The sequence below is a fragment of the Cervus canadensis genome, chromosome 27, assembly GCF_019320065.1.
Source record: "Cervus canadensis isolate Bull #8, Minnesota chromosome 27, ASM1932006v1, whole genome shotgun sequence".
Classification (NCBI taxonomy): Eukaryota; Metazoa; Chordata; class Mammalia; order Artiodactyla; family Cervidae; genus Cervus; species Cervus canadensis.
Window position 1 is genome coordinate 6,415,816 of NC_057412.1, and position 72,089 is coordinate 6,487,904.

At 40.4% G+C, this 72,089-nt stretch overlaps 1 long non-coding RNA gene across 1 annotated transcript; it reads left to right on the forward strand.

Moving 5' to 3' along the window:
* The first annotated feature begins 19,474 nt into the window (after positions 1 to 19,474).
* On the forward strand, positions 19,475 to 53,335 carry LOC122428882. Its single transcript, XR_006265841.1, has 3 exons — positions 19,475 to 19,603; positions 25,282 to 25,387; positions 53,222 to 53,335. It is a non-coding gene; the product is annotated as an uncharacterized LOC122428882 (long non-coding RNA).
* The last annotated feature ends 18,754 nt before the right edge of the window (positions 53,336 to 72,089 follow it).

Here is a 72,089-nt window from a genome sequence, read left to right on the forward strand (position 1 = left end):
ATGAACTGTATGAATGATTGTTGTTTGGGTCATTGTATTTTGGGATATGGTGTGTTACACAACGATGTCTAATTGAAACATTGGCTACTCTCATGAGCAGGGACTATACTTTTTTTCATTTTTTAAGATCCACTGCCTGGCATGTGAGATCTTATTTCCCCAACCAGGGATTGAACCTATACCTGCTGCAGTGAAATCATGGAATCTTAACCACTGGACCACCAGGGAAGTCTCAACAAGCACTAATGTCTGTACTTAACGCTAACGTGGATATTATTACACCTAGAAAGGATGAAGTGCTGCTGCGCTGAAGATATGAGGCTTTTTTCTACGTGGTGATGAGACGTCATTTCAGTGAGCTCTTCAGGCAACATCTTAGAGCAGATGAAAACAGTGGTGTGGTTTTGACCAAGATTATTTCACAGGCCGTGTCAAAATTCCTCATTGCCTGTCTAACTTAGGTAGATATATGATCAATTTATAAACATTCATTATGATCAGGGACTCAGGGTACATGATTCTAACAAATGAGCTTTCCACAGCTGTAAATATGATTGCAAATTGTAAATATAAAAATAAAAAAAAATCACCTTGCTATTAATACATTTCTGATTATGGTCAAAAGCAGACAGGCTGTGGCGACAATGTAAAAATGTAAAAAACGGTAAAAGGTGAAGATGAAAAGATTTCCATGGTGCACTCATGTTGTTGATGATTAGAGCTGTGCAGATATTTATAAATACATGCAGTGAGTCAGAATTATCCTCAGTAAACTCAAGCAGGTTGTTTTTACAAACTCAGGAGTCTTCTTCAGCAGGACACAGCCTGTTTTGTGCTCCCTAGGTGAATAGGGAAGTCTGTGAAACAAGGATGTGGGTTGTTCAGTTTCATTTTGAATTCCTGACATAGATATTAGGAATCTTGGATTTTAGAAATGATCATTCCTATTGTAGTTCAGCAACAGGAAGACTTCTACAGCATCTAGTGCTACCGTCTCCATCAAGGAAGTGTGATGATGGCTCACTTCTTCCCCCAAAAGAACCAAGAAATGAGAGGACAGCCATGTGTGGACAGAGGCTGCTGTCAGACGAGTGGGAAGGAGGACACGGATCAGTAATAGCCTGGCCCCTGCCGGGGAGTTGGGTGGAGAGTGTGTGGGGATGCGGAAGGGTAAATAGTGGCTTGGGAACAACAGTAAGCAGGTTACTAAAAGGTTGGACAGGGAAAAATGTCTCTGTGTGAGAAAACTGGGGGTGGGGGAGTGGGTAGGGAACTTCATGCAAAACGTCAGTGACTCATAGCAGAGAGCAAACTGTAAGATGAAGATAGAGCATATGTGTTCAAGTTCAAGTTCAAGTTCTGTGGCAGAGAGGCTGATTGCATCACTGGTTTCGCTGGTGCTGGGACCTGAAGGTATGCCCCAGGGAAAGCTATCTGCTGGGTGCTTCGTGTGTGACGGCATGTTCAAATGGAGACTGCTGTGGAGGCTTAGCTGAGAAAGAGTCACTGTTACCCAAGAGGGATTCTGCTACATCCAAGTAAATGAAGACACGGGCTGTGTACGAACACGAACACTGCTCGCTTGTACCGTTTGGGTTAGTCAAGGAGCAAATAATGAGCAGGGGGCAAACTGAACCCCAGGAAAGCCTCCATCTTGCATAGACCCTATTCTAGAAAAATCTGGGTATTGCCAGGAAGCAGCCTTTGATCTCAAGGGAGAGATAAGTTTCCATGGGATATTTGGCAGAGGGAGATACTGATTAGGATGCAGCTAGAGTCTAGGTTCTTGTGCAGATGGAATCTTTGGAGTACGGAGAATCTCAGAGGACTTGGGTGTACAGGCACGTTGTTGACAGTTATCCATTGCCCTGTCTCTCTGGGAACATTATTCACACGAACACCTTTATCCTGCCCCGTGGACCCCCGTCTGGTCCGCTCCCACATCCCAGCCCTTACGCTTACAGTCCTCTTTCCTTCTGGGCAAGGGAAGTGCAGCTCAATGAGCTGGGTCCCGGAGACAGATGCACAGGTATGCCCACGCCTCTGAGACTTCTGGCTCTGGGAACCCCCTTCATGGGTACAGTCCCTCCTAGGAGACCCCGTAGGACCTGAGACATCACTTTATGATAGCACTTGTTGCATTGTTTTTGGGAACCCATCAGTTTCCCCCCAACATTGGACCGTGTTTTATTTATGTCCTACTCTCAGCACACGTCACAGCACCGGGCATACAGTGACTACTCAAGTATCCATTGAATAAATGGGATGAAATATGGGATTACACACACGACCATACTTGGATTAAAAAATGCTTTTTTTGTGAATATCATGATCTTATTTGCAAAGCAGAAACAGAGACACAGACATGTGGATACCAAGAGGGAAAGGGTGGGGGGAGGGAATGAGTTGAGAGGCTGGGACTGGCATGTATACATTACTGATGCTATGTATAAAATGGATAACTATTGAGAGCCTACCCTCTAGCTCTGGGAACTCTACTCCATACTCCGTGGTGACCTAAACGGGAAGGAAATCCAAGAAAAGAGGGAACGTATGTATCCGTGTGGCTGATTCGCTTTGCTGTACAGCAGAAACTAACACAATATTATAAAACAAGTATATTCCAATAAAAATAAAAAAAAAAAGTTTTTGAGTCTCTTTCCTTAGGATGTAAAATCTTGCAGAGAAAAAGGTCTGCATGGATTACATTTCTGTGCTGCCTGTAAGGCTAGAAATAGGTATTGTCAGACCCACTACTTCAAAGGCAGCAGGAAGCCAAGTGTCGCCATCTTTGATGTATAGCCTGTATCAAAGAACAAAAGAGCAGGGGAGACAGGGGAGCTGATGAAAGCCATCTCTTGTTTCAAGTTCAAAGCAGAGCTCTTGCGACCTGCTATGTTATCAGGAGTGACACATCCCCCACATGCACTCTGGACAAACCTTTTGCATGTCACCACCTTTGTCTGGGCTGCAAGCTCTTGGCGAGTCTTGGGCTGGACGTGCCAGCGCACGGTCCGGAGGTGTTTTGCCTTCCTGGGCAGCCGGTGGCTGACGCCAGGGACTGCTGGCTCCTGAGCCAGTGCGTATTTTATTTTCTGGCAGAGTTACTGTTTCATCACTGTCATAAAACTTCAGATTCAGGAGACATTTCAGGACACGGAAAGAACAATTGCGTTTCATTCCTGAAGTGAGATATTTTCACTGGCAAGTATAAATAGTTTCATCAAATAGTTACTTCCAAGCAGATTCTGAATATGGGGATGTATAATTATAACACAGAGTTAGGCACTTTTTTTCAGGGATTGCGTATTTATAGATTCTGGCTCCATCATATCGGTATCTATGTGACCTTGGGTTACTCAGTCTCTTTAAGATTCAGTTTCTTTGTATGTAAAATGGACATCATAATATAAACAGGGTATTGTGAGTGTTGGGAGCTGCTGCTTTTACTCCTGAAGTTTCTTGCCATTTGGAAGGTTCCCCCCCGCCCCAGGCCATGTCCCCGTTCTCCTCTCTCTATGATTGCATGGGTGCTAAGTTCCTTCAGTCCCGTCTGACTCCTTGTGACTCCATGGACAGTTACCCTCCAGGGTCCTCTGTCCATGGGGTTTCCCAAGAAAGAACACTGGAGCGGGTAGCAGTGCCCTCCTCCAGGGGATCCTCCCGACCCAGAGATTGGACCCGAGCCTCATGCGTCTCCTGCATTGGCGGACTGGTTCTTTACCACTGGGAAGCCTGCCCTATGATTCAGTTCAGTCGCTCAGTCATGTTGGAATCTTTGCAACCCCATGAACCGCAGCACGCCAGGCCTCCCTGTCCATCACCAACTCCCAGAGTTCACCCAAACTCATGTCCATCGAGTTGGTGATGCCATCCAACCATCTCATCCGCTGTCGTCCCCTTCTCCTCCTGCCCTCACTCTTTCCCAGGATCAGGGTCTTTTCTAATGAATCAGCTGTTCACATCAGGTGGCCAAAGTATTGGAGTTTCAGCTTCAACATCAGTCCTTACAAAGAACACCCAGGACTGATCTCCTTTAAGATGCACTGGTTGGATCTCCTTGCAGTCCAAGGAACTCTTAAGAGTCTTCTCCAGCACCACAGTTCAAAAGCATCAATTCTTCTGCACTCAGCTTTCTTTATAGTCCAACTCTCACATCCATACATGACCACTGGAAAAACCATAGCCTTGACTAGATGGACCTTTGTTGACAAAGTAATGTCTCTACTTTTTAATATGCTGTCTAGGTTGGTCATAAGTTTCCTTCCAAGGAGTAAGCATATTTTAATTTCATGGTTGCAATCACCACCTGCAGTGATTTTGGAGCCCCCAAAAATAAAGTCAACCACTGTTTCCACTGTTCCCCATCTATTTGCCATGAAGTGATGGGGCCAGATGCCATGATCTTAGTTTTTTGAATGTTGAGCTTTAAGCCAACTTTTTCACTTTCCTCTTTCACTTTCATCAAGAGGCTCTTTAGTTCCTCTTCACTTTTTGCCATAAGGGTGGTGTCATCTTCACATCTGAGGTTATTGATATTTCTCCTGGCAGTCTTGATTCCAGCTTGTGCTTCCTCCAGCCCAGCGTTTCTCATGATGTACTCTGCATATAAGTTAAATAAGCAGGGTAACAATATACAGCCTTGACATACTTCTTTTCCGATTTGGAACCAGTCTGTTGTTCCATGTCCAGTTCTAACTGTTGCTTCTTGACCCGCATACAGGTTTCTCAAGAGGCAGGTCAGGTGGTTTGGTATTCCCATCTCCTTCAGAATTTTCCACAGTTTATTGTGATCCACACAGTCAAAGGCATTGGCATAGTCAATAAAGCGTAAATAGATGTTTTTCTGGAACTCTCTTGCTTTTTTGATGATCTAGCGGATGTTGGCAATTTGATCTCTGGTTCCTCTGCCTTTTCTAAAACTAGCTTGAACATCTGGAAGTTCACGGTTCACATATTGCTGAAGTCTGACTTGGAGAATTTTGAGCATTACTTTAGTGTGTGAGATGAGTGCAATTGTTTGATAGTTTGAGCCCTCTTATTAGCCCAAGTCTTTTTTTGTGTATGTGTGTGTTAAAGTGGGGGCATTAGGTGGCAGAAAGAATGTTGAAAAAGGATTGTGACCCCCCACCTTTGTTTAAGTATTTATTTATTGGCTGCATTGGGTCTCTGTGGTTCACAGACTCAGTGGTTGTCATGTGCAGGCTTAGTTGCTCTGCAGCATGTGGGATCTTAGTGCCCCAACCAGGGATCAAACCTGCATGCTCTACATTTTGCAAGGCGGATTCTTAACCACTGGGCCACTAGGGAAGTTCCTAACCCAAGTCTTAACACCTCTTTCCACTACTCCCTTATTCAGAATTTACATGATGGATGGCTGGGTATAAAAGAGAATGAATAGTACACTCTGGGGGCAAGCTGCTTATAGGGAGTGGGTATTTTTCCTTCTGGGGCAGTGGAGGGAGCCCTCCTGCCCACCCTCAGGGCTGTCTGACTTGTCTGTCGAGGTGGACTGCTTCTGAAAAGTCCCCTAGCATCTCTGTCTCATCATACTTATGCCCTACTGGAACCTCTCCCCCTTCAGGGTGGGTTAAACCTAGTGATGTGCTTCTAAGAAACAAAGTATGGAAAAGGGATAGCATTTCTGAGATGAGGTTAGACAAAGATCACGGCCTCTGTCTTGCTGGCTTTCTCTTTCTCTCTAGTGGAGCCTTTGCTCTGGAGAGAAGTAGGCTGCTGTAAGTTATCCCTTAGGTTATAAGGGACAAAGGGTTTCCTAAAACTGAACACAAGAGTTAGCCAGATCTGTCTAGATGTGTTAGCTACCAATTGCTGTGTAACAAACAACTCTGCAAACTTAGTAGCTTTAAATAGAAAACATTTATTATCTTGGGCTTACCTGGTGGCTCAGACGGTTAAGACTGCATCTGCAATGCAGCAGATGTGGGTTCAGTCCCTGGGTGGGGAAGATCCCCTGGAGAAGGAAATGGCAACCCACTCCAGGATTCTTGCCTGGAGAATCCCAAGGACAGAGGAGCCTGGCAGGCCACAGTCCATGGGGTTGCAAAGAGTCAGAGATGACTGAGCGGCTTTCACACTCACTCATGTTATACGTAGCCTTGTGGAGAGGACCGCAGAGCAAGGGACTAATGTCTCTGGTCAGAAGCCAGCAAGGAACTGAGGCTCTCAGTCCAATAGCCTGTGAGGAACTAACGCCTGCCAGCAGCCAGGGCATCTGGAAGCCAACCCTTTCCCAGTTGAGCCTTTACAGGACCATAGCCCTAGCTGACACTGTGATTATAGCCTTGTGAGAGATGCTGAGTCCAACAACCCAGCGGTGCTGGACCCGGGTTCCTGATCCACATAAACTGTGAGATTATAAATGTGTATATGTGTTCAGACACTTCAGCTGCGTCTGACTCTTTCCGACCCCATGGACTATAGCCCCCAGTCTCCTCCTCTGTCCATGGGATTCTCCAGGCAAGAATACTTGAATGAGTTGCCATTTCCTACTCCAGGGGATCTTCTTGACCGAGGGATTGAACTCATATCTCTTGTGTCTCCTGCATTACAGGTGGATTCTTTACCACTGAGCCTCTGGGGAAGCTCAAGATAATAAATGTATGCTGCTTACCACTACAAAGTTTGGGTATTGCTTGTTACACAGCCATAGGTAACCAACACAGCTGGATGGGTCTGGATAATTCTTGTGTTCAGTTTTAGGAAGCCCTTTGTCCCTCAGAGCTAAGCATATTCTCTAGCTTATCTGGCACTGGTCATAAAGATGATAGGTTGGTCCCCATCTACATTTTCATTTTTGTATTGTTTCTCAGTTGCTAATCAGAGACCTGGACCAGGGAGAGGTGCGTTATTTATCACTTGTCAAATCCACCTCTAAAAACCTGACCATGAAGGCTCTCTGTAGATGTCACTTACCTTCAAGGATTGCTGTAGAGCTTCTCTACAGCTTCTTCTACAATTGTGAATTGTAATTCAAGTGAAGTGTAAGATATTCAACTTTGCTTGAGAGAACACATTCCTAACGATATCGATAAAAATTTGCATGCATGACTCTTTGCAACCCCATGGACTGTAGCCCGTCAGTCTCGTCTCTCCGTGGGATTTCCCAGGCAAGAATACTGGAGTGGGTTGCTATTTCCTCCTCCAGGGGATCTTCCCAACTCAGGGATCAAATTCGCATCTCCTGCATCTTCTGCATTGGCAGGCAGACTCTTTACCACCGTGCCACCTGGTGCAGTGGTAAAGCACTTTATCAATAAAATGCATGTGTTCTTTCTAGGAACTGCTCCTGGACTTGACAGAGTGTTTGTACTTTGAAGTCCCTTCATTTCTAAACCCCATTCTTTTGCACAGCCTCTGTCTTGGCCTTGTCATTTGTGCTCATCAAGAACATTCCCACTGAAGCCTAAACCTTAAAGAGCAGAAGTCTCAAGTTCACGGGAAGCCGGTCTAGGAGGCATCTGGGGGCTTAAGCAGCTGCTCAGCTTTGAGGTCGCTTCAGGGGAAGGACAGGCTTCTTCCTCCTGATCTTTGTGGCTCATGTTACCTGGGGGAGAAGCAGAGGGAGAGACTGAAATTATCATCAAATAAAGACTTGCCAGAAAGTGTGAACAGTGACACAGACATTTAGCATTTGGCTCCCTTTGCTATTTCTCACTTGTTTTTTGTCAGTTCAGTAAATTTAAATGAGTATACACATAATCCCTGTGGCTCAGATGGTAGTCTGCCTGCAAGGCGGGAGACCCAGGTTCGATCCCTGGGTTGGGAAGATCCCCTGGAGAAGGAAATGGCAACCCACTCCAGTATTCTCGCCTGGAAAAACCCATGGATGGAGGAGCCTGGTGGGCTACAGTCCATGGGGTCGCAAAGAGTTGGACATGACTGAGCGACTTCACTTTCACTTTCACAGATAATGCCAAAGCTTTGGCCACTCCTGGATATTTTAAAAGCATGATTTAGGACTGGACATGGTGTGAATAACCTCTTGCTGAGTCCCAGATCCCTGGCAGACAGAGAGTGGGCACGCCTGGGCCTCTCTGGAGGGGAAGAGGGAGAGATACGTGACTTGGCAGCTTGAGAAGGTTCAAATGTGCTGTCTCGATTTCTTCCCTTGTGTTCTATTTCAGATTCTGTTATATATTTTTTTAAAGTATTTAAAAACAGGAAAGCAGCATTTGGATTTTATAAAATACAACGAATCAATTCCTACTTGCGGTTTTACCCTGGAGCCTGGCATGATGCAGCAGTCCTAACAGATATTTTTCAAAAATCATTAGGCTCCCCAGAACTCATGCCCATGACATTTGGATGCAATCCATTTTGTAAATCTAATACTCTTCCACCCCCAGTGGTCTCTGGCCTTTCATCCTGCTCTCTACATCGTGAATTAGGAAAACACACATGTTTGCCCACTGAAGATACATGAGTTGTTTCATGTTCATTGATTTCTGGGCAAACAGGACTGCTTGAGCAGAGAAGAGAAGCACAGCTGATAAGCTTCCTGCCCTTTAGGAAGGCCCTATGATATTTAATAGCCCTCAATTTCTGTTCCCCACCTCAATTTCCTTTGTGCCTACCCTGATGATAAACATACTTTTTTATATCTGCATTAGATTACCAAAAACAATCAAATGTTATAGATGATAATCATTTAAGAATTTTAGGGGCTTCCCAGGTAGTGCAAAAAGAATCTGCCAGCCAATGCAGGAGACACAGGAGACTTGGGTTTGATTCCTGGGTTGGGCAGATCCCCGGGAGGAGGAAATGGCAATCCACTCTAGTATTCTTGCCTGGAAAATCCCATGGACAGAGGAACCTGGCAGGGACTACAGTCCGTGGGGTCACAAAGAGTCAGAGACGATTGAGCATGCATGAGCACTGGTGATCCAGTGGTTAAGACTCTGCGCTTCCACTGCAGGGGGTGCGGGTTTGTTCCCTGGTTTGGGGATTAAGAACCCACACACTGTGTAGCCAAAAAAAAAAAAAAAAATTTTTGTTTTATTTATTTAAAAAATTAATGCAATTTAAAATGTTATTTTCCATTTGCAATTATTATAAAATATTGGCTATATTCCCAGGGTTGCACAATACGTCGCTAAGCCTGCCTTACACTCAGTAGTTTGTACCTCCCTCTCTTCCACCCCATATTACCTCTCCCCTCTCTCCACTGATAACCACTCACTTGTTCTTTATATGTGAGTCTGCTTCTTCTTGTTATATTCACTAAGTGGTTGTATTTTTCAGATTTCACATGTAAGTGATTCCATATCGTGTTTGTCTTTCTCTGTCTGACTTATTTCACTTAGCACAATGTCCTGTAAGTCAATCCATGTTGCTGCAAATATGAAAATGTTATTCTTTCTTTATGGTTGAGTAGTATTGCATTTTACACACACACACACACACATATGTGTGTGTATGTGTGTGTGTGTGTGTGTGTGCGTGCGCTGTAAGTCGCCTCAGTCATGTCTGACTCTTTGTAGCCTTACAGACCATAGCCAGCCAGGCTCCTCCGTTCATGGGATTCTCCAAGGCAACCATACAGGAGTGGGCTGCCCTGCTGTTCTCCAGGGGGATCTTCATATACATATATGTATATACCTCACTGCTTCTTTTTTTAACTTTAATTTCTTTAAATTATGAAAGTATTTACAGGAGACTTGGAAAAAACAGAACAAAGCTACTTATAGTTCCACTGTATATTATAATTCTTTTAAGTAGATAAATTAAGATTTTTAGTTGGAGTTTCAATATCCAACTCTCAAAAATTAGTAGAATGAATATACAGAGAAGTAAAAGGATATAGGAGACCTGAAAAGTATTGGGCGCCAATTCAACACAGTTAAGATTTATATAATTTTCACACAACTGTAGGATACAAATTCTATTCAAATTCCTATAGACTAAACCAGGAGACAATGGAACATATCCAGGGACATAAGACAAGGTGCAAAAACTTCATGGTATAAAGGTACTGAAATCAAACAGAGTCTGTTCTCTTATCACTGCAGAATTATGTTAGAAATCAATATCAAAAAATATTTGAAAATAAACCCACATATTTTCAAGGGCAATGTGGCACTTACCAAGAGAGATCTTTGACTTAACCATCAGAAGTCTCAATAAAGTTAGACTGAAAAAAACACAGAGGGTGATTGCAGAGAAGAAATGAGAAATTAGTGTAAATGAGAGATTAGTGTAAAATGAGAGATTAATTAATATTAAAGATACTTTAAGCAAAATACTATGTATTTGGAAATTAAATGTCCACATTTAAATGGTGGTGTATCTAAGAAGCCATAACAAGGAAAATTAGAAAATATTTGTAATAGAATAAAAATGAAAAGAGAATTTGCCAGAATTTGTTGCATGCAGCTGAAGCTGCTCAATGCACTTAGTTACAATGTCTCACAGATTCGTTATCCATTCATCTGTTGATGGATACTTAGGTTGCGTCCATATCTTGGCAGTTGTGAATAATGCTGCTATGAACATTGGGGTGCAAGTATCTTTTTGAGTTAGTGTTTTTTCAGATATATACTGAGGAGTAGAATTGCTAGGTAATATGATAGTTCTTTGGTCACCCGTGGTGGCTCAGATGGTAAAGAATCTGCCTGCAATGCAGGAGACATGGGTTCAACCCCTGGGTGGGGAAGATCCCCCAGAGAAGGAAATGGCAACCCACTCCAGTATTCTTGCCTGAGAAATCCCATGAACAGATGAGCCTGGCGGGCTACAGTCCATGGGGTCACCAAGATTCAGACACGCCTGAGCGACTAAGCATGCAGGCAATGGTAGTTCTATTTTTGTTTTTTTCGAGAAGCTCCATGCTCTTTTCCAGAGTTCAGTTCAGTCACTCAGTCATGTCTGACTCTTTGTGACCCCATGGCCTGCAGCATGCCAGGCTTCCCTGTCCATCACCAACTCCTGAACTTGCTGAAACTCATGTCCATCGAGTCAGTGATGCCATCCAACCATCTCATCCTCTGTCGTCCCCTTCTCCTCCTGCCTTCAATCTTTCCCAGCATCAGGGTCTTTTCAAATGAGTCAGTTCTTCGCATCAGGTGGCCAAAGTAGTGGAGCTTCAACTTCAGCATCAGTCCTGCCAATGAATATTCAGGGCTGATTTTCTTTAGGATGGACTGATTGGATCTCCTTGCAGTCCAAGGGACTCTCAAGAGTTTTCTCCAATACCACAGTTCAGAAGCATCAATTGTTTGGTGCTCAGCTTTCTTTATAGTCCAATTCTCACATCCATATATGACTACTGGAAAAATGATAGCTTTGACTAGATAGACCTTTGTTGGCAAAGTAATGTCTCTGCTTTTTAATACGCTGTCTAGGTTGGTCATAACTTTCCTTCCAAGGAGCAAGCGTCTTTAATTCCATAGCTGCAGTCACCATCTGCAGTGATTTTGGAGCCCAAGTAAAGAAAGTCTGACACTGTTTCCCCATCTATTTGCCATGAAGTGATGGAACCAGATGCCATGATCTTAGTTTTCTGAATGTTGAGTTTTAAGCCACCTTTTTCACTCCCCTCTTTCATTTTCATCAAGAGACTCTTTAGTTCTTCTCTTTCTGCTATAAGAATGGTGTCATCTGCATATCTGAGGTTATTGCTATTTCTCCTGGCAATCTTGATTCCAGCTTGTGCTTCATCCATCCCAGCATTTCACATGATGTACTCTGCATATAAGTTAAATAAGCAGGGTGAAAATATACAGCCCTGGTGTACTCCTTTCCCAATTTAGAACCAGTCTCTTGTTCCATATCTGGTGTCTGGTCCTAACTGTTGCTTCCTGACCTGCATACAGATTTCTCAAGAGGCAGGTAAGGTGGTCTGGTATTCCCATCTCTTGAAGAATTTTCCACAGTTTGTTGTGATCTACACAGTCAAAGGCTTTGACATAATAAAACAGAAGTAGATATTTTTCTGGAACTCTCTTGCTTTTTCGATGATCTAATGGATGTTGGCAATTTGATCTCTGGCTCCTCTGCCTTTTCTAAATCCAGTTTGAGCATCTGGAGGTTCATGGTTCATGTACTGTTGAAGACTAGTTTGGATAATTTTGAGCATTACTTTGCTAGCATGTGAGATGAGTGCAATTGTGCGGTAGTTAGAGCATTCTTTGGCATTGCTTTTGTTTGGAATTATCATAAGTTTATTTAGCAAAATTATTTCAAGTATAATGTTGTTATATTAGAATTAATTCTGTGGGGAAAATGTAATGGGAATAAGACTTTAAGGAACATCATAAAACAAGAAACACATAAATTTATATTTTTAAATGCACAATGGTGAGAATCAAATTCTTTTGGAATTTAGATTCCTTCCATTGGGAACATTGAAAAGAGTAGAATAGCAGTTTTACTTTGGACTTTCAATATCTATATTTCACTGAAAGTCACATCTAGCAACCATTTAAACATTTGATAAAAATCATGTAGTTAACTTAAAAATATGTTGTAGTGAGTATAAAGTCTTAAAATCATTTTATGGAAATGATGAGCCAAAAGGCACATTTAACATTCACACAAATCCAAACCAATCACTGGAAAGTTTATACAAAGGCATGACCTGCCACATTTAAAAAAATTTTTTTTCTACCTGTGGATTTTATTTAATTTGCTGACATATGGCAAGTGGAAAAAAATGCTGAAAGTTATAGATCACTAAAGATGGCCATTTCCTGTGGTCCCCTGACCCAGAAATCTCCATTGATTCCTCGCTGCCCCCTTTAACTTGTCCTGTATTGTCTCCCCCTGGTCATTCATATGAATATCACCGAAACCCTTCTTTCCACTTTTCCCTTAACATCCTTGGTGATTTCCAGCATCCCTATCTTTTATTATCTTACTGCCCTCTGCTAGGAGATGCTCCTCTTTTCTTATCCACTAATCTTAAATCTACCAACAAATCTACCCAGCATGCACCCCTACTAACTTGTAATCTTAAGCAAGCTCTTTTTATTTGTGGCAAGGCACAACTTTGAATTGCTAACTAATGTATTCTTTTTTTTTTCTGGTAATTGTTTGCCTCCTGTCCATTCCTTCCTTTCGAGGCAGCCGCCAGGGCATTAAAGTTTTATTAACTTGCCCAGAGAGTGAAACAGCCAAACCAAAGAGTTCGTTTTCAATTTGGGGGTTTCAAAAACTTGGTCTTTGAATTTCACAAGGCAAGGATCAGAAGGACTCGGGGGTCAGAAAGTTGGTTCCTAAGCCAGTGAACTGTAAACTGGTGTGTGTGTGTGTGTGTGTGTGTGCGTGTGTGTGTGTACACTTGGGGTTCACAGACTTCCCAAGGTGGTATGCAAGGACATGTGTGGCTTCAACCAGTCAGCTTCCAGATACTGAACTCCCTGCAGGCTCTTGTCAAGCCGATCTGTCTGCAGACATTCTTACCATCTGGAGGGTTTCATGCTTACTTCTCACACCTCCCTTTTCCCCATCTCCCTGCTTATTCACCCTTATTCTTGCTGTGATGGAAAAACTCCTGAGGGCCAAACCAAGGCACTGTGTGAAATACTGATACTGAGAAAGCAAATCGCTCTAATGACTGACAAAAACTTCCTTTCAACTCAGACAGTTTCTACTTCTTTATTTTAAACTAAATTGCTCTAAAATTATCCTGAGACTTACCCAAGATTATTCCTAATAATCTTTGATGATAGACTACTATGTTATGTTATATTTAGGATGTAACTCTGGAAAAGTTTAAGGAACTGAAGGACATTGCTATAACAAAATCTGTTCTATTCCCAGCTACCTTTTTTTTTTTTTTTGAGAGGTCCTCTCTGTGCTATTTATTAAAATAACACTAATGCTGGCCTCTGTCTTATTCTAGGAACAAAATAATATCCCTTCATGAAGAGGTGAACCAATTAGGAAAAACAAAACAGTCCTGTCTATTTTATTAAAAGATGCATTTCTGCTAGCATTTGAATTGCTATATATTTATCAACATTTAAAATACATTTGTATTATTTTGTTTAACTATGTACTAAATGAGAAGTGTATATGAACTCCTCAGAAGAAAAGTTTAAAAAAAGTTTGAACTGTAAGGTCACAGGAAATTTTAAAACATGTCAATTTATATACATTTTGAAAGGAATTATCATAAGTTTATTTAGCAAAATTATTTCAAGTATAATATTGTTGTATTAGAATTAATTCTGTGGGGAAAATGTAATGGGAATAAGACTTTAAGGAACATCATAAAACAAGAAACACATAAATTTATATTTTTAAATGCACAATGGTGAGAATCAAATTCTTTTGGAATTTAGATTCCTTCCATTGGGAACACTGAAAAGAGGAGAATAGCAGTTTTACTTTGGACTTTCAATATCTATATTTCATTGAAAGTCACATCTAGCAACCATTTAGACATTTGATAAAAATCATGTAGTTAACTTAAAAATATGTTGTAGTGAGTATAAAGTCTTAAAATCATTTTATGGAAATGATGAGCCAAAAGGATTGCAGACCAGATTCTAAGAATCACTCATGATGATTTAAAAGCAAGGTTTCCAATGAGATGAATAACCTGTAAGTGGAGGGTGACAGAGACCGCTGTTCTGAAGCGTGACGGTGCGTGGGCTCTGACAGTAGGTGGGGTGTGGGGTCCGAGGGTGATGGAATGCCTGGTGTCCGACCTGAGAACTGGCGGAACCTATGTCCTCACTCTAGACTGCATCCCTGGGAAGCCAGGGATGAGTGGGTAAGTGGAGGAGAGTGGAGATGGCTGCGTAGGGGGAGCACGCGGGGTTTGTGGAGTTCCGTTCTCATGGTTCCTCCTCGTGTCCCTTCTGGGTCTGGAGCCCAGTTGCCCCCCAGCATTTACCTGTCTCACTGATGCACCTGTTTAACTTACCTCCCTTCCCTGCCTCACTTCCCCACTGCCTCACTTGTGCTTCCTGAGATCACCTTCCAAATACACTATCTGCGTGGATCTGGGCCCAGTCCCTAAGTCATGTCTGACTCTTTGCAACTCCATGGACTGTGGCCCGCCAAGCTCCTCCATCCGTGGGATTCCCCAGGCAAGAATACTGGAGTAGAAGTAAGTCAGAAAGAAAAACACCAGTACAGTCCACGAACGCATATATATGGAATTTAGAACGATGGTAATGATGACCCTATATACGAGACAGCAAAAGAGACACAGATGTAAAGAACAGACTTTTGGACTCTGTGGGAGAAGGCGAGGGTGGGATGGTTTGAGAGAATAGCATTGAAACATGTATATTGCCATATGTGAAACAGATCGCCATTCCAGGTTCGATGCATGAGACAGAGCTCTCAGGGCTGGTGCTCTGGGATGACCCAGAGGGATGGGATGGGGAGGGAGGTGGGAGGGGGGTTCAGGATAGGGGACACACGTACACCCATGGCTGATTCATGTCAATGTACGGCAAAAACCACTACAATATTGTAAAGTAATTATCCTCCATTAAAATAAATTAATTAATTAAAAAAAAAAGAATACTGGAGTAGGTTGCCATTTCCTCCTGCAGGAGATCTTCCTGACCCAGGGATCAAACCCACATCTCCTGCACTGACAGGCGAATTCTTTACCACTGAGCCACTTGGGGGGCCCCTAAACTACTTGCACCCAAGCTCTGTTTCAGGATCTGCATTTGGGGGTGCCTAAACCAAGATAAGTGCCATAAGTTAGTTTCTTAAATGGAATAATTTAATTTCAACTCAATTCATCAAGCATTGATTGGGTACATTCTAGGTTGTCTCTAGGGACACCCAAGAATTATTAATTAATTAAGTAATTAGAAGAGGGTTGTTAGGAGTATCAGCCAATTCTCTGTACTGAGTGTACATAAAGAGATTTGGAAAAACTGACCCCGAAGAAATCAATCTTGAAAATAGACGATATGTGTAATGAGAAATTGCTCTGTTGAAATGCAGAGAAAGCAAATGCAGAAGCGTAATGAAAGTTGAATATTTAGTGCACTTCTTTTGGAATAACCACAGTTTTTTATTAAACATTTTTCTTCCTTATGAAATTTGCTGCTGCTCCCTCTTGGTGACCAGGAACCATAAAAAAACCCAAATATGGTGACTGCTTTTAAATCAACAATTAAGCTTTATTTGTAAGGGCAAATGAGAGTCATGTTGTATTATGGTGTGGATAGGAAATAAGCAAGGTGTCCCCCTTCACTTCCATTATGGCTCATATGAATGCTGGTAATGCAATTATGTAAATGTCTGGCTGAGGTTTGGAGTGCTGTCTTTATTATTTAGCAGTAAAGTTATAAAATATCTGATTTGCATATTATGTTTTTTTTGCAGCCATGGTCTAAAGCTTATAAACAAGGCTTTATTTTTCAGAGTTTTTAAAACAGAGCCTTCTGGCAGTGAGAATATATAGTCTTACCCTGCATTTGGCCTTGAGCTTTAAGCAGGGACACATGCTTATAACTTCAGTGGAGAAAACCAAAATTAGAGAAAAGAATAAGCATATTGATAAATTTATGTTATTAACAAGTAGAGTCAGAGGACTTGGAGGGGTCCAGAGTTTCAATACTCTGTTGGATAGTTCTTTTGTGATCTCAAGGTATATGTGTGATCTCAAGCAGAAAAGATGGAGGTCTCTAGTGACCCTTGGAATCATCTCTGAGGCCCTGGTGTCAGTTCGTCTACTTCTTCGATGCACAGGGTTACTGAATAAGTTCTTCCTTCACTGCAACACTGCAGTGTTTTAATAAGGAGCAGACATGGGTCAGGAAAAAAAAAACCAGCATGGAAGGCAGTGCTGGTTGCTTATATCCACAGACTTTCTGAGCTGGAAAGAAGCTTTAGTATCATCTGCTGTTTAAAAAAAATCACTTTTTGGCTCTTAGTAGGCACAGTGCTATACCTTATTATATTGTCTTTTCTGTTTCATGAGTGAGCGTGATTATCTCCATCTTCTTTTAAAAAAAATTTATTGTTTATTGAACTACAGCTGATTTTTATTTTCTTGGGCTCCAAAATCACTGTGGATGGTAACACAGTGAAATTAAAAGATGCCTGCTCCTTGGAAGGAAAGCTATGATAAACCTTTGTTGTTCAGTTGCTCAGTTGTGTCCAACTCTGCGACCCCATGGACTGCAGCACGCCAGGCTTCCCTGTCCTTCACCATTTCCCGGAGTTTGCCCAAACTCATGTCCATTGAGTCAGAGATGCCATCCAACCATGTCATCCTCTGTCACCCCCCTCTCCTCCCACCTTCAATCCTTCCCAGCATCAGGGTCTTTTCCAATGAATCAACTGTTCGCATCAGGTGGCCAAAGTATTGGAGTTTCAGCTTCAGCATCAGTCCTTCCAATGCATATTCAGGGATGATTTCCTTCAGGATTGACTGGCTTGATCTCCTTGCAGTCCAAGGGACGCCCAAGAGTCTTCCTTCTCCTGCACCGTGAAGGCATGAATTCTTCAGTGCTCAGCCTTCTTATGGTCCAACTCTCACATCCACACACGACTACTGGAATAACCATAGCTTTGACTATACGGACCTTTGTTGGCAAAGTGGTGTCTCTGCTTTTTAATATGGTGTCTTGGTTTGTCATAGCTTTCCTTCCAAGGAGCAAGCATCTTTTAATAACTCAGTGCATAGGAAAACCTAGAAATAATGGGGATTGGCTGTATTCCTTTTCTGACAGAATTTGCATTTTCAGAGATGCTTCTAGTGGATGGGGGTGGGCAGTTGGGAAGCTACAAGGTTCCTTCAAACCTCATCACGTGGATGATGGTTAGGTATGGTGAACTGTCCCTCCTGGGGAATGAAGCAGCTAAGTGGGGCTTGGGTGGGCAGGGTCAACTCCAAGCAAAGAGAGCCGGAGAGTGAGCAGGATTGCTGTACCTTGGGAAAAGGTAAATGGAGAGAAGCTCTGAACCTAGTGATCCTCAAGGGCAAAGCGGGGGCAGGGTTGGGAGGTAAAGTCAACTCAGGAGGAGCCCATAAGAGGAAGTGAGATGAAAAAGCCAGGAGTCTCGGGTGAATAGGGATGGAGTGCCCAGAACTGCCTTTTTTGGGGGAACCAGCTGTGTGTGGCAGAAGCAGATTCCTCTGGGAGGAAGTCACAGGGCTGTGGCTAGAGACAGTTCCCTTGCTCACTTCTAAGCTTACTGTACACAGGGACAGATTATGTAAGAATTGTTGGTATTTCCATGTGCTTTTTTGTCTCATCATTAATCAAGATGACCTGATTTTCATAGTTCACTGGGCCCTCACCCTTTGTTTCTTTAAACCATCTTTGGCTTGAAGCAAACAAGATATATGTCTACATTCTAAGAGATTCTAATTTTATCAAGAAAATAGCAGCATATTAAGATACGTGGTAACTCTGTTATTATACACATTTATCTGTCACATGAAGTCTCCTCTGGGTAAGTCTCTAATAATTTATTTTCTTTTTTAAGATAAAGATTGTGTTTAGCCTCCCGTGTATTACTCAATTCCATGTCACAGTAGGCATTCTTTAACTACGTTTGTTCTTTGAACTAGGAATATTATCTGGCTTCATTGTTTCCAAACTGGAACTGATTTTTCCTAGTCTGTATTCTACATACAATTCAGTCTCATCTCATCCTCTCTTCCTGCCGTTATTCCAAAACACTCTCCACCCCTACCTGTCCAGGAAAATTCATTTTGAACAAAATTGAGAAGCCCTAGTGGCTGTATTTTCCTACATTATTGTGGCTTTGCAAAAATTAGGGCATCACATAGGCAAAGAGCAGGAAAAATACATGTGGAATGATATAATATGGTACAATGGGAGGCCAGATAGGCTGGAAATGATGCTAAGGAATGAATCAATAAATCAGAGTCTGGATACGATGAAATTCAGAAAAATTCAAACACCATGTAGAAGAAATTTTTGTTGAAGAGGTTATCAGGAAACGATATAACAAAAAATTCTGAGAAATAGAAGAAGGGTCTTATAACTCTTAATACAGACACAGCTTAGTAAACGTTGCCTACTACTCTTTTTTTTTTTTTCAAATTGAATATAGCTGATTTACAATGTTGTATTAGTTTCAAGTGCTCAGCTAAATGATTCAGTTATACACATATGTGGCCCATATGTATATATGGGCTTCCTTGGTGGCTCAGATGGTAAAGAATCTGCCTGTAACACGAGAGACCCAAGTTTGATCCCAGGAGATCCCCTGGAGAAGGGAATGGCTACCCACTCCAGTATTTTTGCCTGGAGAATTCCGTGGACAGAGGAGTTTGGTTAATGACAGTCCATGGGGTTGCAAAGAGTCAGATATGACGGAACTGACACGTGCACTTTTTTCACTTTTTATGTGTGTGTGTGTGTTTACATGTGTGTGTACATATTCTTTGTTCTTTCCCCTTATAGGTTATTACAAAATGTTGAATATAGTTCTCTGTGCTATACAGTAGATCCTTGCTGGTTATCCATTTTATATACAATAGTGTGCATACATGGAGAAGCAAATGGCAAGCCACTCCAGCATTCTTGTCTGGAAAATCTCATGGAGAGAGGAAAGAGCCTGGTGGGCTACAGTCCATCGGGTTGAAAAGAGTTGGACACGACTTTGCGACTAAACAGCAAACAGTGTGAGTATGTTAATCTCAGACTCCCACCCCTTTTCCCCTTTGCTAACCCTAAGTTTGCCTTCTATGTCTGTGGCCTATTCTGTTTTGTTATAGGTTCATTTGTATATATATATTTTAATATTTAATGTGGAAACCCCATCATATAATAGTTATCTACTCTTGCAGGATAGGGTGGTGGCCAGGAGGGTCAGCTCAAGTCAGACAGACTTGAGAATAAATTTTAGGTCCATCATTACTGACTGAACAAGATTTTTAAGTCTCTTAGCACTTTAGTTTTCTTAACTCTAAATGGGCATAAATAGATAACATCTGAAATGATTAATGAGATACCTGAGTGAAGTTAACTTCTTAGAATAATTTCTTTAAACACATATTTCTTAAGCCTTTGCTATGTGCCATCTTCATAGACCTTATGGTCAAGAGAGGAAGGTAGATGATCAAGTGGGCACACGGGTAGGTGATGGCAGATGGAGAAGGAGGGAGACATAAGGTTAGGGGAGCCACAAACAGAGAAACCTGGCTTTGTCTGGAGGCCAGGGATGGTTTCCTGAGAGAGTGGTCTTTGGCTGAGAGGTGGAGGAGAAATGGGAATTAAATAGGTAAAATTGGAGGGGTGCGTGGGATGTTGTTGTTATTTAGTCACTAAGCCGTGTATGACTCTGCACCACCATGCACTGTAGCCCGCTACGCTCCTCTGTCCATGAATTCTCCAGGCTAGAATACTGGAGTGGGTTGCCATTCCCTTCTCCAGGGGATCTTCCCGACCGAGGGATCGAACCTGGGTGTCAAATGTATATATCAACAATAATTTAAAGTTTATTCCAGATCTAATGCAGGTTAATCTGACCTTAAGGTAGCATCTCATGGCAATTTTCTGAGTTCATTCTGGTGATTTCTGTTGCATCTCTCTCTGTGTTGTAGATCTGTGTGATCTCTGGCACTAGGGGGTAAACTGGGCTTGGATTACAGCACAGTGAGGAATGAATATAAGAGCTTCAGAAACAGTTAAAGCAGGAGATCACTCTGATCTTAGACGAGCAAGACAGATGCAGCCGTTCTTGTTAATATTTGGATGATACATTCTTACTGTAAATGCAGCCTTTGGTGGTTCAAAGGGGCTAGTCTGCAGAAGATAAACTGTAGAGAAGAATACACCACCTTGATATGGGCCGTCATTAGGTCCATAATTGTAGCTTGACAATGACACGTATCATCTTCAATGGGACCTGATGTATCAATACAGGCATAACCCTCAATGTGCTTAGGATCACGGGCTTTTCTGGGGCATTAAACGGTGGCCAGTGTGGCTTGATGGCATTGAGAGAGATGGGCCTGAATCGCTGGGCAGAGGCCACGTCAAGCTGGGTCTTTGCCAGCAGGGCCGCGGTGAGCCAAAGCAGGACTGTACGCTGGGGAGGGGCGTGACGGCTGGGAGCGGGTGAATGTCTGCTCTTGCTTCCGTCACAGCGAGAACTGATTGATGGCGGCCCAATTGAACGTGACACAGACAGCCGAGAAGAATGGGGAGATCCGGGAATTATCTGAGAGGTAAAACTGACGCAACTCTGATGGACTGGGTGTGGCCACGGCAGGAGGGGAACCTGTTAAGGATAAGTCCTGGTTTCCCGGTTGAAAACCGCGCAGGTGATGGTGCCCTTCATGGCAATACGTCACACCAGACAGTACCAGCTTTGTAGAGTAACTTGTGCTCACTGCATGCAGATATATCTCACAAATCTGAAACCACAGAGTACCTTTTGCCTAACGACTTACTTTTATTCATGAAAGAGCGCTAAGATTCATTTGCATATATCTCTGCAAACGCACATGCCCAAAAATAATAGGTGTGCTACAACTGGTCTGCACTAGTAAATCTGCCTGCCACTGCAGGAGACACGGGAAACAGTGGTTCAGTCCCTGCATTGGAAAGATCCCCTGGAGAGGGAAATGGCAACCCTCTCCAGTATTCTTGCCTGGGAAACCCCACGGACAGAGGAGCCTGGCGGGCAAAAGTCCCCGGGGTTGCAAAGAGGTGGACACAGCTGAGCACACACACACATACACATAAGCTTAAGAAATTCAAATTTTTCATACTGTTTATATTATTCATCTTCTTCTGACAATCTGCTGTATGCTCTGCTCATAGGTGTCTTTCTTCATTTTTATTTTTGGCTGCACTGGGTCTTCTGCTTTGCCTGGACTTTCTCTACCTGTGGCAGGAGGGGGCAACTCTTCCTTGCAGCGGCAGGCTGCTCATTGCTGTGGCTTCTCTGGCGGAGCCCAGGCTCCGGGCGTGTGGGCTTCAGGAGCTGTGGTTCACAGGCTCAGTAGTTTGGGCTCTTAGGCCTAGTTTTTCCGCAGTATGTGCAATCTTCCCTGACCGGGGACTGAACCTGTGTCCCCTGCATTGGTAGGCAGATTCTTATCCTTTGTGCCTCCAGGGATGTCCCTGCTCACATGTTTTTAAACAACTGTAATGTATCAATTCCCTGATCACCTATTTTGTCCTCAGAGAGGGAAATTGATGTTCTGAGGGCTTAGAATCGTGTTCATGGCTCTGAACTGCTTTCCTGCTTCATCTTCATCATTTCCCTTCTCACCCTGAGTGTATTATATTTCTTTTTTTTTTTTTGCTTGCTTTTATTCTGTTGGTCTTTCTGCCTCAAGTGTCCTTTAAGCACTTCTGCCCCAGCTGAACGCATATTCATCCTTCGAGGCCTCTTTGAGATGTTACCTTCCTTCGGAAGTTTTTCTGGATCCCTGATCCAGTGTTCCTAATCTACTTCATTCTGCTGTGAGTCTATCTCATAGAATGTATGTATCTTTCAAAGTATTAGTCGCTCAGTCATGTCTGACTCTTTGCAACCCTATGGACTGTGTAGCCCGCCAGGCTCCTCTGTCCAGGGGATGTTCCAGGCAAGAACACTGGGAGTGGGTAGCCATTCCCTTCTCCAGGGGATCTTCCTGACCCAGGAATCGAATCTGGGGCTCCTGCATTGCAGGCAGATTCTTTACTCTCTGAGCCAGCAGGGACGATCCATAAGCAGAGTTGCATTAAAGTGAAGTTGTTCCCATCAGTCTCTGCCTTTAAGTCAATAGTTTATAAAATATTTTGGTGATTCTCTCTGACTTAAGTTGGGCTCCCTCAGAAGCAGATCTTGAGATGAGGATCTGAGTACAAGTCACCTCTTTTGGGGGGAGATCCCAGGAAGTATCTTTCAGGGAGTGGGGCATGGAGGCAGGGAAGGGAAGGAAGCTGGTGGGAGGTGAGTTACTGAAGAGGTCACCCCGTAGGCGCCCGGGACTCCTTCCCCCGGGGCCTCCTAGAAGCTGTGTGGGACGTGACTCAGGGCTGGTGCCCCTGCAGGCAAGGATGCTGGAGAGATTGTTGTCTAACGCCAGTTAACCAGGGCTGGTTGAGAGCTGCTGAAAGTGGCCTGGACTCCCAGGGCTTCTGCCCCGGCCTGCTCTGCTTCTGGGACAAAAACACCCCAGCGGCCAGGGGGCAGCTCACGCAGAAGCTGCAGATATTTGCAGTTGGTGAACAGCGGCAAGTGAGGAGCGCTGGTGATGTCTGCAATGCTGTCTGTATATACTTGGAATATTTTCTTACTTTGGGGCATATACAACAGGGAAAGCTTCTCCCCTTTCTGAAAAATTAAGAGGAAGTTTATCTGAGGAGCAAAAGAGTGTATTACCAGAAGGGAGTTGTTAGGGACTTTTTCATTTAAAAAAAAATTAAATGTACCTAGAGTTTTTAGCTAATATATTTTAATGGTGAACATATTGAGAATTGGAGTCTAGAGTTTATAATGGCTGTAGAAGGAAAGTGGAAAGTAACAAGGCTCTGGAATCGGACATTTTTTTTAGTGTTTAAGTGTTACCAGGCCAGAGAAGGGGTTATAAAACCTTATCATGATGATAGCGGAAGCATTAAACATAGCCGAAAAAAGGAGAATTTTGCCATGGACAAGGTAACATGAAACCTGTTTAATGAAGAACTGGGAAGTTGAATATGGCTTTAGTCTTTAGTTTAGGGGTGTGTTACCTGAAGTCTTAAAAAAAATAGCAAATGTATTTTATGTGGAACACACACATGGAAGCAAACTGATTAGATTCTTCCCAGTAGGAAAAGAAAACTGGTTCTTCTCATTTCGCATTCCATGTATTTATGGCACTCACTGTCTTCTGATTCTTTTCCACTGTGTAATCTCTTCATTTCTGCTCTTATGCTTCTTCCCTGGTGTATGTGTGTGTATGTGTGTGTGTGTGTGTGTCCAGTCTGATTCTTTGTCACCCTGTGAACTGTAGCCCACCAGGATCCTCTGTCCAAGGGATTTCCCAGGCAAGAATACTAGAGTGGGTTGCCATTTCCTCCTCCAGCGGATCTTCCTGACCCAGGGAACAAACCCATGTCTCCTGCGTGTCTCCTACATTGGCAGGTAGATTCTTTACCTCTGAGCCTCCTGGGAAACCCCATCCTTCCCTGGTACTGACTGCTTTTTAAGGTGATTTCAGGATTTGTAGAATGTGTTAATTTTTTCAAGAAATGGATCGATAGAGAGTTGCAGCCACAGTGTCTGGGCTATAAAGTATTTAGGTGATTTGTTGTCCAGACCCATAGGGGAGGAAACGTGTGTAGATTGTCTAATTTGTTTGCATGATTCCTATCACAAATAACGTTTTAAAAGCAAAGGGAAGTTAAAGCCTTGTGTTACTTGAAATTACTTTCAAGAAACAGAATAGATCACTCATTGGCTGGTTTTTCTGTTTCCAAATCATATTACCAGCAGAATGCCAATTCAGTCCAGCAGTTTAGTTTATTATTATGCAAAGTCCAAGTGAGTGAAATTTTAACCTCTGTTTCTAACCACTTGATGTTGGTTTTATTATAATTAACTTAGTGAAAGGCGTCTGATGACAGATTCTTCCTTGTGCTCCAATTATCTAACTTATGAGGCCCTCCAAAGAGTTTAATTTAACTGCTTTATACTGAAGAGTGTCATGTGGTAGAGCAGGAATATAAACTAAGAATTCTAGGTGTTTCATAAGGAACTCCAAATGTCATATTGGATGAGCCCACAGGGAGAATGTTTGTAAAATATGGTTGGTTATATCTGGAGCATACTGTGGTCAAAATAACACAGTACTGAAACCAAAACTTGCTTCAAAGTAACTTAAATCCCTTTCATCTCTCGAAACCAATGCTTTTAAAAATTCCTCTTCCTATGCCACTCCCATCTATGATGCATCAGTTTTATTTTTCAGATATCCTTCACCTGACAAAACTTTTTCCCTATTCCCAGTCCTCCAATTTCCAATGCTTTTCCCTTGTCGTTCACTTGGTTCTGTCTAAAAAAGCCCTAAAGAATCAGTCTAGCAAAAGTGAGAGCTCCTTGGAGGGCTGAAAACAGGGAGACAGACTAGGTAAAGCTAGATCCCTTTTTATAGGGTAGTGAATTGCTCACAGTATCCCAGTGTATGAGCCAGTTTTGTATGAGGGATGACATACATACTTGCATTATTTACTTTTAGCATCCTTTTTTTTGTTTTTTTTTTTTGATAATCCCAGAAATACTTTGGTTGTCAAAACTTCTCAAAGGATTAATATCTTTATTCTTATGGGTTATATCAAATTTATTCCGTAACTTCTCTGTTTTGTAAATTTTCTTTTTCAGATTTATTGAGGTACAATCGATATACAATGAACTGCACATATTTATTGTATACAATTTGATGAATTGGATGTATGCATGTACCTGTGAGACCATCACCAAAATCAAGGTAATAATCATACTCATCACTGCCAAAAATTTCCTTGTGTTCCTTTGTTTTTTAGGTTGGAGGGTAAGACCACACCATGAAAATCAGATCATATTGCATCCCATCCCCCGTGGCTTCCCACTGCACTTAGAATAAAATTGAAAGCCCATAACCCAGACCTATGTGTCCACAGTTGTTCAAAGGACCAATATCTTCGAAAAACACTTAATTTTTCTTGGTCATAACCAATTTTGACACTATCATAACTATCTTCTTGGAAAGTGAAAGTGAAGTCGCTCAGTCATGTCCAGCTCTTTGCGACCCCATGGACTGTAGCCCACCAGGCTTCTCCATCCATGGGATTTTCCAGGCAAGAATACTGGAGTGGGTTTCCATTTCCTTCTCCAGGAAATGCAGTTTAAATTAATTGCTGCTCCCAACCAATCTTTACTCCCATAAACTATTACTTGCTACTTTTCTCCAGACCCTGGAGATAATAAATTTTGGGATTATAATGAAACACAATTATAGAAATCCCAAGATTAATTATAATCATAGATTATATAAGCATGAATAACATAATTGGTGGAAGAAGGCACTCTTTTGAGAGGGAGATGGAAGCATTTATAGTAGGTAAAAAAAAACAACACTGAAATTCTGTTGCCAAATTGTGTTCAACTCTTTGAGATCCTGTGGACTGTGGCCCAAGAGGCTTCTCTGTCCATGGGATTTCCCAGGCAAGAATACTGGAGTGGGTTGCCATTTCCTTCTTCAGGGAATCTTCCCGACCCAGGGATTGAACCTGGGTCTCCTGCATTACAGGCAGATTCTTTACTGTCTGAGCCACCAGGGAAACCCATTTATAGTAGGAGGAACCAATAAAAGTAGAATTTGATTTTCAAGAAATGATCTTTAACTGCACATGTAGTTTCATATTACTTGGTAGAGCCTTTTATTGAGAAGAGAAAATTGACTTAATATAAGAAGCAAACTTTACTTACAAGGAATGGTTCTTCTTCACTCTGTCCTGACTTATTTTGACTTAAGGAAGAGTCACATAATGAAAAGTTGAGCTTGCTTATCAGGCCAGTGCAGCTAATAGAATATAGAAGTGGGGTTTAAAGGGTGGTCTGGAAACTCCAGGGGTTCTAAAGAGAAATTCAGAGGGTCTGGGAGGTCAAAAATATTTTTATAATAATATTGAAACATCATTTAAGTTTTTTTGGTTTGCATTTTCTCAAGAGTGTACCAAGTTTGCAAAGTTCATTGCAACTAACTTTGAAAAATACACTTGTTGAATTTTGGTATAGTATCAAAGTGTAGTGTCCATAATTATCTGAAAAGGATATTAAAATAGTTCTCCCTTTTTCAATTACATCTCTGTGTGAGGCTGAATTTTCTTTGCATATTTTAACCAAAATGACAGATTGCAGCAAATTGAATACAGCAGCATTTAATGGGTCTATTATTATTATTTTTAAATGAATCAGTAAATATTAAAAATTCTCAACTTAAATTTCTAATATAAGAAATATCAGTTGTTATAACCCATGTAAAAAAAAGTCTTTGAGATTCTCACTAATTTTTGAGAGTGTAAAGGGATGCTGAAGCCAAAAATGTTTGAGAACTATTGGACTTTGTAGGATCCAGATGTCATGTCCACATTGTTGTGCACATGTCTGCTTACTTCTTCTAAGGCTCCTGTTATATTTCCTTCACTCACCAGGATATTTAGATTTATGTTAGAGCATAGGTTAATTTCCTCTGGTCTTACAGCTCCAAAGTAGAATAGGGAATATATAACAGCAAGAAAATACAATAGTAATAGTATAGACAAAGAGTAAGGTCAATTTTACTTTTTGTGATTCACAGTAAGTATCAAAAACCCAGTATTTAGCCTTCAAATAATACTTTTCTAAACTAGGCTACTTATCTTAACATTTTAAGGCTTTCTTTTTCTGTGGTGGTGAAGGCCATGAAAATAAAAAAATAGGGTCATGTCTGGGAAAATCATCTAATTTTTAAAAAGTTTTAGAAAATTCTGAAGTTTCAAAGATGGATGAGCGGCCTCAACATTTTAAAGAAAATTTAGTAATGTAAGAAATAAACTTTGATGAAACGAGCTAAGATTTTCTGCTTGCAGGGTGAGTAAAGCTGACACTAGTGGAGCTACCTAATATCCATATTTCACATGCACCTCTCTTCAAGTGACAAGTGCAATAAAACATGACTAGCACGTGATTGACGCCTAGTGAGGACCACAATTTCTCAGAAGATACAACTAGATGCTGTAGAGTCTCTAGATGTTTTTCAAGTGGCAACCAAACGTTGCAGAACAGATGAAATGTTACTGTGATTGCAACTGTCAGCTTTTGATTGCTCAAAGATATACAACAAGGAACACTTCTATGTGAAAATAGATAGGATTTAGAGACAGATTTGAGATTTCCTATGAAAAGTTACATAACTCCAATACTTTGGCCACCTGATGCAAAAATCCAACTCATTGGAAAAGATCCTAATGCTGGGAAAGATTGAAAGCAGGAGGAGGAGGGGACGACAGAAGATGAGATGGTTGGATGGTATCACTGACTCAATGGACGTGAGTTTGAGCAAACTCCAGGAGGTGGGAAAGGACAGGGAAGCCTGGCATGCTGCAGCCCATGGGGTCGCAGAGTCAGAAACAACTTAGCAACTGAACAACAATAGTGAAAAGTTAGATCCATCGCTAAGTGAAATAATTAACCTATGACTTTACCTGTAGGGAATGAAGTATTGTTAGCTAGTGTGGTAAGCAGAATACTAGCCTCCCAAGCACATTTCTGTTGTAATCTCCAGTACCTGTGAATATGTTACCTTATATGACAACAAACAAGCAAAACAAAAAACAAAAAAAACTTTGTAGATGTAATTATTAAGGATTTTGAGATGGGGAATTTATCTTGGGCTATCCAAGTGGGCCCAAGTTAATGTTTTTACAAAATTATTTAATTAATTTCTGTTTTTATCCATTTTTTGCTATTGAAGTATATTAGTACATTTGCAATATTAGTTTCAACGTAGTTATTCAAAATTTTTATGCATTACACTCCATTTAAAATTATTATAGAGAGTTCCCTTGTGGTCCAGTGGTTAAGCATCTTCCTGCCAGTGCAGGGGACATGGGCTTGGTCCCTGGTTCAGGAAGATTCCACATGCCATGGAACAACTAAGCCCGTGCACCCCAACTACTCAGCCTGAGCACCCAGAGCCCATGCTCTGCAACAGGAGAAGCCACCACAAGAAGAAGCCCATGCAATGCAACAAAAGTAGCCTCCATTTGCCACAACTTAGAGAAGGCCTCTGTGCAGCAATAAAGACCCAGTGTAGCCAAAAGCAAATAAAATAAAAAATAAAGTTATTATATAACATTGGCTATATCCCCTGTGCTATACAGTGTACTTTGTAGATTATTTTATATATAGCAGTTTGTAATTCTTAATACCATGCCTCTATCTGGCTTTTTCCCTTTTCCCAGTCCATAGTGGCAACCATTAGTTTGTTCTCTATATCTGCAAGTCTACTTTTGTTTTTTTGCATTCATTCATTGTTTTATTCTTTTTCAATTCCACATGTAAGTGATAATGTATAGTATTTGTCTTTCTCTATCTGACTTAATCTACTAAGCATAATACCCTGATCTGTCCATATTCTTGCAAATGGGAAAGTGTAATTCTTTTTTATGACTGACTAGTATTTAATTTTCCCACTCCAGTGTTCTTGCGTGGAGAATCCCAGGGACAGGGGAACCTGGTGGGCTGCCGTCTATGGGGTCGCACAGAGTCGGACACGACTGAAGCGACTTAGCAGCAGCAGCAGCAGTATTTAATTTTATATATATATTTATTTAATATATTATTTATATTTAATATTTAATAAATATTAAATATTTATTATTATAAACATCAGAATAAATATTAATATTTATCATATATATTTATTTAATTATACACACACACACACACACACACACACACATATATACCACATCTTCTTTATCCATTCATCTGTTGATAGATACTTGCTATGTTGCTTCCATATCTTGGAAATTGTAAATAATGTTGCTATGAATATTGGGGTGCATGTATCTTTTCAAAGTAGTGCTTTTGTTTTCTTCAGAGATACACCCAGGAGCTGGATAATATGGTAGCTTTACTTTTAGGTTTTTCTAAAGGAATTTTCATACTGTTTTCCATAGTGGTTGCGCTCACACAGGTTTCTAAAAGTAGAGACTCTTTCTTGACTCTGATCAGAGCAAGGAAGATGTGACTGCAGAAGAATGGTTAGAAAAGTGGTATTCCTGGCTTTCAAGATGGAGGGAAGGACCACGAGTGGTGGAACATGGGTGGCCTCCAGGAGCCAGAAAAGGCAAGGATGGATTTATCCCAACAGTCTCCAGAAAGAAATGCAGACTGGCAGACATCTTGATTTTGTCCTCATGAGAACTTGATTGGAACTCTAATCTGAGAAATGCTAGATTTGTGTTGCTTTAAACCTAACTTTATGGTAGTTTTTGCAGTAGAAAATAAACATAGCTAGGTTGAAATGGATAACCCAACCCTTAGCTCTTTGTTTTCTCTTCAAGTGCACTGTCGTCTGGGTATAATGTTTCCATCTAAATCCACGTTCAGATCAGAATAGGACGTCAATGTGGCACGTGTTGCTTTTCTATTTCTTTCATGAATACCTTCTCAGAACCCATTTCTAAGTATGATATCAGGGAGAGTGATGTGGAAAGTCAGTCTTATGCAGAAATCATTCTAAATTCTTGCCTTTTCTTTTGGTGGGAAAAGAGAAGAGTCTTAAAAATTACTTAAATCCACTAAACAATTTATTGTAGTGATTTAAGATTGTGAGATATATAAATTTTAGATTATAAAAAACAGTGTTACCATGTGATCCAGCAATTCCACCCTTAGGCATTTAACAAGAAAAGATGAGAACTCTAATTTGAAAAGATACATGCACCCCATGTTCTTTGCAGCGCTATTTACAATGGTTAAGACATGGAAGCAACTTAAATGTCCATCAGCAGATGAATGAATAAAGAACACACACACGCACAATGGAAAGTTACTTAGCCATGAAAAGAATGAAACAATGCCATTTTCAGTGACATGGATGGACCTGGAGATTGTCACACAAAGTGAAGTAAGTCAGACAAAGGAAAATATTACATGATGTCACTTGTATGTGAAATCTAAAAAGATGTAAATGAACTTATTTACAAAACAGAAATAGACTCACAGACTTAGAAACCAAACTTATGGTTACCAAAGGGAAAAGGGGAGGGATGAATTAGGAGTTTGGGGCTAACAGATACACACTAATATATAGATATAGATATAATAGAAAAACAACAAGATCCAGATCTACTGTATAGCACAGGGAACTATATTCAATATCTATTAATAACCTACAGTGGAAAAGAATCTGAAAAAGAATATAGTGCAAATATAACTGAATTACTTTGTTGTACACCTGAAATTAGCAGAACATTGTAAATCAACTATAGTTTAATAAAAAAACTGTTTAAAGAGGAGAATAGATCTAAAGAAATGCTAAAAAGTATTCATTAATTTTAAATCTTTGGCCCAACAGTAGGACGGTGGTGGAGAAAAAGTCAAGGTGGGACAAGAAAAAAGAAAAGAAACAGCAATTTCCTAAACTGCTTGGAGAGAGAAGAGCTGTTTCTTTTTCTTCACCTTCACACAATTCCGTTGACTTAGGGCCAAAGATGCCTAGGGGAAGACCGGAATGTACAGATGGCAGCAGCAGTGAAAAGGGAATAAGAAACTGACTCTGAATATAAAATTAGAAGTGCCAGTGCAGTTTGAAGCCAGCCAAGAAGCTTGCCAAGATGTGAACACATCACTGCTTACTGCCTTTACACGTTCCACCTGGTTTGGGGACTGAGGCAATGTTTACATTTAGCATTTTTATTATGAGACTTTGTACACATTGCCATTGATTTTTATTTAAAGTCAATCATTTAGCTGACTCATTGGAAAAGACCCTGATGCCGGGAAAGATTGAGGGCAGGAGGAGAAGGGGGCAACAGAGGATGAAGTGATTGGATGGCATCACTGACTCGATGGACATGAGTCTGAGTGAACTCGGGGAGCTAGCAATGGACAGGGAGGCCTGGTGTGCTGCAGTCCATGGGGTTGCAAAGAGTTGGACACAGCTGAATAAGTGAGCAACAACAAATCATTTATTTTAAATGAATGGAATTAAATTACTTAAGGGTAAGTAATTGATTTAGAGCCAAGAGTTTTCATAGGCAATTACAGCTAGAAGTCAAGGGGGAATTAGGCTTACCTAAAAGAATTCAATTTTTTACACCACTTTTCTCCATGGTGTCCATTCAAAGCCTACCTGCATTTCATAATCATAGTGGGAAGAAATAATTGTTTGCCCAAAGCTCCCAGAACATGCTGAACATCATAGTGAAAGGAATATATAACGTGTGGTAAAATTGCTGAGCAAGGAGTTTACAGCTACCTCCCTAATCAATTGTGTCTACTGCATAGCACAGGGAACTCTGCTCAATATTATGTAGCAGCTTAAATGGGAAGAGAATCAGGAAAAGAATGGATACGTGTGTGTGTGTGTATCACTGAATCACCTTGCAGTACACCTGAAACTATCACATTGCTAATCAACTATCAGTTCAGTTCAGTTCAGTTCAGTCGGTCAGTTGTGTCCGACTCTGCGACCCCATGAATCACAGCATGCCAGGCCTCCCTGTCCATCACCAACTCCCGGAGTTTACTCAAACTCTTGCCCATCGAGTCGGTGATGCCATCCAGCCATCTCATCCTCTGTCATCCCCTTCTCTTTCTGCCCTCAATCTTTCGCAGCATCAGGGTCTTTTCCAATGAGTCAACTCTTCGCATGAGGTGGCCAAAGTATTGGAGTTTCAGCTTCAACATCAGTCCTTCCAATGAATACCCAGGACTGATCTCCTTTGGGATGGACTGGTTGGATCTCCTTGCAGTCCAAGGGACTCTCAAGAGTCTTCTCTAACACCATAGTTAATCAACTATACTCCAATATAAAATAAAAAGTTAAAAAAAGTTACCACATGGTGTCCCAGATCCAATATAAATTTCTATTAAGAGACATGGAGAGCAAACCTTTAAGAAGGTACACACTGTATTTGAATTCTCAGGGCACTTAGAAACTGCCTCTTGAGTATAAGGAGGTTTAGTTGCAAGAGGGATGAATTTGGAGGGCTGACAAAAACCAGAATGGGAAGGAAAAGAATTTCTATGGGATCTGAATCATACTCCCCAAGTAGGTTTAGCTCACAGAAAATCATCATTTTAGCCCCATTCTGGCTTTCTTCTACTTGTCTAGGAAGATTCCATTTGCTTAATTTCCAAGGCAGGAGAAGCTTGCATGAACTCAATCCTCCAGCTGATGTTTGCACCCAGAGGGTTCTTTTTCTTCCTCTCCTTAAAGTCCCAAATAATACTTTGGCAGTATTTTAGCTGTAAGTTGGCGTTGACAGACACTCTTTCATAGGTTCATGATGTCAATCACCATTAGCCATTTGAAAAGACCCTGATGCTGGGAAAGACTGAAGGCAGGAGGAGAAGGGGACGACAGAGGATGAGATGGTTGGATGGCATCACTGACTCAATGGACATGAGTTTGAGCAAACTTGGGGAGCTAGTGATGGACAGGGAGGCCTGGCATGCTGCAGTCCATGGGGTTGCAAAGAGTTGGACATGACAGCAACTGAAGTGAACTGATGACCAAATAAGCTGCTGACCCATGAACACGGAGTAAAATGTTGGTGTTCTGATCTAGGAGAATAATGTCTGAAATACCAAGAGAGGGATGGAAAAAATGTAACACCTCATTAAATAGAATGTTATTACACTGTGACTTTTTATGCAACTAACTCTGAATCAGAGCATCCAATAAATTTTACACAGAGTGAATGTACCTCTCTAAAAACCATACTTCTTCCTGTGCAGGAGGATGCTAACTAAAATGCTGGGGATGGGTAACATAAGAAGTAGGATGTAGTGGAAACTGCCACAGGGAAGTGATGCCTTTAGCTCCCACCCTTGGCTAGAGCAAGAAAACGGAAGTCAGGAGCCCTCAATGTTGGCCTTTCTTCATTCCTAGCTGAAGGATGAGCAAGGTACTTAATTGCTCCCTGGACTTTTTCTTCTGTAACACGGTGTCAAACCTAACATTACTGTAAGGACCACATTAGAGAGACTCCCCAGGTGGCCCAGTGGTTAAGAATCCTCCTGCCAATGCAGGGGACATGGGTTCAATCCCCGGTCTGGGAGGATTCCATGTACCGCGGGGGAACTGAGCCTGAGTGCCACAACCACTAAGCCTGAACACGTGCCCTAGAACCCACACTCCACAGTAAGAAAAGCCATCACAGGGATCTGAGCTCACCTCATCTCAGGAAAACACAAAAATCACAACCGACTGCTGAAGAGCCATTGACAGAAAGGACTGGAATCTGCTAAAAGAAGATATTTTACTTCCAAAGACAAACAAGAAGCCATAACGAGAAGGGATTTGTTCAAGATGGTGGAGAAGAAGAACGTGCACTCATCCTCTCCTGCCAGAGCCCCCAAATCGCAACTAGTTGTTGAACAACTATTGACAGGCAGACACTGGAACCCACCAAAACAGATACCCTGCATCTAAAGACAAAGGAGAAGCTGCAACTTGGCAGTAGGAGGGGCACAATCATGATAAAATCAAATCCTATACTCGCCAGGCGGGCCACCCACAAACCGGAGGACAACAATACCGAAGAAGTCCTCCCACTGCTGCGAAGGTTCTAGGCCCCCTATCAGGCTCCCCAGCCTGGGGATCAGGCCAAGGGACTGGGACTCCCCAGGGAATAGGACTTTGAAGGCCAGTGGCATTTGACCGCAGGTCCTCCCCAGGACTGGGGGAAGAAGAGACTCCACTCTTGGCGGGCACAAACAAGCCATCACAGGGAGAAGGCTGCACACTGCAGCTGGAGAAAGCCTCATGCAGCCACGAAGACCCAGCGCAGCCACAAATAAACAAACAATTAAAAATATAAAGACTGTATTAGAAAAAGGAAGCAAGACATCCACCGTAGTACCCGACACACTGGTACTGAATAAGCTGGACTTTCCTCTCCCTTTAGCCTTAATCTAGAAAGCAAGTGTGATGATGCTTATTTTATACCTTCCCTTAAGCCCTTCCTCTGTTCAACCGAAGTCTTCAGGAAGTTCCTCCAACCCGCACATTTTTTTTTTTTTTTTTTTTTAGAAAGCTTAATATAATTAACATTTCAAACACTATCGATTGTAATGAGGATGGTTGTCTTAACAGAGGTAGAGTTGAGAGAACCAAGTCAGGGGCAAGGAGGGACTAGGTCAGGGAAAGCTAGGCTCTGGAGGTGACGCTGGTCCCCTGGTCGGAGGAGATGGCAAAGGGCTGCAGACAGGAACAGCCTTCTCCTCCTTGATGTGTTGGTAAGACTCGCACACTTTAGTGGCTGGCAGCTGGTGGTATCTCTTCTTTCAGGATCAGTGATTGGTTTCTTTAGCATTTAGCTCTCTTGGGGGAAAGAAAATTGGTATGAACCTATTACCATTGTTGTTTGGTCGCCAAGTCACGTCCGACTCTTCTGCGACCCCATGATTGTAGCCCGCCAGTTTCCTCTGTCCGTGAGATTTCCCAGGCAAGAATACTGGAGTGGGGTGCCATGTCCTCCTCCAGGGGAATCTTCCCGATCTAGGGATGGAACCTGTGTCTCTTGCATTGGCAGGCAGATTCTTTACCACTGAGCCACCAAATACATGTAAGCAACATGGAGTTCTTATTTAATATTTTAGGGATGTAACAGGAAGACTCTAGAAGATTGATTTGAATGAGGCTCCATGGCACATGAACCGAGGGTTTACAGTTCCTATTTCATCAGACATGACAAATCTTAGCTAATCTATATGTTCCTACCCAGTCAGGGCAATCTCAGACTTGAAAAGAGGACAGTCGGGTTTGTGCTTGCAAACTTTTTCCTTAAATACAATTAACGAGAAACTTCTATGTCTGGCTTCGGTTTCCCATCCTTTTATGGACGATATCTTCTTGGCAAACAAATTACCCTGAAATTTGATAAGACTTGAAACGGGACTAAAGTTCAGTGTATGCAATTTTATTTTTACCTTTCTCAAACCTCAAAACGTTAATGAAACTTAAACATGCATCCTTTTCTTGTTTTTGTTTGACACATATAAATCCTAAAAAAATTCAAACTCAGCAGGTTGACCCACTTAGCTGTAAATTCTGGCCAGATTACCTTCAGAATCTTCTCTGGGCAAATTTCATATATTTCATTTTTTTTCTAAAGACAGTTGTAGGGTGATCCCCAGCCATCATAATCTGTTTTTGTTTCACTGTGTTTCAGGTAAACACCCACTGACTTTGAGGTCCTAAGTTTCTTTCAGCTTTGATAAGCGATTTTTAAAAGAGTATTTCCAGCACTAGAGTAGGCGTACTTGTTGTGAATACTTTCTTGAACTAGATTTATCTTAGTTTTGTGGGTTCACTCTTCCATTTAGATCACAAACAGTTCATAGCACAATTGCATCACTAATCCTAATAGAGTTGGGTGCTTGCTTTTCCTCTCCACTCCCTATCACATCAGGTTATAACAATGATGATATATCATCTGCTTTTAGTTACTTGCTTATTCAAGGAGAAGACTAGTGTGTCTTCTGCCACACAGAGATAACATGTTCTGTATAAATCATAAGAAGACTGTTCCCTGGGGTCAGAGAGAGAGAAGTGGCATGAATTCTAAATATTAAAACTATAATGAATTGGTTTCACTTTAAAATTATTCATTCATTTCCATTGTTTTTTTTCCCCTGCTCAAAAAGTAGTGTTTTGATCCATCAGTTTAGACCAAATTATGCAGCAATAACAAATTTAAAATCTCAGAGGCTTGCAGTAACAAATAGGTATTCATCATTTGTTTGACATATTAGATGTAGCTTGGTTATAGCTCTGTCTTATGTCTTCTTTATTTTGAAGGAGCAGGGAGCGTAGACTAATAGCAGAACCACACAATGGCTTTTAAAGGATTTGTTCAGAAGTGGATCATGTAACTTCCTCTCATATTTCATTGGCCATTGCAAATCACACAGCTAAGCTTGGAATGAGTGGTGTAGTCCTCGCCAAAGAGGGGGCCTAAAGGGAGGAGCCAAGTAGGAAGAAACTGGATGAAGGAGCAGCACATATTTGGAAAAATTAATTCAATGTTAATATTTTTTTTACTATCTCTTTAAATATATACACAAATAAACATATACAAACAGTGTGGCTATAGAGTAATAAGCACAATATTCTTTAAAATATTCTTATCTGAATTTTTGGTTTCTGAGTAACATGTCTCTTTGACAAGGTATTTAAATTTCTCCAACATTGTTCAAAGTCCTGTGAACATTAGTTGTATAGTCTCAATCCTTTGAGGGGGAGTTTGAGGTTTGGAAATGCCTAGTACTCAATTCTAGTCAGTCTGTGTAATTTACCTTAAAGTTCTTAACAGCCCTTCTGACATTTGTTATGTGTTATCAGTCAAGCTTTAACTTTTTTTTTATCAAGTTTTAACTTTTCAAGAGTATAGGATGTATCTATCATTTGCTATTTTATTAAATAGTTCAAAATTTTAAACTTTCTTCTGTAGTTCATGAAGCTCTATTGCAAACCACTTCAAAAAGTGAATTCTAATAATATTTTGAACATTGGTTGTATGGATTAAAATATATGCCTAATATTAGGAGGTGAATATTTCAGGCACAAAGAACCCATTTGGGGAAAAAAACCCACTTGGGTACTTACATTTTGGTTGATTTTATAAAGAATACAGCAAAACCATGAGATAATAAGTTTTGGCTAGAGCCTCTCCTGCTGGCTTCTCATAATAAGTTTTGACTAGGACCTCTCAAAGCTGGTAGGGTTTGGTTGGGGTAAGTAAGATTCAATGCATTAAAAAATAATTGGTTTATTTATGAGACTTCTAATAAAATAAAAATATTTTTGTTCCAATAGTTACTAGAGTGGAAAAAATTGGTTTTCATTAACTTTGCAATAATTCAATCTTAGCTTTTGTGAGCTTGCACTTTTTGGATCTTATTTACAGCTTTTGGTTCATTTCCTGTATTAGAGTATTTTATAGTCATTCCACATTTGTTTTTGTTGTTGTTTTTCTTTTTCTACAAGAATTGCAAGTTCCTTGAGGAGATGAAACCAAGTCTTCATATTCCTGGCATGCACCCTATAATGCTCGTAGTTATAATTACAATATCAAATTGCACTATAAGCACTAACATATATGAATTACTTATAATGTGCTCAGCATATTTTTCAGCAATTTCTCAAACTTCTTTAAAGTTATGAGGTAGTAAGTTTAGATTACTCCCAGTTTATAAATGTGAAAACTGAGTTAAATTGAGGTGAAGAAATCTGTTTTCTTTAATTAATTAATTTTTATTTTTGGTTGCACTCGGTCTTTGTTGCTATGCGCAGGCTTCCTCTAGTTGCGGCGAGCAGGAACTACTGTCTGTGGTGTGAGGGCTTCTCATCGCAGCGGTCTCTCTCCTTGTGGACACAGGCTCCAGGCACTCAGGCGTCAGTGGTTGCAGCAGTGGGCTCAGAAATTGTAGTGCGTGGCCTTAGTTGCTCTGTAGCATGTGAAATCTTCCCGGAGACCAGGGATCTAACTGGTGTCCCTTGCATTGGCAGGCAGATTCTTAGGCACTGCACCACCAGAAAAGTCCAAGAAATCTGTTCTAACAGCACAGCTAGTAAGTAGTTAAGTTCAGTTGGTTCCTGCCTCTAGACTGCATGTGCGTGTGCTAACTTGCTTCAGTCATTTCCAACTCTGTAGGACCCTATGGATTGCAGCCTGCCAGGCTCCTCAGTCCAGGATTCTACAGGCAAGAATACTGAAGTGGGTTGCTGTGCCCTCCTCCAGGGAACCTTCTCAATCCAGGGATGGAACCTGCATCTCTTAAGTCTCTTGCATTGGCAAGCAAGTTCTTTACCACTCAGAGGAACCAGAGATCAAATTGCCAACATTCGCTGGATCATCAAAAAAGCAAGAGAGTTCCAGAAAAACTTCTATTTCTGCTTTATTGACTATACCAAAGCCTTTGACTGTGTGGATCACAATAAACTGTGGAAAATTCTGAAAGAGATGGGAATACCAGACCACCTGACCTGCCTCTTGAGAAACCTGTATGCAGGCCAGGAAGCAACAGTTAGAACTGAACATGGAATGACAGACTGGTTCCAAATAGGAAAAGGAGTACATCAAGGCTGTATATTGTCACCCTGCTTATTTAACTTATATGCAGAGTACATCATGAGAAATGCTGGGCTGGAAGGAGCACAAGCTGGAATCAAGATTGCTGGGAGAAATATCAATAACCTCAGATATGCAGATGACACCACCCTTATGGCAGAAAGTGAAGAAGGACTAAAAAGTCTCTTGATGAACGTGAAAGAGGAGAGTGAAAAAGTTGGCTTAAAGCTCAACATTCAGAAAACTAAGATCATGGCATCTGGTCCCATCAGTTCATGGGAAATAGATGGGGAACAGTGGAAACAGTGGCTGGCTTTGTTTTTTGGCCAAAATCACTGGAGATGGTGATTGCAGCCAAGAAATTAAAGGACACTTACTCCTTGGAAGGAAAGTTATGACCAACCTAGATAGCATATTAAAAAGCAGAGACATTACTTTGTCAACAAAGGTCCATCTAGTCAAGGCTATGGTTTTTCCAGTGGTCATGTATGGATGTGAGAGCTGGACTATAAAGAAAGCTGAGCACCGAAGAATTGATGCTTTTGAACTGTGGTGTTGGAGAAGACTCTGGAGAGTCCCTTGGACTGCAAGGAGATCCAACCAGTCCATCCTAAAGGAGATCAGTCCTGGGTGTTCATTGGAAGGACTGATGTTGAAACTGAAACTCCAGTATTTTGGCCACCTGATGCAAAGAGCTGACTCACTGGAAAAGACCCTGATGTTGGGAAAGATCGAAGGCAGGAGGAGAAGGGGATGACAGAGGATGAGATGGTTAGATGGCATCACTGACTCAATGGACATGCATTTGGGTAAACTCCGGGAGTTGGTGATGGACAGGGAGGCCTGGCGTGCTGCAGTCTATGGTGCTGCAAAGAGTGGGACATGACTGAGCCACTGAACTGAACTGAGTGCCACCTCTAAACTGCATATGCTGCCAAATATATGTTTGTTAGCATATTATTCATTCAATTATAAAAAATATTACTCACAAGCAGTATCTTGGGGAAAGGAAAGAACAGATAAAAAGTCATGGTATTGACCTTCATATCTGACTCAGACCCACTGATTAGGAAGAGAAAGATGAATGAAGTTTTCCAATGTTAAGTCTTGAACAAGAAGGAATTACTCAGAGAACTGGGAAGAGATAGATGTCCCAGCAGAGAGAACATTTAAAAAATAAATAGCTAGATTAAATATTTGAGAAATGCAAATACAGCCACGTTCTAGTGTGTGTCAAGAGGACAGGAAAGCTAAACAGAGGCCAGAGGCTGGCTGGTTTGGACCATGTTAAGGCTAACCAGCAATGATGAAAGGAGGCTCTGGAGAATTTTAAGAAGAGCATGTAACGTGGATGACTTTTTACTGCCGTGTTGTAAAATCTCCTGTACTTTCCATTGCTGTTTTCTAACAGTATTACTTAAAGCATTCAAGGATGATGCCTATGCTAATTAAACAATATGGTGGCACATTGACCTAAGACATTCCTGAATTTGGAGTTTGGACAGTTTACAATTCAAGATAAAAATGTACATTAACCATTAAAAGAATGAAAAGAAAACAGAAAATGAACCACAGAGCATACCTAGTAGAAAGGTCCAATGTGCTTGAGGAATGGAATTGCTCAAGAAATGGTTGACCAGGTTGATGGTTACAAAAATGTATCCTTTTCTCAAAAATCTGCCTTTGGAAATGCATTTGTAACTGTATCACAATAGCTGAATAGTTGTATTTTTGGTAACAGTTTAATGTTTTGCTTAGGCCATTTACTACCTTTAGGTTCACAAGTCCATCTTTAAATGGGCACACTTTCTGAAAACATTTCAAAAAACAGTCCACTTTCGACTGGGTAAATAAAGAAGTGAAAAATCCATGTTGAGTTTTAATTGAGCCAAGTAGTATTTAAAAGAGAGAAAATTGGAAGCTTTTCTTCATTCTTTCTGACAGCGTATGAAAAGTGATTGATCCGCGAGCATCCGAGATGGATGAGATTGCAAACACGTGGCTGCCATGCTCCAGGCAAGTTCCATTGTGTAAACCAGCTGGACTGATGAGTACTGTCAGTGCTTTACACGATACAGAAGACATGCTTTTCTGCACATTCTGCTAGTACAAAATGTGGTTTCCAAAAGATAAAAATGTTTACCCTTGGCAGGCTTTGGCATGCATGGGTGTCATTTCAATAATTTTGTGCAGTGGAAGTGTGGAAGGAGAATCAGACATTTGGGTTACGAAACATGTACAATCTACAAAATTCCTCAATTTTTTTGGGGAGCTTATCAATACCTGCTACTTAGAAGAAATTTTTAGTCTCCAATTGTTGGCTTAAAAATGAATCCTTGTTAGCTTAAAAATGTTACAAATCATATTAGCCAAGCCCTTATTGCTATGATGACATTCGCTTCAATAATTTGCCATGCTTGCTAAAATTTTGGCAGATGTTGCCGTGCTTTCATATCTAAGACCCCACACAAATGCTACTTTCTTTGTAGACTTTCCTGATTCCTCTCAGCTTCTCATTTGTATAGATCTCTATAAAAGCTTCCCTGATAGCTCAGTTCGTAAAGAATCCGCTTGTAATGCAGGAGACCCCAGTTAGATTCCTGCGTTGGGAAGATCTGCTGGAGAAGGGATAGGCTACCCACTCCAGTATTCTTGGGCTTCCCTTGTGACTCAGCTGGTTAAAAATCCACCTGTAATGTGGGAGGCCTGGGTTCAATCCTGGGGTTGGGAAGATGCCCTGGAGTAAGGGAAAGGCTTCCCACTCCAGTATTCTGGGCTGGAGAATTCCATGGACTGTATAGTTCATGGGGTTTGCAAAGAGTCAGGCTATGACTGAGACTTTCACTTTCACTTTCTATAAAAGCTACACATTTGTTGAATGAATTATTTGCTCCTCACAGGAAACATGGTATACATATCTTTTCATTATCAGTAGAGATATAATTCACAACCATAAAATCAGTGTACATTTAAATGGTTTTTAGTATTTGCATAAAGTTGTGTGATCACCACTAACTAATTCCAGAACATTTTCATTACCCACAAAGAAATCCAGTACCCAATAGCGGCCATTCCCCATCCGTTTATTATGTTATAACGTGTATTAGTATTTCATTGTTTTTATTACAGAATAACATTCCTTGGCATTGAGATATCCATTCACCATTCATCAGTTAGATGGATGTTTAAGTTGTTTGCACTTCTCGACTGTTATGCATTATGTTGCTATAAACATTCAAGTACAAGTTCTTGTGTGGAAAATGTGATATATTTAAATATATTATATTAGAATTTATTTTTTTACTTTTAATATTTATTTTTATACATTTAAATATATTTTATTAAAATTAAGACATTATTAACTTTTAACAATTTATTAAAGAATGAATTCAACATTAAAATATTTAAAATACATAAAAACATACTATTAACATTTTGGCTTATCTTTTAGACTTCTCTGGTTGCTTTTATGATACTTTTGTTTAAAAAAATTTAATATCAAAATATGCTTCCTGTTTGACATTCTATTTTTGCTTTACTTTCCCTATAGTTATGTTTACAGAGTATATATATTTCTAGGATAGAATTTTTAATAATATTATACATCTCTATATTTTATTTTAAATATTAGGTTAATTAGGTTATATTTTCATACATTATAACTACGATTCTTGAGGGTAATTACTTTGCTTTGTTCTCCAACTTTTGTTTTCCCTTCCATTAGAAACAGCAAGTATCTAGAGTAGTAGTCTCTCAAATGTTTGCTGAAATGAGTTTAATGAGTCACAGAATTTCAGGTTTGGAAAGAGTCTTTAAGGGTCAGCTTTTACTGTGAATAACATGCGTGACATGCTTTTTTAGTCAAAAGTTGGTTTAACTAATGACTATAATTTTGACTTTTAAATTTGCTTATTTAACCTCTGTGTTTTTAATTAAACTGTTTTGGAAGAGTCAAAGGAGAATAATAGGAAATTTGTTCCTAACTAAAATCATGATAATGTTTAGCAACTTCCTTGATTCCTGTGTGATAAAATTTGAAACTTGGAGAAAGTTGATGAATGAATTTTTGGGCCAATTTAAAATTACATTAGTGAAAATATATATTATTTTTTAAAGTTATGGAATGTTCAACAAAGTCATTAAAAAAATCTCAACTACTTCCAGTGTTGTCAGATATTCACAGGTTGTTTCTGTATTTATTTTGCATGTTGGATCCAAACTTCATATTTTAACATTGCTGTTGACACTTTATCTACTGCTGAATCATAGTAATATCACTAACTGTATATCGCCAAGTTGAACTTGTTCCAGTTTTTAAAAATATCATTAATCTCATCACCTAGATTGTAGTACTGAAATCCTACTTCCCACTTCAGGAAACTAAGGCTTCTTGGAAGAATAGCTGATTCCAGGTTCCAAGGCAGGAAATGCAAAAAACAAGCAACTTGTGCCAAATTCAATGAAGCCGTTAGAGGCCACCTGGGCTGAGACCACCAGGAGCCAACGTAAAGAGGCCACCTCACTAGTAAAGGATGGGACAGTTTGGGTTCTTTTTAACTTATTTATTTTTAATTGAAGGATAATTGCTTTACAGTATTGTGTTGGTTTTTACCAAACATCAATATAAATCAGCCATAGGTTTACCCAGGGACAATCTGAGTTTTAATAAAGATTTTAACTGCCATAGAGTGAACTCATCAAATATATTGAAATCCTTCAGTCAATTCTGTTCAGTCACTCAGATGTGTCTGACTCTTTGCGACCCCATGGACTGCAGAACTCTGGGCTTCCCTGTCCATCACCAACTCCCAGAGCATACTCAAACTCATGTCCATTGAGTTGGTGATGCCATCCAACCCTCTCATCCTCCTCTGTCATCCCCTTCTCCTCCTGCCCTCAATCTTTCTCAGCATCAGGGTCTTTTCAAATGAGTCAGCTCTTTGCATCAGGTGGCCAGAGTATTGGAGTTTCAGCTTCAGCAACAGTCCTTCCGATGAACACCCAGGACTGACCTCCTATAGGATGGCCTAGTTGGATCTTCTTGCAGTCCAAGGGACTCTCAAGAGTATTCTCCAACACCATAGTTCAAAAGCATCAGTTCTTTGGTTCTTTCTTTATTGTCCATCTCTCACATCCATATGTGACTACTGGAAGAACCATAGCCTTGACTAGATGGACCTTTGTTGGCAAAGTAATGTAATTAAAAAATAATTGGTCATTTTGGGAAGATAATAGAGAATCCATTCATTATCTTGAAAACTAGTTTAGAAGAGGGAAGAATCAAGCATGTAGTTTGTCTTTCCCACATGGAGTGTTGGATAACAAATAGTAGATGAGAAGCATCTTTGTACAGAGTAGTTCAGTAAATACATAAAAAGACCTGATAGACTTATAATATCACCAGTTTGCAACACACATGAAATGCAGATTGAAGCATTGAGCTGCTGTCACAAGAGAGGAAGCCAGACATGATGTGCCTTCTGATGAAACAAGTCTTCACTACCAGTAGTCTTGCCAAAGGTCTCAAATTTGAGACTGATCACAACTCTGGACTCAGCTGCTCATTTGCAGGAAGTAGAGGGGGCAGAGAAACTTGGTGAATTGCACTGTGCATATGCAACCAACACAGCTCAGCCTGAGGGAAAGAAGACAAGTTAAAGGGCCTGTGCTTTTCACAGAAACATTGAATGAGGATAAAGAGGATGAAGAGGGACACTGAAGATTGAAAGTCACTTAGTAGATACATTGCTTTTTTAAAAAAAAATTGGGTAAGACTAAACTAAAGAAAATATCTGGAGTTTGTCACATTGATGAGAAGACTATAAAATGCAAGGAAGCATTTACTGTAAAGGCAGGAGGGAGGTGGCTGTGTTTGGGATGGGCCACATGGAGGGAATTCTGGGGGGCTGGCAAAATATTTATTGACTCAGGTGAAGGTTGCAGTAGCATTGTATTAGTCTCCATTGTTGCCATGGGAAAATTACATATATATATACACACTTAAAACAACAAAACTTATTCTCTCACAATTCTGTAGGTCAGAAGTCCAGGTGAGGAATCTAGAGACCTATAGCAGAGACTGGATTCTTTGCTATGGGTCGCAAGGCTAAAAGGAAGTTCTTGGTCAGCTGGACTCTTATCTGGGGGTTCCAAACTGATTGAAGCCTTTGGCAGAATTTATTGAGTTCCTTGTGGCAGGAGTACTGAGAATCCTGTTTCTTTGCTAACTGTCAGTCAACTTCTCAATGCTACCCACATTCATATTACACTGCCCCTCCATCTTCAAACAGCAGTACTGGGTTGCATTCTTTTTGTGCTTTGAATCTCTCTATTTCTCCTTCCCCTGAAACTCTTTTTCTCTTTCCTCTTTTGTTTTTAAGAGTTCATAGGATTACTTTGGTCCCATCCTGATAATCCAGGATAAGCTCCATATTTTAAGGCCAACTGATGAATAAACTTAATTCCATCTCCAAAGTCACAGCAGTATCTAGATTGGTATTTTTTTCTTTTAGATTGGTATTTGATTGAAAAATCAGGGGACCAGAATCCTGGAAGGACATCCTTAGAATTCTGCCTGTACAGGTGTTTTTACCTTATGCATTTGTTTTGTATATTTTTCTGTATTTGTCTCTTGTTTTACAAATATAAATGCTAGAAAGGCATTGAGACATGAAAACTGGCACCTTCTTGTGAAATTACAAACATATTTACCAACTATGATTACCTTTCTTTAGAGAAAAAAACCTCCAAAAAATTTTTTTTCTTATCAGAAATAATTTAACTTTGTCTAGTAAGGTGATGCTCAAAATTCTCCAAGCCAGGCTTCAGCAACAGGTGAACCATGAACTTCCAGATGTTCAAGCTTGTTTTAGAAAAGGCAGAGGAACCAGAGATCAAATTGCCAATATCCGCTGGATCATTGAAAAAGCAAGACAATTCCAGAAAAACATCTATTTCTGCTTTATTGACTGTGCCGTAGCCTTTGACTGTGTGGATCACAATAAACTGGAAAATTCTGAAAGAGATGGGAATACCAGACCACCTGACCTGCCTCTTGAGAAACCTGTATGCAGGCCAGGAAGCAACAGTTAGAACTGGACATGGAACAACAGACTTGTTCCAAATAGGAAAAGGAGTACATCAAGGCTGTATATTGTCACCCTGCTTATTTAACTTATATGCAGAGTACATCATGAGAAATGCTGGGCTGGATGAACCTCAAGCTGGAATCAAGATTGCCGGGAGAAATATCAATAACCTCAGATATGCAGATGATACCACCCTTATGGCAGAAAGTGAAGAAGAACTAAAGAGCCTCTTTAGTTGAAAGAGGATGAAAGTGAAAGAGGAGAGTGAAACAGTTGGCTTAAAGCTTAACATTCAGAAAACTAAGATCATGGTATCTGATTCCATCACCTCATGGGAAATAGATGGGGAGACCGTGGAAACAGTGTCAGACTTTATTTTTTTGGGCTCCAAAATCACTGCAGATGGTGACTGCAGCCATGAAATTAAACGACACTCCTTGGAAGGAAAGTTATGACCAACCTAGATAGCATATTAAAAAACAGAGACATTACTTTGCCAACAAAGGTCCGTCTGGTCAAGGCTATGGTTTTTCCAGTAGTCATGTATGGATGTGAGAGTTGGACTGTGAAGAAAGCTGAGCACTGAAGAATTGATGGTTTGAACTGTGGTGTTGGAGAAGACTCTTGAGAGTCCCTTGGACTGCAAGGAGATCCAACCAGTCCATCCTAAAGGAGATCAGTCCTGGGTGTTCATTGGAAGGACTGATACTGAAGCTGAAACTCTGATAGTTTGGCCACCTCATGCGAAGAGTTGACTCATTGGAAAAGACCCTGATGCTGGGAGGGATTGGGGCAGGAGGAGAAGGGGACGACAGAGGATGAGATGGTTGGATGGCATCACCGACTCGATGGACATGGGTTTGGGTAAACTCCGGGAGTTGGTGATGGACAGGGAGGCCTGGCATGCTGCAGTCCATGGGGTCGCAAAGAGTCGGACATGACTGAGGAACTGAACTGAACTGAACTGAACTGAAGAGTAGTAAAAAATGTAGATATAAAAAAGTAAATTCTGAAATTTACTGCTTTTATGTCTGTTAGTAACTCTAAAGTGCAAGTGAAATTCGTTCAGTTGTGTCCTACTCTTTGCAACCCAATGGACTATACAGTCCATGGAATTCTCCAGCCCAGAATACTGGAGTGGGTAGCTTTTCCCTTCATCCAGGGAATCTTACCAACCCTGGGATCGAATCCAGGTCTCCTATATTGCAGGCGGATTCTTTACCAACTGAGCAACAAGGGAAGCCCAAGAATATTGGAGTGGGTAGCCTATCCCTTCTCCAGGGGATCTTGCTGACCTAGGAATCGAACCAGGGTCTCTCTTTGGGGTCTTCTGTTTTGCAGGTGGATTCTTTACCAACTGAGCTACGAGAGAAACCCTAAGTAAGTCTTAAATCATTTGCAATAAAAGGCCATGCCTTAATAAAACATTGTTTGATGGAATTAAGCTTGGTTTTAAAGGTTCATTCTCTGTGGTGAGTTACGGATTCATAAGATACTTGAATCCATTTTGTCTGCTTTTATGAGAGCTTTTATGACAGCTGACACTCTAGTTTTTCTGCTGTTACCTTCTGGTATATTTATCGTGAATTTTTTTTTCCCTAAGTTATTTGTGGTGTATCAAAGTTGATCTACACAAGAGGTGGGCAAATTTTTCCTTTAAAACACAGTAAATACTTTCAGTTTTGTAGGCTGTATCATCTCCATATTCAATTCCATCATTGCAGACCAAAAGAACATAGATGATACATAAATTAATAGGTACAGATGGATTTGGTCCTTGAGGCATAGTTGACAAAGCCCTAGTCTACTCAATAAATATTTCCTTATTGTGTGTGTGTTCAGTATTTTGCTCATGAAATATTTTCACTGGATTCATTTGTATATCATACAAAATAAACAAAATGGAGGCAGTCACCAAAACTGATAATCTCCTTTAGTCATAGCATAAAGATTTCAGTCTTAGAACCAGTTTTTCAAGCATGTGTAATGTACATATATGGATTCCTCTCTGAGCTTTGATGATGAAGCTAAGTATATTCATGTCAATCTTCTTATTCATTTATCCATACAACAAATATTTATTGAGCAGCTACTATGTGCCAGGCACTATTCTATCTGATGGAGATAAGCAATTAACTAAACAGAGTCCACTCCATCTCCATGCACATATACTAGTTGGCCTGCTATTGATGTCAAGAGTCCAAAACATAGTAAGCTTTTTCTAATAGTTTCTCCCTGACTTGCAATAGACCAGCATATGAATACAAATGTTACTGCACTTTTATTACTAGATTTAAATATTGTTTGCATATGCTTTCCTATAAATTGACTATTCAATTATTGTTGAAAAAAATCTATGCATCTCAATGTTCATTGTAGCACTATTTATAGCAGCCAAGACATGGAAGCAACCTAAATGTCCATCAACAGATAAATGGATAAAGTAAATGTGATATATATATATCAGTTCAGTTCAGTTCACTCACTCAGTTGTTTCCGACTCTTTGTGACCCCATGAATCGCAGTATGCCAGGCCTCCCTGTCCATCACCAACTCCTGGAGTTTACTCAAACTCATGTCCATTGAGTCGGTGATGCCATCCGGCCATCTCATCCTCTGTCATCCCTTTCTCCTCCTGCCCCCAATCCCTCCCAGCATCAGGGTCTTTCCCAATGAGTCAACTCTTCGCATGACGTGGCCAAAGTATTGGAGTTTCGGCTTCAGCATCAGTCCTTCCAATGAACACCCAGGATTGATCTCCTTTAGGATGGGATATGATACATATGTGTATATATATGCATACACACACACACACACACACACACACACACAGAATATTTCTCAGCCATGAAAAGAAAAAAGTATTGTCATTTGAAGCAACAAGGATAGACTTAGAGATTATCATACTAAGTAAGCCAAACATGTGATATGTGACAAAGGCAAATATATGATAAAAAATACAAATATATAATATTGTTGATATGTGGAATTAAAAAAAAGGTAGAAATGAACTTACATACAAAACAAAAATAGACCCACAGACATAAAAAAACAAACTTACAGTTACCAAAAAGAAAAGGGGGGTGGGATAAGTTAGGAGCTTGGAAGGAACATAAACACAGCAAATAAACAACAAGGGTGCACTGTATAGCACAGGGAACTCTACACAATATTTTGTAATAATCTATAAGAAAACAGAATTCAAAAAAGAATATATATGTAATATATATACATATTCAATTATATATAACTGAATCATGGCTGTACATCCGAAGCTAGTGAAATTGTAAATCAACAATATGTCAAGTTGAAAAAGAAAAAAAATCTGAGACTCTGTTATATGTTCATTGTATTTTATTTCAGATTTATAAAGGAGCCTGCCAGGATTAAAAATTATTTTGCAAAATTTTACTGTGTAAAACCCACTGAAGGCCTGGGCTATGTGCCATCACACTTTGCTGTCTTCAAGATGTACTGTGTAAATTTGAGAGATGCTTCTTTTACTGGATATATGGCTGTAATTGAAGTCAACTCTAGTTGAAAAATCAGCTGGTGATAATTGGACATGTGGATAGTTTAGCTTGAGCCTCATCAATTCATCATAGCTATCAACAACTTTTTTATTTATTTTTAACTGGCAATTTTTTAACTGAAATTTTATTTTTAACTGGCAATACATATCCATATTTGGCGTTAGAAGAATTTGTTCTTTAAGAAGATCCCAAGACTTTTTTTAATTAAAATTTTTATTTTGTTTTTTAAATTTTTGATATTTTATTTTTTAATTTTTAAAAATGTTTTTTGGGATATAGTTGCTTTACAGTGTCGTGTTAGTTTCTGCCCTACAGAAAAGTGAGTCAGCTATGTTTACATATATCTTTTTCTTTTGAATTTCTTTCCCATCTAGGTCAATACCTTAAGAATTTTAATAACCCTATAATGAAAATAAAATGTAAAACTTTACCTAAAACTTACAATAAGTGACAAAGTGTTAGGCATTCACTTTCTCTTACATAACTGTCAGTTATGCAGTTATCCTCAAGCCTTTCCTGGCATCTAACTGAGTGTGTTGCAGCTTCTCAGGTGGTGCAGTGGTAAAGAATCTGCTTGCAATGCAGGAGGCACAAGAGACGCGGGTTCAATCCCCGGGTCAGGAAGTTCCCCTGAAGAAGAAAATGGCAGCCCATTCCAGTATTCTTGCCGTGGAAAATTCCACGGGCAGAGGAGCCTGGCGGGCTGTAGTCCACAGGGATGCAAAGAGTCGGAGGCGACTGAGTATGCATACGTGCGACTGAGCACAATCATGTGTTCTGCGATCATATCCTTCCTCACGTACTCCTGCATGAGTTAACATGCCTAGGCCTAAAAACTGTTGAGTTACAACTTATCTCCTCAATCACATTTGCAATATATTTAGGTATCATTTACATAAGTGGCTAGAGAAATTTTATTCTAAGATCCGAATAACAAGAAGTTATTCTGGTGGTACTAGTTTCTACTCAATTTTGGTGGATGTGTGCATGCTTGTGTACACATAACATTTTCTTTCTCAAAAAATGCATTATAAATAGTTTAACTGCATAAACAAGTGAGTGGCAAGATTGTAGAACCTTGGAGTTCTTCCATAAAAACCTAAAGATCCTGCAGACATTTGCTCTGTCAATCCCTTTATTTTCTGCATGAAGAAAATGAAGTCGGAGAGATGGTGTGTCCAATGTGAGAGTCCTAAAGTCAGACCCAGGAGGCCTACCCCCTGGTGCTGTGAGTTCTCTATTGCTGTGGCATGAATTTGTATAGCTGAGATACAGAGGCATTGTAGGCTCTGTAATTTACTTTATATATGTACCACCCTTGACATTTGGTGTGTGCAGTTAGTTAGTCTTTGACTTTCCCTGTGGTCAGATACATTGCTGGCAGGATATCCATGGTGGTAGGCAGTGTTATGTGACAGTGGACCGACTCTGGAAGCTTCTGCATGCTCTATATCCTTAAAAAACCCTCTAAATGATTAAAAAAACTTTTTTTTTTTAATGGCGTATAGATGATTTACAATGTTGTGTTACATTTACAATGTTGTGTTACGTTTCAGGTGGTGTACAGCAAACTGATTAAGTTGTGAAAAGTGAAAATGTTAGTTGCTCAGTCGTGTCTGACTCTTTGCAACCCTATGGACTGTAGCCCGCTAGGCTCCTCTCTCCACGGAATTCTCCAGTGAAGAATACTGGAGTGGGTAGTCATTCCCTTCTCCAGGGGATCTTCCAACCCAGGAATGGAACCTGGGTCTCAAGCTTTGCAGACAGATTCTTTACCATCTGAGCCACCAAGGAAGCCCCGATTAAGACATATACTTAATCCACTCTTTTTTAAGATTGCTTTCCCATTTACATCAATATCAATGTAAATAGATCAATATTGCTGTACTGTGCTGTACTATAGATCCCTATTAGTCATCTATTTTATATATGGTAGTGTTAATATGTCAATCCCAATCTCCCAGTTTACTCCTCCCCTCTTACCCCCTGGTTTTTCTGTATCCTTTTGATTAACTATGTATGCTTTAACAGTTAGCACATTGATTCCAAATTTGGGTTTCCATTGCTGAATCTTGTGTTTGTTTGTTAGCATCATGCATGTTAGAAATAGGCTTTAGCTCTCACGAAAGAAATCAAACATATTTTGAACATATGGTGATTAGTTTCTATTCTTTGGAAAAGGGTATAAGACTCTATGGAAGTCTGAATTAGTTTTTTTTTTTTTTTTTTTTGATGTTAATCATATCTGATCTCCTAATTAGTTCTCAGTTCAGGCATCAGTTTAGGAGAACTTCTGATTGCATGGTTCCCTCTGAAAATAGCATCCTGCCTCTGAAATCTTGTTGAGTTTGCTTCAGGTGAATCTTTCATACCATGACCACTGAAAGGGCTTCATACAGCATGTAGAACAAGTCGTATAAATTCTTTTACACTTTCTTGTTGATAAGTATTTATTAATAAATGTCTGTTTGTATGAAGGAATTTGACTAAGTTTTGTTTCCATTAAAATTGCACAGCCAGGTGTGGGACAGTAGTGAACTTTTGCTGTCTCAGCCTTCTTTGGTGTCCAAGAATCTAAGTGTGCAAAACCAAACTGGCTTAGGTAAGTTTGCAACTGCAGGTGATATTTAATTTTCAGAGTCAGTGGGTTCTTAAGTCTTCTACACCCTTAGTATATTTTTTCTTCTTCCCTTTATCCTAGACTTTTGCTAAATTTACAAGAAAGTGTGAGTTGCTACTCTGGCTTTTTATGGCTTCCTGGAAAGTGATTGATTTTGTTGTCCTTCAACTTTCTTTCCTTGCTGGTTCTGTTGCTTTGAGGACACAAAGGTCATGACTGGTCAAGTCCTTATCACCTTTCCTTGTATAATTGAGCCAGGTCCACTGATACTTGGTCATCGAGGTGGTGAGGGAAGCTGACCTGGAGACTTAGAGCTCAGGTGAGTTAGTGGTCCACTGGAGATTCCAGTCATTATGGGCTGAATTGTGTTCTCACAAAATTTGTATGTTGAAATCCCTAATACTTGGTACCTTAGAATGTGACTGTTAAAAGGAAAATTAAATTAAAATGAGTTCTGTAGAGTAAGCCATAAGGCAATATGATTGATTTCTTGAAAGAAGAGGAGACTAGGACTCAGAGTTACAGAGGGAAGATCATAGGGAGATGCTGGGAGAAGGCAACCGTTTACAAGCCAAGGAGAGATGCCTCGGAAGAAACCAACCCTGTGGACACCTTGATCGTGGACTTTCAGCCTCCAGAATGGTGGGACAGTACATTTCCTTTGTGTGAGTCACGCGGTCTGTGGTGCTTTTTAAGGCAGCCATGAAGCTTTCCCGGTGGCTCAGTGGTAAAGAATCCACCTACAATGCAGGACACACAGGTTCGATCCCTGGGTCAGGAAGATCCCCTGGAGGAGGAATGGGGGAACCACCTCAGTATTCTGGATAATCCCATGGACAGAGAAACCTGGTGGCGTACGGTTCGTGTGGTGACCAAGAGTTGGACGCGACTGAGCATGTACACTCTTAACTCTCTTAGAAAATTAATGCACAAGGTCAGTTTGTTCCAGATCGACACCTTCCCTCCCTGCCCTGACCTCTCTCCTTGATCTGTTGCTGCAGCTTTGGCCCTGACTCTGAAAGTTCACACACTGGAATCCGGGTTAAACCTTGCAACATTCCATTTTGCGTGAGAGTGAGTTCCAGGAGGCAGTGTAGTGCCCAGCGGGCCTTGAGGGGTTGGGGCTGGCTTTGGAAAATGAGGCACCTCAGACTCAAATGAGAAACTTCCTGTAGCAGCTCCAGGCCCTGCAAGGAACTGTTAACAGAGATGTTACATTTTGGATTATTTTTATTCTCTTCTCTGCAGGTGAGGAAAACTCTCTCAGGCTCCAAGTTAAAAACACATGCTCCAATACCACAGGAACTAAGATGAGTTTTCAACTCTGTCCTCAGTCCCCAAGGATGGATTTATAGTCAAGGTTTGTGATTTCCCGTCTCCCAACTAAATTATCCATCCCTGAAAATCCACCGTATTAGTTGGAAAGCAAGCCGTAAATAAACCCCAAGTTATCCTGAGATTGGGAGGAAAAAGTTATATATTCCTACCTCCTTTAAAACACATCAGGTGTACTCAGTCATTTTCAACTCTTTCCGACCCCATGTGCTATAGCCTGCCAGACTCCTCTGTCCATGGAATTTTCCAGGCAAGAATACTGTAGTGGGGCGGGATAGTGGATTGCCTATCCCCCTTCTCTAGGGGATCTTCTCAACTCAGGGATTGAACCTGTGGCTCCTGCATCCCCTGCATTGGCAGGTGGATTTTTACCCGTCCCACCTAGGAAGTCTCTAAAATGCATTATCAATCCTTAGAGTCTTAAAGTCAAGTCCAGAACAAGACTGACCAGCCTTGTGTCTATTTCTATTTCGTAGTATATATTTCTGTTCAACTTGTCCTCTGTCCATTGTCAGTGATGGGCACCCTCCGCCCACCACTGACCGTCTTGTTGGCAGTCACTTTGGATATTCAAATATTTAAAAACAGTTAAGTAAAATGTGGGTTTTCTGAAAGATGGGCGTTGGGATTGGAATGAATCAGACTATGGTCTGCCCAAAATAATTTGTGCATCTGCCAGTTTGGGGCCTATCAGTTTTCCATCTGGAACATCACATTTAAAGAAATACATTGGTTATGTCAGTAGAAGTTTGCTACTTAACTTCTGTGAAACTTGCCTATTATAGACAAAAAAAAAAAAAAAAAGGGGGCAGCATGAGAGTTAAGAGTTAAGTTCTGTTTGGGGCAAAATGAGGACTATTGCCCAGGAGACAGCACCTCAGATAGTTCTGAGAAACTGCTCCAAAGAGGAAGGGGTAGGGGGGAAGGTTAGTGTACATGTAATTTTGGTGAAGGGGGTGTACAGGCAGTCAAGCACATTTTTTTGTTGTTGTTGTTTTGCAGATTTCTGCTAGTCACAAGGAATAGAATCATCATTAAGGATTTTAGTGCTTTTCTAGGTGTTAGGAGATGTAAGAATTGGGCCCAGAATATCTAACTATCTGAAGACCTATCCTACCAGTTTTTCCCAGAGCACAGTGAGGCGCATTTCTGTTCTCCACCCTGAACTCCTTTCAGGGTGTGCTGAAGGTCAGCAGCTGCAGAAGCTCCTTATTTAATCCTTAGAGACAGATGGCAGTACCAGTTTGTAGTTAACACTACAGAACTGGAGGAACCCCCCGTTGTATCTTCTTACGTGTGGCGGACATGGAGGAACAGCCGTTTGTTTTGAAGCACTTGGTAACTGGGCTAAAATCACATGGAGTGTAAGCTTCCTATAATTTATCAGTGCGGTCTAGCTCCTAGGGCCCTATGTTGTTAGTGAATCACTCAGAGTTACTGGGTCTGGTAAAGAACTCTCAAGCATTGAAGTCTAGTGATTAAAAAAAAAAAATAAACTAAAAAAATGCAAGAGAGTAAACAAGGAGCTAGATGGCAGAGACAGCCTCTTGTTCATCTCTAGAGGGGCCAGGCATTCTGACTCATAGAGTTATTCTGTTTTCCTACCTGAATGAGTTAGGCTCCTGTGAATCCTACATATCTGAGGTCAATGATCAGAGTTATCATTCAAGACACAGTATCTAAGTGGGTTTGCCTAATGAGTAGTTTTCTTTCCAAGTTTTTGAAAAATTTTAGCAATCATAATGCAAGAGACATTTTAGCATTTTTTTTTCACCTATCTAGATTCTTTAAGTGATATGACGGGCTTGTTTCTAAGTGTTTGAGTTAGTACTGGTGCTGAGAGTATCAGTGTATCCTAAAATTCTTTTTTGGAGTGAAAAAGTGGATTTAAACCCACTTACAACAGCATGAGAGAAACAAATGTCAGACAAATTTCTGACTGGACAAAATAATAATGAAGGATCTGACTTAAATGATTGGTAAAACACCTAGATGATCTTTATGTTTTCTTTATTTTTTCTTTTTCTTCCTCCTTCTGCTCTCTTTACCTTTAGTGTGTGGAAGGAGGAATAAAAATGCCAGGATCAGCTGGTTATAAAGTAGACAGCTTTGTTTGCTCAGTTGAATCAGGAAATGTGAGATTAAGGGAAGAGCTGAGATTTAGTTCACATCTGTGAGGGAAGCTTTGGGGTTTCAATTTCTTTAATTAAAACAAACAGGGAGAAATGAAAAGAGAGAGCAGGGGCCAAGGAGAGAGAAAAAACAACAGGGTGTTCTGTTGCCTTGAACCATTGGGTGCCCTGGGCAACCTGTTAATGTGGCACTGCTCTATACCACTTGCCTTTAAATATTTGCCCTGTATTTGTTTTAGAGAAGGGGCTGAATACTGCCTGGGGGATGGCAGAGGAGGAGGGCTACCTCATGGGAGAGCCCACTCTCTTCTTTGTTGTTAGGGGTGTTCAGCTGTGGCCCCAAACATGTTTATTCTTCTACCAAACAAGATCCTTGCACCCCTGTTCAGTTCAGTTCAGTCGCTCAGTCGTGTCTGAGTCTTCACAACCCCATGAACCGCAGCACGCCAGGACTCCCTGTCCATCACCAACTCCCAGATTTTACCCAAACTCATGTGCGTTGAGTCACTGATGCCATCCAACCATCTCATCCTCTGTCATCCCCTTCTCCTCCTGCCCTCAATCTTTCCTGACATCAGGGTCTTTTCAAATGAGTCAACTCTTCACATCAGGTGGCCAAAGTATTGAAGTTTCAGCTTCAACATCAGTCCTTCCAATGAACACCCAGGACTGATCTCCTTTAGGATGGACTGGTTGGATCTCCTTGCAGTCCAAGGGGCTCTCAACAGTCTTCTCCAACACCACAGTTCAAAAGCATTAATTCTTTGTTGCTCAGCTTTCTTTATAGTTCAACTCTCACATCCATACATGACCACTGGAAAAACCATAGCCTTGACCAGACAAACGTTTGTTTGTAATGTCTCTGCTTTTTAATATGCTGTCTAGGTTGGTCATAACTTTCCTTCCAAGGAGTAAGCGTCTTTTAATTTCATGGCTACAATCACCATCCTCAGTGATCTTGGAGCCCAAAAAAATAAAGTCAGCCACTGTTTCCACTGTTTCCCCATCTATTTGCCATGAAGTGATGGGACCAGATGCCATGATCTTAGTTTTCTGAATGTTGAGCTTTAAGCCACCTTTTACACTCTCCTCTTTCACTTTCATCAAGAGGCTTTTTAGTTCTTCTTCACTGTCTGCCATAAGGGTGGTGTCATCTGTGTATCTGAGTTGAATAAGCATTGAGAACTAAAATGTTGCCTGCCATATCAGTAAACAAAGGATGCAGTGCTCATCAAGCCATTACCTTATAGCCACCTGGGTGGTGACCCCTGAGGGAGCTCGGGATGGAGATGGATATGCTGCCTACTGCCCAGCCTGCCTAGCCATTAGCTGCTGCAGCACTCTCAGTGATGCACCCAGAGGGGACCCTGGGCGTGGAAACACAGAATACTGGCCCCCATAGGTGAGGCACATGCCAAAGCCCAGATTCTTACATCTTCCCACACATAGAAAACTGCTCAATTCCTTAACTTGAGATGTCTGGTTTCCTTCTATTAACAGTAATCTTTTCACTACCTGATTTTGTTGCAAAAACTCCTATATATCCTGACTTTTCCTGTTTCTTTTTGGGGTGGTTTCTCAGAGTTATTTGAGATGCTGCCACCCAAGCTAGAAATCCTAAGAATGTCTGCCAAATAAAACATAATTCTCAACTTTTAGGTGGTGCAATTTTTTTCAGACAGCCTTTATGTCCAATTCTAGGATTCACCTAGAATCTTCTTGGCCACAAATAATAAAATTCTTCTGAATATATGTGGTCCTCTCCTTGGAAAATGCTACTTTCTCCATCTTCTAAAATTTCTAGTGGAAATTTAGTGTCTCAGTGATTTATTGCATCTCCTATAGATTGGTACATGGCACACTTGTTAATCTGAGTGTAGACTTTAAAAATATTCACAGCCTAGGAGTTGAGAATTAGGTATTGGCAGCAATTTCAGGATTTCAAGTCCAGGAGGCATCATTTCAAGTAACCCTAAGAGAACTGCTCTGAGGAGGCTGGGAATGAGGTGTGATGGTGCCAGTTTATGTGGTGGTTTTACAACAGAAGGCACAAGCCTGAATGTCAAAAGAATACTTTTAATTAGAGGAAAACCAGCGATCTCAAGTTAAGGAGTTTAGCACTTCTCTATGCGTGGGAAAATACAACAGTCTGGCTCACTGAAATCATTTTTTTGGTATGCACCTGACCTATCTGGGTCTAGTATCCTGTGTTTTCACATCCTGAGTGTCCTCAGGGGTCACCATAGGGAGTGGCTGCAGTCTGATGGCTGCTGATAGCAGGTATTCTTTCATTCCTGAGTTCTCTTAGGATTCACCAGCTCACCTTCCATGGTGGCTGAAATTGCTGATGACTGTGACATCATTTATCTACTGATACGGCAGGAAATATTCCATTTCTCATGAGTGAGACAGAATGTGGTTGAGAGCCAGAGGAAAAGACTTTGTCCTCCACAAATGGAACTCAGTGAAAGGAAGTTCCAAATGATTTAAAATTTATTTTAAAGAACAAAAGAGAACTAGAGAAGTGTTTAAAGGCAGTATTAATAAGAATGCTAATAATCTGAGCTTCTGCTTCCATCTTGGGAGTTTGCTCTGACACAGGAGCTACTCTCTGGTGTTTGTACTCTGCTGTTTGAAAAACAATGTAATCTTGAAAAATGGATGTGAATCATCTTTTTAAATTCAATATATAAGCAATGTCATATGGTATCAATGAACTTATAAACAAAACAGGAATAGACCCACAGACAGAGAAAATAAATTTCTGGCTACCAAAGGGGAAAAGGGAGTGGGGGGTAATGAATTTGGGATTAACATATACACACTACTATATGTAAACTAGATAACCAATGAACACCTACTATATAACACAGGAAACTATACTCAATATTTTTTTAATAACCTGTAAGGGAAAAGAACTGAAAAAATATAATATAATATAATATAATATAATATAATATAATATAATATAAATAGTTTATCTATATAGCTTATATATGCATATTTAATAGATATAGTTTATATATACAATATAACATATATTTAGTTTATAGATATATATACACACACACACATATATATATAAGCTAAATCACTTTGTTGTGTAAATGAATCTAATAACAATATTTTAATCAACTACTCTTCACTTAGGGTTTTCCTGCCTGATAGCTCAGTTGGTAAAGTATCTGCCTGCAATGCAGGAGATGATTTCTGGTTCAATTCCTGGGTTGATTCTTCAGTTAAAGAAAAGAAAAAAAATGGATATGACTACTTATGTGATCAATGGACCTAGCTACTACTAAGGGCTTCTGTGGTGGTTCAGACAGTAAAGAATCCACCTGCAATGCAGGAGACCTGGGTTCGATTCCTGGCTTGTTCCCAAGATCCTTTGGAGGAGGGCATGGCAACCCACCCCAATATTCTTGCCTGGAGAATCCTGATGGACAGAGGAGCCTGGTGGGCTACAGTCCATGGGGTCGCAAGCAGTTGGACATGACTGAGTGACTAAGAACAGCACAGCACATAGAATGAATAAGTCATGGTCATGGACTTGAACAACTTTCTGCTTTCCAATGAAATGAGAGAAAAGACCATCTATTGGCTTAAAGATTTGACAAATTAAATGATAAATATCAGTTGTTGTTGTTGTTCAGTTGCCCAGTCATATCCGACTCTTTGCAATCCCATGGACTGCAGTAAAATCAGAACCAAGGCCAAATTTATGTGTGACCTTAAAAACCAACATCTTCAGAGAGTGGGAGTGATTCAGAGGATTATGTTTATGATTGTGGAAACAGCCATCAAATGTAATTAAAGAAGCCAAGGGTCCTAGTGACTTTTGAGATTTATGAAATCTGTACCAAATGCTGTAACAAACTTAGCCTTTGGGGAGTAGCATCATGCACTCTGAGACTTCTAAGGACATTGTAAATAGTAGGTAATTCACCTTCTACCTCCACTTCCGGTCATCTAGGTGGTATTTATCACCACAGCCTTCCGGGTTGGGAAATAAAGTTTCATCTAATCTCATAAATTGTTGATTTCACTAGAATGAATACAGAGTTGGTCTCTGTTTACCTCCAGGGCTGGGCATCTATAGGGCACTCTTTCTTGTCTGGTAGCTGGAGGAAGAGTTTGAGTGCAATGGGAGGAAGAGTGCTATAATTAATCTGCAACCTTCCACTTATAATTAAGGCTCACTTTTTGCCTTGGGTTTTCAGGCAGGATATATTTGGGCCTTTACCCTTTCTTCCTCCAGCATTCTATTTCTCTCTGTCCATTGCCTGATCTCATTTCTTTCCAAGATGTGATTAATAGTTGCCACATTGTGTTGGGACCCTCCAAGGGCAAAGGTTTAGCACAGGAAAAAATATGAATCCCTGGCAAGACCCACAAGGACTGTAGTCCCGGGGGGTTGAATCTCTCTGTGAAGGTTCTGCCTTGGCTCATATGAGGCTGCTTCTCCCTCCTCTATAGCAAGGTGCTCCAACAAGCCCCCCAAAGTCTGCAGAGAATCAGACACAAACTGCAGCAGGTTATGCTACTGTCTAACAGGATAGACCTTCCATCATGCTTCTTGGGCTTACTATCTTAGTATAAAGATCTCTGCCATATAATGACAGCCTCCATGAACCTTGGTGATAAAGCCTGTCTGTATCTGAGAGGTTTTTCATGAGAGGTTTTATCAAATAGAAGGAAATCATATTCTTAAGACCCGAAGGTAGTAGACAGCAGCAAGAAAGGAAAACCCACTTGGGAGTTTTCAAAGGTATCCTAATTGGTGAAAGTACTTGGTTGGGTGGGGGAATAAATGCTGCTTTAGGCTTTTGTTTTAACAAAATAATTTTTTAAAATCACGTGGAACACTGTCATTTGCATCAGACTCTGCACATTTAGATGGCAGGCACTGTTTTTCAAGCCTATAAATTCTGTATTCAGTTTAAGAAAGTGTATTTTTGATTGAGGTTAACACAGTATTTAAGTTAATGGAAAACATGCTTCCATTGCAGAGTATTTCCACCAGAATTGCTGGATTCTGTACAACAATCTGTTTCTATTTTGAAAAAAAAAAAGTGGTTCTGTTGTATGACCTAAATATTCCTCTTTTACTCTTATTTCACTCTTCTACACTCATATGCTTTCTGCTTCGGGTATATTTTAATAAATAGCATAGTATGAATTCAGATGAAAAACGTTTCATAGTTCTATACATCCTTAATGTTTCAGAGAAAAAGTATTTTGCTTACAGGCTGAGTTTCATTTCAATATAGACAGCATATAGACTACTGCAATCCAATTGAAAGTCCCCCAGTCATGTCCAACTCTTTGCAATCCCATGGAATAGTCTGTGGAATTCTCCAGGGCAGAATACTGGAGTGAGTAGCTGTTTCCTTCTCCAGGGTATCTTCCCAACCCAAGGGTCGAACCCAGGTCTCCTGCATTGCAGGCAGATTCTTTACCAGCTGAGACACCAGTTTGACATTTGATCAAGGGTTTGATCCTTGATCTACGAAGATCCCACGTGCCTCAGAGCAGCTAAGCCTTTGTGGCACAACTACTGACTCTGTGCCGTAGAGCCCAGGAGCTGCAACTACCGAAGCCCAGATGCCTGGAGCTTGTGTTCCACAACAAGAGAAGCCTCTGCACTGAGAAGCCCATGCACCACAACTAGAGCATAGGCCCTGTTCTCCACAACTAGAGAAAAGCCTGCACCCACTGAAGACCCAGGATAGCCAAAAAATAAAAAAAAATAAAAAAGAGGGAGAAGTTGTTCTCAGTCATGACTTGCTCTGATCTCCATGTACACTTACCCTAGTGATTCTCAGACTTTGGTTTATGATGTGATTGCTGGTGAGATTGGCAACAATGCAGATCCTGATCCCTGTTTTCAAATGTGTTAAATCAGAATCACTGTGGAAGGGCTGAGCTGTTTATATTTTTAACATGGTCTCAGTGATTTTGATGCACTCTGACTTTTGAAACTTACATCATTAAAATAAGGTTAACTGAATTGGACAGCTTGGGTCTTGAAATTGATGGGACCCTAGTAGTTTGGCAAGGATGGTAGATTTCATTATTGTTCAGCAAATACTGGATTCACAAGATGATGGAGTAAAAGGACGTGCCCTCATCTTCTCCTGTGAAAACTCCAAAATTACAACTTGCTGCTGAACAACTGTCAACAGGAGAATGTTGGATCCAAAGAGAGGCTCCAGCAAGATGGTAGGAGGGGCGACATTGCGTTTAGAATCAGACCCCATACCCGCCAGAGACACTCAGAGGGCTCAAACAAACCTTGAGTGCAACAGGACCCAGAGACCCCAGACAGGCTGAGCGAGAACTGTGTTTGAGTGTCTCCTGTGGAGGTACAGGTCAGCAGTGGCCTGCCGCGGGGGCAGGGGCTCTGGGTGCAGCAGACCTGGGTATGGCATAAGCCCTCTTGGAGGAGGTCGTCATTAACCCCATCACAGAGTCACCAGAGCTTATGCAGGACTGGGGAAACAGGCTCTTGGAGGGCGCAAACAAAATCGTGTGCACACCAGGAACCAGGAGAAAGGAGCAGTGACCCCACAAAAGACTGACCCAGACTTGCCTGTGAGTGTCCAGGAGTCTCTGGCAGAGGTGTGGGTTGGCGGTGGCCTGCTGCAGGGTTGGGGGCACTGAGCGCAGCAGTGCATGAAACCTTTTGAAGAAGGTCGCCATTATCTTCATTAACTCTAACCATAGTTTGGCCTCAGGTCAAGCAACAGGGAGGGAACACAGCCCCACCCATGAACAGAAAATTGGATTAAAGATTTACTGAGCATGGCCCCACCCATCAAAACAAGACCCAGTATCCCCCTCAGTCAGTCTCTCCCACCAGGAAGTTTCCATAAGCCTCTTATCCTTAACCATCTGAGGACAGACAGAATGAAAACCACAATCACAGAAAACTAACCAAACTGATCACATGAACCACAGCCTTGTCTAACTCAATGAAAGTATGAGACATGCTGTGTAAGGCCACCCAAGATGGATAGGTCATGGTGGAGAGTTCTGACAAAACGTGGCCCACTGGAGAAGGGAATGGCAAACCACTTCAGTATTCTTGCCTTGAGAACCTCATGAACAGCATGAAAAGGCAAAAAGGTAGAACACTGAATGATGAACTCCCTAGGTTGGTAGGTGCCCAATATGCTCCTGGAGAAGAGTGGAGAAATAATTCCAGAAAAAATGAAGAGATGGAGCCAAAGCAAAACCAGAACCCAGTTGTGGGTGTGACTGGTGCTAGAAGTAAACTCTGATGCTGTAAAGAGCAATATTGCATGGGAACCTGGAATGTTAGATCCATGAATCAAGACAAATTGGATGTAGTCAAACAGGAGATGGCAAGAGTGAACATCAATATTTTAGGAATTAGCAAACTAAAATGGAATAGAATGGGTGCATTTAACTCAGATGACCATTATATCTACTATTGTGGGCAAGAATTCCTTAGAAGAAATGGAGTAGCCCTGATAGTCAACAAAACAGTCCAAAATGCAAAACTTGGATGCAATCTCAAAAACAATAGAATGATCTCTGTTTGTTTCCAAAGCAACCCATTCAATATCACAGTAATCCAAGTCTACACCCCAACCAGTAATGCTGAAGAAGCTGAAGTTGAACGGTTCTATGAAGACCTACAAGACCTTTTAGAACTAACACCCAAAAAAGATGTCCCTTTCATTATAGGGGACTGGAATGCAGAAGTAGGAAGTCAAAAAATACCTGGAGTAATGGGCAAATTTGGCCTTGGAGTACAGAATGAAGCAGGGCAAAGGCTAATAGAGTTTTGCCAAGAGAATGCACTGGTCATAGCAAACACCCTCTTCCAACAACACAAGAGAAGACTGCACATGGACATCACCAAATGGTCAATACCGAAATCAGACTGACTATATTCTTTGCAGCCAAAGATGGAGAAGTTCTGTACAGTCAGCAAAAACAAGACCGGGAGCTGACTGTGGCTCAGATCATGAACTCCTTATTGCCAAATTCAGACTGAAATTGAAGAAAGTGGGGAAAACCACTAGACCATTCAGGTATGACCTAAATCAATTCCCTTATGATTATACAGTGGAAGTGATTAATAGAGTCAAGGGATTAGATTTGCTAGACAGAGTGTCTGAAGAACTATGGACAGAGGTTCGTGACTTTGTACAGGAGACAAGGATCAAGACCATTCCCAAGAAAAAGAAATGCAAAAAGGCAAAATGATTGTCTGAGGAGGCCTTACAAATAGTTGAGAAAAGAGGAGATGCTAAAGGCAAAGGGGAAAAGGAAATATATACCCATTTGAATGCAGAGTTCCAAAGAATAACAAGGAGAGATAAGAAAGCCTTCTTCAGTGATCAGTGCAAAGAAATAAAGGAAAACAATAGAATGTGAAAGACTAGAGATCTCTTCAAGAATATTAGAAAACCAAGGGAGCATTTCATGCAAAGATGGGCACAATAAAGACAGAAATGGTATGGACCTAAGAGAAGCACAAGATATTAAGAAGAGGTGGCAACAATACACTGAAGAACTATACAGAAAATATCTTCATTACCCAGATAACCATGATGATGTGATCATTCACCTAGAGCCAGACAATGCGAAGTCAAGTGGACCTTAGGAAGCATCACTACAAACAAAGCTGGTGGAGATGATGGAATTCCAGTTGAGCTATTTCAAATCCTAAAAGATGATGCTGTTAATGCACTGCACTCAATATACCAGCAAATTTGGAAAACTCAGCAGTGGCCACAGGACTGGAAAAGATCAGTTTTCATTCCAATCCCAAAGAAGGGCCATGCCCAGATATGTTCAACTACTGCACAATTGCACTCACCTCACATGCTAGTAAAGTGATGCTCAAAACTCTCCAAGCCAGGCTTCAGCAATATGTGAACCGTGAACTTCCAGATGTTCAAGTTGGTTTTAAAAAGGGCAGAGGAACAAGAGATCAAATTGCCAACATCCGTTGGATCATCAAAAAAGCAAGAGAGTTCCAGAAAAACATCTACTTCTGCTTTATTGATTATGCCAAAGCCTTTAACTGTGTGTATCAAAACAAACTGTGGAAAATTCTTCAAGAGATGGGAATACCAGACCACCTTACCTGCCTCCTGAGAAATCTGTATGCTGGTCAAGAAGCAATAGTCAGAACTGGACATGGAACAATAGACTGATTCCAAATTGGTAAAGGAGTATGTCAAGGCTGTATATTGTCACCCTGCTTATTTAACTTATATGCAGAGTACATCATGAGAAATGCTTGGCTGTTAGAAGCACATGCTGGAATCAAGATTGCTGGGAGAAATATCGATAATCTCAGATATGCAGATGACAGCACCCTTATTGCAGAAATTGAAGAACTAAAGAGCCTCTTGATGAAAGTGAGAGAGGAGAGTGAAAAAATGGCTTAAAACTCAACATTAAGAAAACTAAGATCATGGCATCTGGTCCCATCACTTCATGGCAAATAGATGGGGAAACAATGGAAACAGCGAGAAGACTTTACTTTTTTGGACTCCCAAATCACTGCAGATGGTAACTGCAGCCATGAAATTAAAAGATGCTTGCTCCTGGAAGAAAAGCTATGACCAACCTAGACAACATATTAAAAAGCAGAGACATTTTTTTGCTGACAAGGGTCTGTCTAGTCAAAGCTATGGTTTTTCCAGTAGTCATATGTGATTATGAGATTTGGAGTATAAATAGAGCTGAGCACTGACGAATTGATGCTTTTGAACTGTGGTGTTGGAGAAAACTGTTAAGAGTCCCTTGGACAGCATGGAGATCCAACCAGTCCATCCTAAAGGAAATCAGGCCTGAATATTCTTTGAAAGGGCTGATGCTGAAGCTGAAACTCCAATTCTTTGGCCACCTGATGTGAAGAGCTGATTCACTGGATAAGACCCTGATGCTGGGGAAGATTGAAGGCGGGAGGAGAAGAGGATGACAGAGGATGAGATGGTTGGGTGGTATCATAGACTCGATGGACATGAGTTTGAGTAAGCTCCAGGAGTTGGTGATGGTCAGGGAAGCCTGGCGTGCTGCAGTCCATGGGGTTGCAAAGAGTTGGACACAGCTGAGTGACTGAACTGAAATACCATGTCCTCTGCACAGGAAGGGGGTTACTTCCTTGTTCTAAAGTTGGATGCAGCTATAATATTGATTTTGGCCAATGGGAAGTGAGCTGATATGATTTACTTCCTGTCATACTTCAAATAAGACTTTAACTTTATGTTGTTACAGAGCTTTTAATCTTTTGGGTTCCTGCCCTCTGCCATGAGAAGAACGTATCCCAGGGGCTTCTGGGTGCATCAAACGGAAGGATGTTGTACATCTTAGAATGAGGGGAAAAGATGCACAGCATGAAATATAATCACTGTAGCTGCCTCATAGGCTCATATATAAAAAATATCTTTTAGTTGTTGTAAGCCAGTGAGATTTTGGGATTATCTCATACAGCATTATTGCAACAAAAGCTGACTAATACAGCCATTAACTAAACAAGGCAAATGAGGCATATATTAAACTGGAACAAAAACAGGGCTTGAATTCCATTTCACACACTACTTTCAGATTTCTAGATGCCCTTTACAGACTTATTTGAGGTTATCTTCAGTGTCTTTGGTGTTTGTTTTATTTTGACTTAACCTACATAAAAATGTTAGAGAAGGAGAAAATTGGCTTATCAATAGATTCAGTCAGCATCTAGAACACTTTCAGAATTGGTTTTGATTCTGAATTTTCTCCCTTAGGCCCTCTATGTGTTTTTCCCAGAGTAGCAGCTTTTGCATTTTTGCTGTTTGTTTGATCCATAATGATAACAAATAATAAAGGTTACTATACAGTCCATGTTATTCTCCAGGCCAGAATACTGGAGTGGGTAGCCTTTCCCTTCTCCCAGGCATCTTCCCAACCCAGGGATCATATCCAGGTCTCCCACATCACATTGCAGGTGGATTCTTTACCAGCTGAGCCACCAGGAAGGTGCTACTATATGCTGAGAGTCATCTTAAGTGCTTTCCATGTATTGATTCATTGAATTCTCCAACAACTCTGTGAGATAGAGACTATTTAAAAATTAAAAAAAAATTTTATTTATTTATTTTTGGCTGTGCTGGGTCTTTCTTGCTGCACGGGCTTTTCTCTAGTTGTGGAGAGCAGGGACTACTCTCTTGTGGCAGTGCATGGGCTTCTCATCGCAGTGGCTTCTTTGTTGGGGAGCACAGGCTCCAGGGCATCTGGGCTTCAGTATTTCCAGCAAGTGGGCTCAGTAGTTGTGGCTCCTGGGTTCTAGAGCACAGGCTCAATAGTTGTGACTCATGTGCTTTTGAACTGTGGTGCTGGAGAAGACTCTTGAGAGTCCCTTGGCCTGCAAGGAGATCCAATCAGTCCACCCTAAAGGAGATCAGTCCAGAATATTCATTGGAAGGACTGATGTTGAAGCTGAAGCTCTAATACTTGGGCCACCTGATGCGAAGAGCTGACTCATCTGAAAAGACCCTGATGCTGGGAAAGATTGAAGGCAGGAGGAAGGGGACGACAGAGGATGAGATGGTTAGATGGCATCACTGACTCAATGGACATGAGCTAAGTAAAGTCCGGGAGCTGGTGATGGACAGGGAAGCCTGGCATGCTGCAGTCCATGGGGTTGCAAAGAGTCGGACACGACTGAGCGACTGAAGTGAGTGACTGAGCGGGCTTAGTTGCTCCTCAGCATGTGGGATCTTCCTGGATCTAGGATCAAACCCGTGTCTCCTGCTTTGGCAGGCAGATTCTTTACCACTGAGCTGCCAGAAGAGAAGCCCGTAGAGACTGTTAATATCTTCACTTCACAGATGAAGAGCTGGGCTCACACTGACCACACAGCTAGATGACAGCGTGGGAAGCCTGACTTCAGAAGCTGGTCTCTTGACCACTGTCATTGCCTCTAGAACAAGTTTTCAACACGTTACCCTTCTTTATTTAAAACAGCATGAATGCTCCTCCTAGAAAAAGCAAGTTACCTAATTCTCATCTGGAACAGAAAGATTTCAGACCTCAGCAGTAAAATGTGGGTACAGCACATCCTTGAGAAAAGGACTATCTGTTGCAATATTTGTTTTTTTATCCCTCTCCTCTTCTAGTTTTGGTCTAGAATATTTCTTTTTCCACTTTCTAATTCCCTCATCAGAGAAACAGAAATTATGGCTTTTCATTTCATTTTGACCCAGAAACCTGAAGGCAGATTATACAATTTCCAGCAAAGCACTTCATTAGAATAAAAATCCAACAAAACAACACATTTTTATATATTCCATGAGTTCATGGCAATGAGATGCAACTTGCACAGGGTAAAGTTACAATTTAAAAATTGTGTAAAATAATAGCATCTATTTATTCAGGACCTACTCCCTACTCAGAGGCATTTTCCAGTCATTAGCTTTCCTTCTAATAATAAACCTGCAGAGAAATTATTGTCAACTTCTTTTGTGGGCAAGAAGGTTGAATCTTAACAAAATCACACCACTGTGTAATAGAATAACAGTGGAGACAGATTTTTATGATTTCAAATTCTGTTGTCTGGCCCCCACACCTCATCACTTCTCTTACTTTGAAGAAATAGCTTTTAAAAACTCTTAAATGACAGCATAAAAACCACTTTCCCCTATTTAGTCTCATAATATTAAAATCTCTGAAATGGATTTAGCTCTCAATCTCTTTTCTACACAGCAAGCTCAACTGATTGAATAAGTACTAATAAATATTGTCTCTTCTCGGTACACATTATTATCAGATGAATGGTAAATAGGATTTAAATACAGCAAGATATGTCTCATTTCTATTAAAAAAAAAAACAAAACTGTTCTGCTTTTTACTGTCCTTTTAATTTTTGTTCTAGCTTAGTCAAATCTATTCTGCCTCTGGGGGACAAACTGTTCTCTGCTTCTCTTAATGATTAAGTGGAGGACAGATTCTTAACTATTTCCTCTAGTTGATCTTATGGTATAAAACAGTAGTTTGATCTACAAAATTGTTTTTAAATCTATTTACCTGTCACACTAACTCATTGTAAAAAGACAATGTACCAAGAAGAGAATCCTTTTATGTTTGCATATCAGATTCTCCAAAGACATATATTAGCAACCTCAACTCTTCTTTTGGTATTAAAAGTGCAATAAAAACTGTTTGGACAAACGGTTACTTTAAAGAATTTTGATATACTCTGAAGGGAATAGAATAGAAAATGCATTCTTTAATTTTCTCACCAAAATCACATACTTTCTAAGATTAAAGAAAAGATAGATGGGAGGCAGAGTAAGAAGAAATTGATTGCCAGTCTGTTTCCATTCAAAGCTCAGACAAATGGAAACTATTTTTAAGATCCAGGCACACTGGGAAACATGGGTGTATCCATTCTTCAGAAAACCAGGACCATTAGAATGTGGATATATAAAGAGATTTATTAGAAGGAGTCGGATCATGTTATTATGGAAGCAAGTCTAAACTCTGCAGGATGGGCTGACAGACCAGAGACCCAGTATAGTTCCATTCTGCTTTCAAAGGCAGTATGCAGTAGAATCAGGAAGAGCTGATGTTGTAGACAAAGTCCAAAGGCAGTCTGATGGAGAAATCCTTTCTTATTGGAGTAGGGGTGGGGCAGAGTTAGTCTTGTTTTATTCAGGCTGCCAACTGATTGGATGAGGCTTGCCCACACTAAGGAGAGCAATCTGTTTTACTCAAAGTCCACTGACTTAATCTCATCTAAAACATGCTCACAGAAACATCTAGAATAACCGTTTGGCTAAATATCTGGTAATCCTGTGGCTCAGTCAAGTAGCCTTATTAAGTTAACCATCTCAATGGACATAAAGAGGATCCAGTCCTTCTTTCTTACTGTCTCAGGTTAAGAAGACACCCTAAATTATTACCATAGAAGATAACTTCAAAATTGTTTGGGATGATTACTTGCTCAGTGGGCAAGCATCTTTCAGTCTAATGAAAATTTAGATTTAAGCATAGAAATGTTTAATAGGACAGAATCTGCAGTAAGTATTTCACTTGAGAATACTCCGTTACATTGGTATTAAAAGTATTTATAATAGTTAAGAGAATTTGGTCTATGTATCATTGGGATAGGTGTGATTACCCTATGAATGAATAACTCCCAAATCATAGAGACTTACAAGTTTTCTCCTGCTCGTGCTACATATTTCTCAAGGATAGGTAGGAAAATATGCTTTTTAAAAATTTTGGCACTTTTTTCATTTCACTGAGGTACAATTGACATACAACCTTGTATAAATTTAAGGTCTACAATGTGATGATTTGATACACATATATAGTGAAATTATTACAACAAGGTTAGTTAACACCTTCATCACCTCACAAAATTATTATTTTTTGTGTGTGGTGAGAATATTTAAGATTTATTTTCTTAACAACTTTCAAGTATATAAATCAGTATTAGTAACTATAGCCATCATACGTGTATATTAAATCCCCAGAAATTATCCTCCTTATAACTGGAAGTTTGTACCCTATGACCAACATGATCCCATTTCTCCCATCTGCCTGGCCCTTCACAACCACCATTCTACTCTATTTCTATGAACTTGTTTTTTTTTTTTTTAAAGATTTGTTATATAAGATTGAGCATGCAGTGGATGTCTTTCTCTGATTAATTTCATTTGGCATAATGTCCTCAAAGTCTATCCATGCTATCCATGATAGGAAAGTATGCTTCATACTGTCCTCATCAGGGATTAAGCCTTAGAATGGCACCACCATCTGGAGCATTGCTGATACACATTTCTGGGGGAAGATAACGTAGGAAGGGCTCTTGAAGTTTTCCAACTGGAAAATGACACTTGTTGCTTCTGCTCGTAGTTTATTGGCCAAAACAAGTCACATGACCAGACCTAACGTCAATGGACTAGGAAGCACATTCTTATTATGAATATGGAAGGAAGGAATGTAGATTATGGTTATTAACCTTAATGCCTATCATCAGCTGTTAAAATAGCATTAGATAAGGATTCTAGTTTTTTCTCCAGTTTTATTGAGAAATAACTGACATACATCACTGTATAAGTTTGGGGTGTACAACATGATCTTTTGACTTACATATATTGTGAAATAATAAGTTTAGTTAACATCCATTATCTCACATTGATACAATAAAAAGAGAAAAAAATTTGTCTTGTGAAGAGAACTCCTAGACAGTCTCTTAACAGTCTTCCTATGTATCATCCAGCTGTGTTGACTATAATTATCATGCCAAACACCACATTCCTAGTACTTATTTATCTTACTGACAACTTATACATTTTGACCAACTTCCTCCACTTTCCCATTCCTGCCCCTTCCCCCTGACTCTGATAACTACAAATCTGTTCTCTTCTTTGATGAGTTTGGTGGCTGTTTTTTTTAAACTCCACAATAAATGAGATCATACAGTATTTTTCTTTCTCTGTCTGACTTACCATAATGCCTTCAAGGTCCATCAGTGTAACAAATAATAGGGTTTTCTCATTTTTAAGGCTGAATAATATTTCATTGTGTATACATATACCACAAACTACTTTAAGGAATTCTAACTTAAAATGTGCATTCTGTATAATCAATTTAAACTTGTGATTTTAAGGTCAAAGATCAAAGTTATGAGTAATATTGAAAAGTTTAAAAGAACTTGATATCTATCATATATGTAAATTCTTCTATATGTACATTACATATAGAACTACTTAAACATTAGAAAATCTTTTATTATTGTAAATCAGACAATTAAGTACTTAAGTATACAAATACAATTAAGAAATCTTTAAAGAAACCTAAATAACTAAAATTTTGAAGGTGGTTATAAATTAATTTTAGTCTCTTTGAAATTGACTGCTAGTATTTGTTTAGAGTTATACATGGAGTAATCAGCTTTGTATGTTTAATTTAAAAGTTTAAGAGGGAATAAGGTTTTTGAATTAATTTTACTATAATAAATAAATATTAATTTATATTTTGTTGTTGTTTTAATATTAATTTACTTTTTATTGAAGTGGAGTTGATTCACAATGTCATGGTAGTTTCTGGTGTACAGCCAAGTGATTCATATATATATATATATTCACACACACACTTTCTTTTTCTTATTTTTTCATTATGGTTTATTATGGGATATTGAGTATATTTTCCTGTGCTTTACAATGGGACCATGTTGTTTAACTGTCCTGTAATATTAATTTTTAAGACCAAAGTAGGTTTTTGAAAAGAAACTACCTCTTTTTGTGTATCAGAATCTCCCATTAAGTTTGTAAATGCTGTTAAAATCTAAAGACCTACTCTATTTTCCTTTCTGAGCACTTACACCTGTGGAATAATTACTATTAGAGACTTGAGCATGAAAGACCAGCTTCAAACGCACAGTATAAGAGAGGAAGACCTGAAGATGCAGTCCTCTATGTTTCTGTGCGTGCTCACTCACTTCAGTTGTTTGCAACTCTTTGCGACCTCATGGACCAGAGCCTGCCAGGCTCCTCCGTCCATGGAATTTTTCTGGCAAGAATACTAGACTGGGTTGCCATTTCCTACTCCAGGGGATCTCCCTGACCCAGGGATTGAACCCGAGTCTCTTGTGCCTCCTGCATGACAGGTGGATT